The following is a 72,089-nucleotide window of genomic DNA, read 5'->3' as shown; positions in this document are numbered from 1 at the left end:
CCTGCACAACACAACCAAAGTACTTTGCCCCAACGAAACAGCGAGGTTGTCAATCTCACCGGCTTGCTGTAACAGAGAGTTAACCGTATTGTGTGGAAGATAATTGTTTGCAGAAAACAGTAGAACAAGTATTGCAGTAGATTGTATTTCAGTAAAGAGAATTGGATCGGGGTCCACAGTTCACTAGAGGTGTCTCTCCCATAAGACGAACAGCATGTTGGGTGAACAAATTACAGTTGGGCAATTGACAAATAAAGAGAGCATGACCATGCACATACATATCATGATGAGTATAGTGAGATTTAATTGGGCATTACGACAAAGTACATAGACCGTCATCCAACTGCATCTATGCCTAAAAAGTCCACCTTCAGGTTATCATCCGAACCCCCTCCAGTATTAAGTTGCTAACAACAGACAATTGCATTAAGTATGGTGCGTAATGTAACTAGTGACTACATCCTTGAACATAGCACTAATGTTTTATCCCTAGTGGCAACAGCACAACACAACCTTAGAACTTTCTGTCACTGTCCCAGGTGTCAATGCAGGCATGAACCCACTATCGAGCATAAGTACTCCCTCTTGGAGTTAATAGCAAAAACTTGGCCAGAGTATCTACTAGTAACGGAGAGCATGCAAGATCATAAACAACACATAGCATAACTTTGATAATCAACATAACAAGTATTCTCTATTCATCGGATCCCAACAAACGCAACATATAGAATTACAGATAGATGATCTTGATCATGTTAGGCAGCTCACAAGATCCGACAATGATAGCACAATGGGGAGAAGACAACCATCTAGCTACTGCTATGGACCCATAGTCCAGGGGTAGACTACTCACACATCACACCGGAGGCGACCATGGCGGCGTAGAGTCCTCCGGGAGATGATTCCCCTCTCCGGCAGGGTGCCGGAGGCGATCTCCTGGATCCCCCGAGATGGGATCGGCGGCGGCGGCGTCTCTGGAAGGTTTTCCGTATCGTGGCTCTCGGTACTGGGGGTTTCGTCACGGAGACTTTTTATAGGCGGAAGGGCAGGTCAAGAGGCGGCACGGGGGCCCCACACCACAGGGCCGCGCGGCCAAGGGGGGGGCCGCGCCGCCCTAGGGTGTGGCCCCTCCGTGGCCCCTCTTCGTCTCTCCTTCGGACTTCTGGAAGCTTCGTGAGAAAATAGGCCCCTGGGCTTTGATTTCGTCCAATTCCGAGAATATTTCCTTACTAGGATTTCTGAAACCAAAAACAGCAGAAACAAAGAATCGGCACTTCGGCATCTTGTTAATAGGTTAGTTCCAGAAAATGCACGAATATGACATAAAGTGTGCATAAAACATGTAGATAACATCAATAATGTGGCATGGAACATAAGAAATTATCGATACGTTGGAGACGTATCAAGAGGGAATTTATACTTAATATTTCCTTCCTTCATATCAATAATAGCACCAACAGTTCGAAGAAAGGGTCTTCCCAAAATAATAGGAAAAGATACATTGCATTCAATATCCAAGACAACAAAATCCACGGGGACAAGGTTATTGTTAACCGTAATGTGAACATTATCAATCCTCCCCAAAGGTTTCTTTATAGAATTATCAGCAAGATTAACATCCAAATAACAATTTTTCAATGGTGGCAAGTCAAGCATATCATAGAGTTTCTTAGGCATAACAGAAATACTTGCACCAAGATCACATAAAGCATTACAATAAAAATCATTGAATTTCATCTTCATGATGGGCTCCCAACCATCTTCCAATTTCCTAGGAATAGAAGCTTCAAGTTTTAATTTCTCTTCTCTAGCTTTAATGAGAGCATTTGTAATATGTTTTGTAAAGGCTAAATTTATAGCACTAGCATTAGGACTTCTAGCAAGTTTTTGTAAAAACTTAATAACTTCAAAGATATGACAATTATCAAAATCTAAAGCATTATGATCTAAAGCAATGGGATCATTGTCCCCAATACTCTGAAAAATTTCAGCACTTTTATCGCAAACAGTTTCAGCAGTTTCAGGCAATTTTGCACGCTTTGTACTAGGAGTAGAAACATTCCCAACACCAATTATTTTACCATTGATAGTAGGAGGTTTAGCAACATGTGAAGCATTAACATTACTAGTGGTGGTAATAGTCCAAACTTTAGCTACATTATTCTCTTTAGCAAGTTTTTCTTCTCTTTCCCACCTAGCATGCAATTCAGCCATCAATCTAATATTGTCATTAATTCGAACTTGTATAGCGTTTGCTGTAGAAAATGACTCAATATCTTTATCTTCATTAGGCATAACTTTCAATTTTAGAAGATCAACATCAGCAGCAAGACTATCAACCTTAGAAGCAAGAACATCAATTTTACCAAGCTTTTCTTCAACAGATTTGTTAAAAGCAGTTTGTGTACTAATAAATTCTTTAAGCATGACTTCAAGACCAGAGGGTGCACTCCTACTATTGTTGTAAGAATTACCATAATCATTACCATTATTAGAAGGATATGGCCTATAGTTGTGTTGGAGATATGCCCAAGAGGCAATAATAAAAGTGGTTATTATATATCTATATGTTTATGATAAATGTTTATATACCATGCTATAATTGTATTAACCGAAACATTGATACATGTGTGTTATGTAAACAAACAAATGAGTCCCTGGTAAGCCTCTTAACTAGCTTGTTGATTAATAGATGATTAGTTTCATAATCATGAACATTGGATGTTATTAATGACAAGGTTATATCATTATATGAATGATGTAATGGACACACCCAATTAAGCGTAGCATAAGATCACGTCATTAAGTTATTTGCTATAAGCTTTCGATACATTGTTACGTAGTCCTTATGACCATGAGATCATGTAAATCACTTATGCCGGAAAGGTACTTTGATTACATGAAACGCCACTGCGTAAATGGGTGGTTATAAAGGTGGGATTAAGTATCCGGAAAGTATGAGTTGAGGCATATGGATCAATAGTGGGATTTGTCCATCCCGATGACGGATAGATATACTCTGGGCCCTCTCGGTGGAATGTCGTCTAATGTCTTGCAAGCATATGAATAAGTTCATAAGAGACCACATACCACGGTACGAGTAAAGAGTACTTGTCAGGAGACGAGGTTGAACAAGGTATAGAGTGATACCGATGATCAAACCTCGAACAAGTAAAATATCGCGTGACAAAGGGAATTGGTATCGTATGTGAATGGTTCATTCGATCACTAAGTCATCTTTGAATATGTGAGAGCCATTATGGATCTCCAGATCCCGCTATTGGTTATTGGTCGGAGTGAGTACTCAACCATGTCCGCATAGTTCACGAACCGTAGGGTGACACACTTAAAGTTGGATGTTGAAATGGTAGAACTTGAATATGGAATGGAGTTCGAATATTTGTTCGAAGTCCCGGATGAGATCCCGGACATCACGAGGAGTTCCGGAATGGTCCGGAGAATAAGATTCATATATAGGATGTCATTTTATGTGTTTGAAAATGATCCGGTGCATTTATGGAAGGTTCTAGAAGGTTCTAGAAAAATCCGGAAGAAAGTCACTTTGGAAGGCGGAGTCCCGAAGGGACTCCACCACCATGGCCGGCCAACCCTAGGGGGTGGAGTCCCAGGTGGACTCCACCTAAGGTGGCCGGCCACCCCCTCCCAAGGGAAGGTGGGAATCCCACCTCTAGTGGGAGTCCTAGCTTGGGTAGGTTTCATGTGATATGGAAGGTTTTGGTTTGGGGTCTTATTCGAAGACTTGTAGACCAACTCTTGGGTGTTCCTCCTATATAATGAGGGCCAAGGGGAGGGGGCCGGCCACCACAAAGCCACAAGCTGGCCGCACCCCATAGAGGCCGGCCACCCCCTCTCCCCAAACCCTAGCCGCCCCACTCCTCCTTCTTCCCCGCACGCTTAGCGAAGCTCCGCCGGGGTTCTCCACCGCCACCGACACCACGCCGTCGTGCTGTTGGATTCAAGAGGAGCTACTACTTCCGCTGCCCGCTGGAACGGGGAGGTGGACGTCGTCTTCATCAACAACCGAACGTGTGACCGAGTACGGAGTTGCTGCCCGTTCGTGGCGCCGTGATCAAGATCTTCTACGCGCTTTTGCAAGCGGCAAGTGAACGTCTACCGCAGCAACAAGAGCCTCATCTTGTAGGCTTTGGAATCTCTTCAAGGGTGAGACTCGACAATCCCCTCGTTGCTACCATCTTCTAGATTGCATCTTGGCTTGGATTTCGTGTTCGCGGTAGGAAAATTTTTGTTTTCTATGCTACGTTATCCTACAGTGGTATCAGAGCCGTGTCTATGCATAGATGGTTGCACGAGTAGAACACAATGGTCTAGTGGGCGTTGATGCTCTTGTTATCTTTAGTTGAGTACTTTGCATCTTTATGGCATAGTGGGATGAAGCGGCTCGGACTAACTTTACATGACCGCGTTCATGAGACTTGTTCCTCGTTCGACATGCAACTTGTATTGCATAAGAGGCTTTGCGGGTGTCTGTCTCTCCTACTATAGTAAAGATTCAATTTACTCTTCTATTGACAACATTAGTATCAACGTTGTGGTTCATGTTCGTAGGTAGATTAGATCTCTCTCGAAAACCCTAAACCACGTAAAATATGCAAACCAAATTAGAGACGTCTAACTTGTTTTTGCAGGGTTTGGTGATGTGATATGGCCATAATGTGATGATGAATATGTATGAGATGATCATTATTGTATTGTGGCAACCGGCAGGAGCCTTATGGTTGTCTTTAAATTTCATGTTGAGTAGTATTTCAAAGTAGTTGTAATAGTTGCTACATGGAGGACAATCATGAAGATGGCGCCATTGACCTTGGTGCTTCGCCGACGATGATGGAGATCATGCCCGTCAATGATGGAGATCATGTCCGTGCTTTGGAGATGAAGATCAAAGGCGCAAAGACAAAAGGGCCATATCATATCACATATGAACTGTATGTGATGTTAATCCTTTTATGCATCTTATTTTGCTTAGATCGCGACGGTAGCATTATAAGATGATCCCTCACTAAAATCTCAAGATAATAAAGTGTTCATCCTTAGTAGCACCGTTGCCAAGACTTGTCGTTTCGAAGCATCTCGTGATGATCGGGTGTGATAGAATCAACAAGTGCATACAACGGGTGCAAGACAGTTTTGCACATGCGGATACTAAGGTGGCCTTGACGAGCCTAGCATGTACAGACATGGTCTCGGAACACGTGATACCGAAAGGTAGAGCATGAATCATATGGTTGATATGATGAACACTTTGAGTGTTCGCCATTGAAATCACACCTTGTCTCGTGATGATCGGACTTAGGTGCGGTGGATTTGGTTCGTGTTATCACTAAGACAATGCGAGGGATATTGTTTTGAGTGGGAGTTCACCTAGATTTTTAATTATGTTGAATTAAAATTTGAACTCAATTTGTCATAAACTTAGTCTAAACTTTTGCAAATATATGTTGTAGAGATGGCGTCCCCAATCAATTTTAACCAGTTCCTAGAGAAAGAAAAACTTAAGAGCAACGGTAGCAACTTCACCGACTGGTTCCGTCATGTGAGGATCTTCCTCTCTGGCGGAAATCTGCAATTTGTGCTTGATGCACCGCTAGGTGACCCTCCTGCAGAAACTAAAACCGATGAAGTAAAAGCTGTTTACGAGACTCGGAAAACTCGGTACTCTCAAGTTCAGTGTGCCATCCTGTGCAGTCTGGAATCCGATCTTCAAAAACGTTTTGAGCACCACGATCCTCATGAGTTGATGAATGAGCTGAAAGCTATATTTGAGACTCATGCGGCCGTGGAATGCTATGAAGCATCGAAACATTTCTTCAGCTGTATGATGGAAGAAGGCAGCTCCGTTAGTGAGCACATGCTCGCCATGACCGGGCATGCGAAGAAACTCAGTGACTTGGGAATAGTGATTCCTAACAGACTGGGGATTAATCGTGTCCTTCAATCACTGCCACCAAGTTACAAGAACTTTGTGATGAACTACAATATGCAGAACATGAACAAGGAGTTACCTGAACTCTTTGGCATGCTAAAAGCTGCTGAGATTGAGATCAAGAAAGAGCACCAAGTGTTGATGGTCAACAAGACCACCAGTTTCAAGAAACAGGGCAAGTCTAAGGGAAAATTCAAGAAGGGTGGCAAGAAAGCTGCCACGCCTCCTATGAAACCTAAGAACAGCCCTAAGCCTGATGCTGAGTGCTATTACTGCAAGGAGAAGGGACACTGGAAGCGTAATTGCTCCAAGTATTTGGCGGATCTGAAGAGCGGCCTTGTCAAGAAGAAGAAAGAAGGTATATCTAATATACATGTTTGATGTCTACGCCCCCTCCTTTTCCTGTAGACAGTGTTGGGCCTCCAAGAGCAGAGGTTTGTAGAACAGCAGCAAGTTTCCCTTAAGTGGATCACCCAAGGTTTATCGAACTCAGGGAGGAAGAGGTCAAAGATATCCCTCTCATGCAACCCTGCAACCACAAAGCAAGAAGTCTCTTGTGTCCCCAACACACCTAATAGGTGCACTAGTTCGGCGAAGAGATAGTGAAATACAGGTGGTATGAATATATATGAGCAGTGGCAACGGCACCAGAAAAGTGCTTTGCCCAGGACAGTAAACAAGCAGTAGTAACGCAGCAGTAGTAACGCAGCAGTAGTAACGCAGTAAAACAGTAAACAAGCAGCGATAGCAGTATTTAGGAACAAGGCCTAGGGATCAGACTTTCACTAGTGGACACTCTCAACATTGATCACATAACAGAATAGATAAATGCATACTCTACACTCTTGTTGGATGATGAACACCATTGCGTAGGATTACACGAACCCTCAATGCCGGAGTTAACAAGCTCCACAATTCAATGTTCATATTTAAATAACCTTAGAGTGCATGAAAGATCAATACGACTAAACCAAGTACTAACATAGCATGCACACCGTCACCTTCACACTATGTAGGAGGAATAGATCACATCAATACCATCATAGCAATAGTTAACTTCATAATCTACAAGAGATCATAATCATAGCCTACGCCAAGTACTAACACGGATGCACACACTGTCACCATTACACCGTGCAGGAGGAATAAAACTACTTTAATAACATCACTAGAGTAGCACATAGATAAATTGTGATACAAAACACATTGCAATCATAAAGAGATATAAATAAGCACTTCACTATGCCATTCATAACAGTGAATAAGTATTCTGTGAAATATAGCCTAAGAGACCCACACGGTGCACACACTGTCACCTTTACACACGTGGGACAAGGAGTCTCCGGAGATCACATAAGTAAAATTCACTTGACTAGCATAACGACATCTAGATTACAAGCATCATCATATGAATCTCAATCATGTAAGGCAGCTCATGAGATTATTGTATTGAAGTACATAAGGAGAGAGATGAACCACATAGCTACCGGTACAGCCCCGAGCCTCGATGGAGAACTACTCCCTCCTCATGGGAGACAGCAGCGTTGATGGAGATGGCGGTGGTGTCGATGGAGGAGCCTTCCGGGGGCACTTCCCCGTCCCGGCGGCGTGCCGGAACAGAGACTCCTGTCCCCCAGATCTTGGCTTCGCGATGGCGGCGGCTCTGGAAGGTTTCTCGTACCGTCGCTTTTCCGTATTGAGGTTTTAGGTCAGGGACCTTTTTATAGGCGAAGAGGCGGAGTCGGAGGGTCGACGAGGCGGTGACACACTAGGGGGGCGCGGCCAGGGCCCAGGCCGTGCCGCCCTATCATCTGGGGCCCACAGGGCCCCCCTCTGGCGACTCTCGGGTGTTCTGGGAGCTTCGTGGAAAAATAGGTGCTGGGCCTTGATTTCGTCCGATTCCGAGAATATTTCCTTACTAGGATTTCTGGAACCAAAAACAGCAGAAAACAGCAACTGGCACTTCGGCATCTCGTCAATAGGTTAGTTCCGGAAAATGCATAAATATGACATATAATGTGTACAAAACATGTAGATATCATCAATAATGTGGCATGGAACATAAGAAATTATCGATACGTCGGAGACGTATCAATGTTATAGATGTTTATCTCACTGGTTCTCGTTCTAGTACCTGGGTATTTGATACTGGTTCGGTTGCTCAGAATTTGTAACTCGAAACAGGAACTAAAGAATAAATGAAGACTACTGAAAGATGAAGTGATGATGCGCGTTGGAAACGGATCCAAAGTCGATGTGATCGCTGTCGGCACACTTCCTCTACATCTACCTTCGGGATTAGTTTTAAGCCTAAATAATTGTTATTTTGTACCCGCGTTGAGCATGAACATTATATCTGGATCTTGTTTAATGCAAGACGGTTATTCATTCAAGTCTGAGAATAATGGTTGTTCTATTTTTATGAATAATATCTTTTATGGTCGAGCACCTGAAAAGAATGGCTTATTTCTATTAGATCTCGATAGTAGTGATACGCATATACATAACATTGATGCTAAGCGAATTAAATTGAATGATAATTCTACTTATATGTGGCACTGTCGTCTTGGTCATATTGGAGTGAAACGCATGAAGAAACTCCATACCGATGGATTACTTGAATCACTTGATTTTGAATCACTTGATAGATGCGAAGCATGTCTAATGGGAAAAATGACTAAGACTCCATTTTCTGGTATGATGGAGCGAGCTACTGACTTATTGGAAATCATACATACTGATGTGTGCGGACCAATGAGTGTAGCATCGCGTGGTGGTTATCGTTATGTTCTAACCTTCTGTTGCGGTCAAAAACCCACCGGCGAGCAACGACGGGCAACACGGTAGAGCCGGGAGGCTCCCAGGGCTGCGGCTGGCCCTGGTCCCTCCGAGCGACGGCCCGCAAAGACTCGGCACGCACGTCCGATGCTGGTGCAAGGGCGTGCCACCTGACCTATACCTGGTCAGGAAGGTGATGGATGTGCCTCGCTTAGTTTCCTGCAGGGCATACACGTAAACATTAAATACGAGCCTCGATCGGCTCTCAGGTTATCCTGTGAATCGGCTCAAAGAGCCGATCCACCCATGATCCGTACGAGGTGTACGAATATATGGTGGTCCTGCTTGATCAAAATAAAGCTAAAACGACCTACTACGATTTAGGGTTTTCACCACATAATCGGAACATCCTACCCGTGATTGAGCCTGGCGGCCACGCACGGTGATCGTAAACCGGCCCTAGACAAGGCCTAAAAACCAACACGAAGTTGATCCCCGGAACATCCTATCTAGGGCTAGCAAACTACACCCTACGCGCCACTGGATCCTTCAACCCGTTTGTAAGGCCTAACTATGCAGATATTAAACTAATCCTTGAAGAACAAGGAGCAATCATAACGGATCGGATCTACTAAATAACGATCAAGCGGGGTGCCGCCCTTACACCTAAGATAGGTGTAAGGGCGGCTAGACGTCTAAGGGTTGCACGACGACAGCATATGATACGATGAACAATGCTAACCCTAACACGTCTAAGATAACTACGTTGCTCGCCATCAAAAAGGCTTCAGTACGAGCAACGCATGAACAGCGAATAAACGTGTACTGCCTAGATCGCAAGATGCGATCTAGGCAGCATGATGCTTACCCGGAAGAAACCCTCGAGACAAGGGAGTTGGCGATGCGCCTAGATTGGTTTGTGGTGAACGTGATTGTTGTTTATTTCATAAACCCTAGATACATATTTATAGTCCGTAGACTTTCTAACGTGGGAATAATCCCAACCGTGCACGAATCAAGTTCTATCTAAACGACAGGTATCCTACTATATTTACAGATACACGGGCAAATTAGCCCAAACTCGTTATTCAAGGCCGATTCACGTATATTCTTCAACGTATATTCTTCAAGCCCATCTTGATCGCGGCCCACCTTCGACTCGGTCAAATTCTGGTGATAACACATGCCCCCCTGGTTTTGGAATTGATAATTCCAAAATCACTCTGTCTTTTCTTCGTCGGGTCATGTCGTAGCAGAGCAGAACCATCGCAGTATCCTTCATCATGATGCCTTGCCTTCTCACCTTCTCCGCGTGACTTGGCAGTTTTTTTCTTTGTTGGGCACCACTTCCTCGGAAACTGCTGTGGCATTGAATCTCCACTATATCCCCTTTTATTTAACCGCTCCAAACAGTTTGCTTCTTCATCCCCTTCACATTAGCACTCCAAAAGCCCTCCTGCGCCACCATGTCTTCTTCCTCCTCTGCCTCATCGGGTCTTTTCACCCAATCCTCCTCCTCCCGCGAGCCGACGCCGGAGTGGGACCCGGAGGAGGCCCACGCGGCCAACATCCGCCGCGCCATCGAAGCTGGGGAGGAGTCCAGTCACGACTTCTCCGTCTGGTCTGAGGACGACAAGTCCTCGACTGACGGGGAAAGTGACCTCCGCTTCCTTGCCGACGGGGAAACGGAGGAGGAGAGCGATGACGATCGCTTCTCCTGTGACTTCACCTCCCCCGAGGAGGAGGAGGAGGAGGAGAAGGAGGAGGAGGATGACACCTCCTCCGACGAACCGCCGGCCAAGCGCTTTTGCCCCTGGCCGGGGAACCTCAGTGACTTCAACAGCGATGACGACGACGCTGACGAGGAGGACGAGGACAACGAGGGCCCTGCCGGCGGCCACTGCAGCAGCGACGACGAGCCCGCCGGGAGTAGCGCCGACAGCGGCGACGACGGTGACGACGAGGGCAGCGACGGCCCGTAGATAGGACCCTTAGCATAGGATCAGTAGTAGTAGATGGGGCAATGTATCCCCTAGTACTTCCTTTTGAGAGCAATCAGCTCTTTATGTAAGAAATCCTCTTTATCAATGAAGAATTTTCCCCAGTTTGATTTTGCCGATTTCCTTTAAGCTAATTTAGCCGATTTCCCCTCATACTGACTTTGCCGACTGTTCACTTAGCCAATGCTCAATGAGCCGATGGCAATGCCTCGGTTCTTCACAATCTATCCTTCAACCCTTCGACTGATGACTTTGAGACCTGGTGGATAATGTGGAAGACCCTTGCCTTCAAGAGAGCCCTTAAATTCCTCCCACCAGCTCCAGTGATCCTCTTCTGCAAGAACTCACCATTTTTGAAGAAGGTTGCGACGAAGGACCAGCCGATGACACCCCAATCGGCTTCTAAAAACAGAGCATCTACCAGAACAGCTGCCCCCCGAGCCTCAGTCAAGGCGAGAGTAGCGGTGAGGATGCACAGATCAGACCAAGGGCTTTGAACTCAGGTCATTCTGAGACAGCTACCATGCAGAGCCAGCCAAACTTGCCCCCATCGATCGCCTCTTCTTCCGTTGAAAGCCGATCTTGCAGACGAAACACCAACGGCTTAATGAGCAAAAGGCTGCCTTGCATGCCAAAACTGACGCTTCTGACAGTAGCTGAGGAAGCTCTCATTGTTCACTCCCTCAAGGAAGCAGAAGGCCTCGAAGCTGAACTGAAGATCGACTTGGTGAAAATCCGCGTTTCGAAAACACAGCGGGTAGATCCTGTGTAATTGTACTAGAGTCGATGGCTGTGCATCGGCTGTATATCATGAGGATTTTTTTTACTGGCCGATTTTTCTATCGGCCCCCCCAATATTTCACTGCACATGTATTGCACATGTTCATCTGATTAGGTGCCCCCCGAGCCGAATCTGTCAGGTAACTGCGGATATCGGCTCTGTAGTTAGTCATGGCACTGTATTTGAACGTCGGCTCCGTTAGGACTAATGTTGACTCTCATCAGCCGACGTGAAACCGCTGCCCATTGGATCGACGTTGAACACAGGCAGAACGTGTGGTGAGGATAATTTTGGCCGATTGCTGGAATCGGCCTCCATGTTGATTGAATCGCTCAATGAAGGTTTTGCAATGTTCCTCCATAGATCTTTGGGGCCGATCCCAAGGATCGGCCTCGCCATGTTTGTCCATAGGTTTGTTCTTGCTATACGGTCAGGCCGGTGGATAAGACCAGCCTAACCCCGTCTTTCGTCACGTCGATGCGCTCGCAGTCGTCCAAATTGATGCCTGAGAGTGGCTCTTGGCCTGTTGTCTCCCAAACGTTCATGCCAGCCGTTGAAATCTCGGCTGAGTCATCTGCCTGGACGACCTCTACTTCATCTCCATCCCACTGTATTAAGCATTGGTGCATCATGGATGGAATGCAACAGTTGGCGTGGATCCAATCTCTTCCTAGCAGGACAGCATAGGTGCTCTTGCTATCGACAATAAAGAACGTCGTAGGGATGGTTTTCCTTCCTACGGTCAGATCCACGTTTAGAACACGTTGTGCGTCAGACGCTTGGCCGTTGAAATCGCTCAATGTTACATTGGTCTTGATCAGATCCGAGCTAGAGCGTCCCAACCGACGTAGCATGGAGTATGGCATAATGTTGACTGCCGCTCCGGTGTCCACCAGCATCTTGTTGACAGGCTGCCCATTGATATAACCTCGCAAGTACAGGGCCTTCAGATGTCTGTAGCTTCTTTCTCGTGGCTTCTCAAAGATAACTGGTCGTGGGCCGCAGTCAAGTTGTGCCACAGGTGCTTCGTCTAATCCTGGAGCACTAAACTCCGTCGGAAGGATGAACACCATGTTTGTGCCAGCCGATGTTTCATCATCGGCTTTCTTTTGTCTGGGGCGCCACTCTTTCCTTTGTGGCCGACCTTCTTCGTCCAGGGTTCGCTGAATTTTAGCGGCCAGATCAGGCCGCGCCTTCCTCAACGTGTGCAGGTATAACCTTTCGGCTTCCTCCAAACCACGTAGTCGCTGAACCCTACGCTTTTGGGAACGGCTGAGTCCATCAGGGCACCACCTTGGCCGGTGGTACTTATCTTCTTCTCCATCATCGTTTTCCAATTCCTCGAGATCTTCCACCCGAGGGGACTCAACGTGCTTGTTCCGAGGCGGGAGAGGCCCTAGACGTCTGAACACGGACACGTTAGCTGCATCCTTCTTCTTCTGTCTACATTCTGGGCAGTTGCCGATTGTAGGCAATCGGCTCATTCCTGAATCCCAGGAGTGTCTGAAGAAGGGACAGTCCCAGTGCCTATCCTCATCGTCTTGCCCTCTTGACTTTTCCTTGGCGTGGCGCTCATATCTCTCCTTGTCGCGATCATGCCGACGATGTCTCCTGGCGTCCCTAGCCAGACGATCTGTTTCATCATCATCGTTGGGTTGTCGGCGTTGGTCATATTGACTCACATACTTGTTGAGGAGGTGATCAGAGAGAGGCCGCTGATATCTCACATTCCTCACTTCTCCCTCTGTGATGTAGTGCTTGCCATCGTGACGGAGCCAATCGCGTGGATCGGCTTCCTCTGTGTCCTTGCTATGAGAGCAGCTGCCCTCGTCTCCGTCCTTACCAGAGCGGTGTCCAGGCTCGACCATGTTGATGCTTAACGAAAAACCTGGCTGGCACCCCTCGGGGTAAGCGTACTCCACCGTGTTAACGGCGGGAAAGGGGTGTGTGTCGACTTTCATGGTGTACTGGTTGAAGATTAGACGCCCTTGCTCTATCGCCATTTGGATCTGCTGACGCCACACCCTGCAGTCGTTGGTGTTATGGCTGAACGTGTTATGCCATTTGCAATATGGCTTTCCATTCAGCTCCTGTGCTGTGGGGAGTTTGAGACCGTCGGGTAACTTCAGCTGCTTCTCCTTGAGTAAGAGATCAAAAATTTGCTCAGCTTTGGTCACGTCGAAGTCAAACCCTCTGGGAGGACCTTGTGGCTTCACCCATTTGCAGGACACGGGGGTTGCCCCCCGAGTCCATTCAGCTACTGCTACCTCTTGATCTCCCGCGGACCCTTCATCTTCATCTGCTTCAACCAAGACTACCGCACGCTTGAATTTGTCCTGGTACAAGTCTGGGTGGTGCTGTTCATATACTGACAGCTTCTGCACCATGTGCGCCAGTGAAGGGTAGTCTGCTTGGGAGGCCACGTCCTTGATCGGTGATGCGAGACCCACCACCGCCAACTCGACTGCTTCTTTTTCAGTCACACGAGCCGAATAGCATCGGTTCCTAACGGTCCTGAAGCGCTGGACGTATTCTGACACTGTTTCTCCGCGCTTCTGTCGTACTTGCCCTAGATCGGCAATGCCAGCCTCGGAAGCCTCTGAGTGATACTGCATGTGGAACTGCTCTTCCAACTGCTTCCAAGTCCGGATTGAGTCTGGTGGCAGCGATGTGTACCACCCGAAAGCCGATCCTGTGAGGGACTGTGCGAAGAACCTCACACGCAGCTCGTCTGACGCTGAGATCGTGCCCAGCTGTGCCAAATATCGGCTCACATGCTCGATGGAGCTGGAACCATCTGATCCATTGAACTTGGAGAAATCAGGGAGCCGATATTTGGGTGGTAGCGGGATCAACTCGTACTCGTTGGGGTACGGCTTGGAATAGCCGATTGTCCTCCTTTTCGGCACCATGCCGAACTGGTCTCTCAGGATTGTACTGATCTGATCCGCGGTGCTGGCTGCAGGAGTCGAACTCTGAAGATTCGCCGGAGTGGCATACTTAGCCAGCCATGCTTGCTTTTCCAGCTCTGAGCCAACTGCAGGAGCTGAGCTCTGGAGGTTTGTCGGAGTGGCGTACTTAGCTAGCCACGTCTGCTTCTCAAGATCTGTTCCCGCAGTTCCTCCTGCTGTTCCAGAAGTCCCTGCTGTTGCAGTCTGGTTTGTGAGTGCCCAGTTACTGCAGTCTGGCACGTATGTGCACGTGTATCCATGAGGGATCTCCTTGGGTGCCTCGTACAAGAACTGGTAATCACTAGGATCGCCCCCGATCTTGTAGACAACGAATGCCGGTGTATTCGGCACCTCTGGTGCTGCCAGCGCGAACGGCAGCGGTGGTCGGCTCTGGAGTGGTAGCTCCCCTTGATGAGTTCCTAGAGCAGGTCCCGACGGAGAGTACTGATGCCTCATGATTTCCTGGATCACCCGAAGAGCGACACGCTCCAAAGTGTTCACCAGGCTCTCAGAATGGCGGTGCAGCGAGTGAGCTACCATGAAGTTAATCTCCTGACGCAGGGACCTGGTGCGTTCTTCTGACGGGGCGGACATGTCCACTCCATCGAGCGCGCCTTCAGGTGAGAACCCTTTCCACCTGATGCCATGTGAGCGGGTTCTGCGAAAAGAGCCGATGAGGTCGGCTTCGAGGATTGCTTTGACCACGTCATACTTCTTCTTGAGCTCCTCGGTCAGATCCTCGTACGTGACTGGAGTGCCTTCCGCCATCTCAGATGTAGATGGCGATGCGGTTGATGTCGAAGACTGTCCCACCGGGCGTGCCAGAATGTGTTGCGGTCAAAAACCCACCGGCGAGCAACGACGGGCAACACGGTAGAGCCGGGAGGCTCCCAGGGCTGCGGCTGGCCCTGGTCCCTCCGACCGACGGCCCGCAAAGACTCGGCACGCACGTCCGATGCTGGTGCAAGGGCGTGCCACCTGACCTATACCTGGTCAGGAAGGTGATGGATGTGCCTCGCTTAGTTTCCTGCAGGGCATACACGTAAACATTAAATACGAGCCTCGATCGGCTCTCAGGTTATCCTGTGAATCGGCTCAAAGAGCCGATCCACCCATGATCCGTACGAGGTGTACGAATATATGGTGGTCCTGCTTTATCAAAATAAAGCTAAAACGACCTACTACGATTTAGGGTTTTCACCACATAATCGGAACATCCTACTCGTGATTGAGCCTGGCGGCCACGCACGGTGATCGTAAACCGACCCTAGACAAGACCTAAAAACCAACACGAAGTTGATCCCCGGAACATCCTGTCTAGGGCTAGCAAACTACACCCTACGCGCCACTGGATCCTTCAACCCGTTTGTAAGGCCTAACTATGCAGATATTAAACTAATCCTTGAAGAACAAGGAGCAATCATAACGGATCGGATCTACTAAATAACGATCAAGCGGGGTGCCGCCCTTACACCTAAGATAGGTGTAAGGGCGGCTAGACGTCTAAGGGTTGCACGACGACAGCATATGATACGATGAACAATGCTAACCCTAACACGTCTAAGATAACTACGTTGCTCGCCATCAAAAAGGCTTCAGTACGAGCAACGCATGAACAGCGAATAAACGTGTACTGCCTAGATCGCAAGATGCTTACCCGGAAGAAACCCTCGAGACAAGGGAGTTGGCGATGCGCCTAGATTGGTTTGTGGTGAACGTGATTGTTGTTTATTTCATAAACCCTAGATACATATTTATAGTTCGTAGACTTTCTAACGTGGGAATAATCCCAACCGTGCACGAGTCAAGTTCTATCTAAACGACACGTATCCTACTATATTTACAGATACACGGGCAAATTAGCCCAAACTCGTTATTCAAGGCAGATTCACGTATATTCTTCAACGTATATTCTTCAAGCCCATCTTGATCGCGGCCCACCTCCGACTCGGTCAAATTCTGGTGATAACACCTTCACAGATGATCTGAGTAGATATGGGTATATCTATTTCATAAAACATAAATCCGAAACTTTCGAGAAGTTCAAGGAATTCCAAAGTGAAGTAGAAAATCAACGTAACAAGAAGATTAAATTTCTACGATCTGATCGTGGAGGTGAATATCTGAGTTATGAGTTTGGCATGCATTTAAAGAAATATGGAATACTTTCACAATTGACACCGCCGGGAACACCACAACGAAACGGTGTGTCCGAACGTCGTAATCGAACTCTCTTAGATATGGTTCGTTCTATGATGTCTCTTACTGATTTGCCTTTATCATTTTGGAGTTATGCATTAGAGACAGCCGCATTCACTTTAAATAGAGCACCATCAAAATCCGTAGAAACGACACCGTATGAATTATGGTTTAATAAGAAACCTAAGCTGTCGTTCCTTAAAGTTTGGGGTTGCGAAGCCTATGTAAAAAAGTTACAACTGGACAAGCTAGAACCCAAAGCGGAGAAATGCGTCTTCATAGGATACCCTAAGGAAACTATAGGGTACACTTTCTATCACAGATCCGAAGGCAAGATATTTGTTGCTAAGAACGGAACCTTTCTTGAGAAAGAATTTCTCACTAAAGAAGTGACTGGAAGAAAAGTAGAACTCGATGAGATTGATGAATCTATACTCGTTGATCAGAGTAGCGCAGTACCGGAAGTTGTACCTGTACCGCCTACACCGGCTGTCGAGGGTACTCCTCGCCAATGCCCTCCGATAGGGGCTTAGGGTTGATGGAATCCTGCAGGCTGACATGAGACATCGGTTCACAGACAAGCGGGGAGAGCGATTTACCCAGGTTCGGGGCCCTCGATGAGGTAAAACCCTTACGTCCTGCCTGTCTGTTCTTTGATTATGAAGACAATGGGTTACAATGGGGTGCCGAATAGTTCGGCTGAGATCTAGTCGAGATTGCTGTTGCTAGGGTTACCTAGCTCTAAGCTTTTCCTGGCTAAGGTTGCTAAGATTGTTCGTGTCCCTCGGCAGCCCCTCTCCTGGCCTTTATATAGGAGGCCAGGTCCCAAGGGTCCTAACCGAGGACGACTAGGTTTACAGTAGTTTAGATCCAATCTTTCCTTGTTTGTTCGCTTCCTTGTCTTGCCCGTCAAGGAATCTTCTGATGCGCCGACCTAGTGGCCCATCTCGCCTTCAGGTATCTTCATGGGCCTCCAATTTGTAAATACCAGATAGGGCAATACTGGTTACCCGAAGGGTAATGCCCATGTCAGTAGCCCCCGGGTGTCTAGCCGAAGATAATTCGGGTAGAGACTAATGCATGTTTTCTCCTGACATTCTTCTCCTTCATTGCTTTTGTTCATCTTGATTATGCTTCATCTTCTTTGTATCGGGTGCGCGTCAGCGCTCCCGATGGGAGTAGCCCCCGAGTCTAGGTACGGATGCCTGCAATCCGTGCATAGACTCAAGTTGTACTACTCGAATACTTTCCTCTCCCGAGATCTTCATAAATCATCCAATATATATTCTTTATGCAAAGGATAATGAGTAACGTGCCCAACTGTTGTTTGGTTAACTGCCGATGGCAAAACACCGTTACCCTACACAGAATCAAGTCCCCGGGCATGATCCTGGAGTGTAAAAAAACTTCTATCAGGTATGCATCACGAGCTCCCGATGGGAGTAATAGCCCCTGAGTGTCTGGGTGCGAGCGCTTTGCAACCGAGTGCTGACTCAAACCTTCTTCCTTCGACTGCTCATTCTGTCGAGTCTTCATTTTATCGGGTGCGCGTCAGCGCTCCCGATGGGAGTAGCCCCCGAGTCTAGGTACGGATGCTTCAAAATCCGTGCGTGGACTCAAATCCTTCATCCGATGACTTTTTATGTTTCCTTCTAATGCTTCCAAATTATGACGTCATTGCTGACGTGTAACTGCTGCAGGCTGATTTGACGGGTCCATCATGACGAGCTAGCCCTAGCCCTGCTCAATCAGTATTTTAGGGCTTGACCACTATACGCGTAACGACCGAGGTGGCTCCTTGATTTTCGCGCAATCATGGGCGTAGTTGGCCGTCAGTTCCTTCCCTTCCTCAAGCGCCACGTGCTTACTTTAACTTCTCCTTAAAATCTCCAAGGGACAAAAAGTTCTCAATTTTCTCCACGGTTCCCGCAGCATCTCCTCATTCTCCCTCTTCTTCCTTCTTTCGCCATTGTTGCGCCGCCGCCACAGTTTCAATCTTCCTCAGATCTCGCGATGGTGAAGAAGAAGAATACCGCCGCCGCTGCTAGCTCCACCAGCGAAGGTGCCGCTGCCAAGTCCTCCTCTTCCCTTCCGAAGGGGAGCGCTCCGAGCGCCCCTCCCCCAGCTCCGGCGCCGCCAGCGCCGTCGGGCTCGATGGTCAAACCTGGGGACTGGGTAGCTTCAACCGTCACCAAGCGTGACGAAAAGAGGTCCCGAAGCTTAGGATTGATATCCTCCGACGCGGGAGATGTGATCCTTCCAGGTGCGATCTCTCGGCCTGATCCTCCTGTTGGATTTTCTGTGATGTTCTTATCTTTTCTTCACCGAGGCCTTTCGCTCCCCACTCATGGATTCCTCCTCCATCTCTTGCGGACGTATGAAATCCAACTATGGCAACTTACTCCCAACTCAATCCTCCATGTTGCTGCGTTCATCACCCTTTGCGAGGCATTTTTGGGTATTGAACCTCATTTCGGGCTGTGGAAGAAGATCTTCTATGTGAAAAGATACAGCAGTAGTAATGGGTACTTTGTCACCGGAGGAGTAGGTTTTGTTGCTCGCTCAGAAGTTAATTACTTTAATTTCCCAATGAGGGAGTCCGTGCAAGGATGGAGGTTGAAATGGTTTTACGTTAAAGATTCCTCGTCATCTGAATGTCGACTCCCCTGCTATGCCGACGTTACTGAAGCCAAGCCCAAGGACTCTTGGAAGAACATCCTCTCAGCCGACGAAAGGGCCTCAACCGAAGAATTGTTTGCCAAATTCCTTCGAATCAAAGAGGCTGACGGCCAAACTATGATTGGTACGGAGGTGGCAGCAGTTTTCCTGAAGCGCCGAATCCAGCCAGTCATGGCCAGAGTTCACCCGATGTGGTTGTACTCGGGTCCAAAGGATGAGACCAGGATTAATGCTGCCGATCTATCAGAAAAAGAGTTGCTTGATGAAGTTCGTCGCCTTACTTCCTTCAACCAGGAAGATTCGATTCCGCTGATCTCTTCTTATGCTCCCCTTGACGTTGATCATCCACCATCAGGGGTATTTTCCTTTCTTCAAATCTCTATTATAGCTCCTTGCTTAGCCGACATGATTACCTTTGTTCTTACTTGTCATTTTTCTTTGCCAGATCCCTATGGCTTCTGAAAATACACGTGATTCACCGGATGATACTTCTGAGGGGAGAGGCTCCTCAATCCCCGTAGATTTTCACACCACCGATCAAACAAGTTTAGAGGGTGAATATAATGGTCCGATGAATCTTGAAGTTGCCCACACTGATCTTCCCTCCTCAGTCGATAACACTTGTATCGCAGATGGATCAGTGCGTAACGTCGACACTGATCGTGATACTTTTGTTGATGCAGCTGCGGATGGGGTCAGAGCTTCTCCTGCGAAGAGATCAACCGGCGGCTTTGCCGATGAAGATGATCTCTTCGACATGTAAGTAGTTCCTTTCTGAAAGTTATACTGTGCCTTTTTTTTACCTTTCATACTCCTGTTATAACCACAGTCGACTGTTTACGTTTGCAGCGACGAGGGCTTTATCGAGCCTCCTCCTAAAAAGGCCAAGTCTGATGCCGTTTCACCGGTCGTGGTGGCTTCCGAAGCTTCGGCTCCTAAGGCTGCCCCCATGGCTCAAGCATCGACTGCGTCTTCCCTTTCCAAAGGGAAGGATATTTCTCCAACTGCTGCTACTGTGGCTCCTTTTTCTGTAAGTCCTCTTCTGATCTTAATACAAATTTCTTGGAGCGTGCCTTGTTTAATTGTTTTTCTTTCTCTCTTAAGGACCTGCGTGGCGTTATCTCTTCTCTGGAGGTTTTCGCCTCCCGATTCACTTCTCTAGAGGCTGACAAAGTTCGGCTGCAAGAAGAAGTCGAATCTTCCTCCTCAAAACTGGATGGCGCAGTCAAGATAGCTGCCGCGGCTCGCCAAGAGATTGATTCTCTGAAGGAGGAGCTGGCCAGACTGAAAGCGAAGCTGAAGGAGGAAGAAGCATCCAGGCTGGCGGCTGAGGCTCGAGCAGCCGAAAAGGATGAAGTCCTTCGTCAATCTTCTTTGGCCTTGCTTGGTAATCTCTAACATACTTTTGTCGGGTGACGTTCTTATGGATTTAAACTTTTTGTCAATGACTGAATTTTTTCCTTCCTTTCTATTGCAGAGGCAGCAAACATTCCTGTTGATGCCCTGGAAAGAGTTCCAAATAACTCCCCAGCAAACGTTGTGTCAACGATTCTTGCTTCTCACCAGCTTACACAAGAGCTTCTCGTGAAGGGGAAGGGTGCTCTGGCGCGGATGCACTCGATGATCTTCCCCAAGATCAAGCAAGAGAAGACCCTGGGACAGCTGATTGATACCTTCGCGGTTGACACCAAGGAGGTCATCGAGGTATTCAAGCGTACATCGCGCACTTTTGGTGCTGTCCTTGCCTTCCAGCTTATGATGGGTTACGGCTTTAAGGGTGACATCGAGGAAATGACTAAGGGGCTTCCAAAAGGGCAAGACGGGCAGCCTGTTGATTTGAGCACCTTTAAGGCGTCTGCTCTTACTTGTGCCCGTCAGCTTCTTGAACTGGTTTCATCAAGGAAATCGTCGACTGGCCCTAGTTCATCGACTCAAACTCAGCTTCCTTGATTCTTGTAACAAACTTGTGCCTTGAGCTGATGCAAAACATTGCTCTGCCGCCAAATTCATGCTTTGTAATAAACTTCGTGCTAGCATTGTTGTAGGCACACTTTTGCTATGATATCACTTTCTTGCACTTCTCCCGATGGGAGTTATTTTGGACGTTGGGCTGTACCATATCCATCACTTCTTTATAACCAGTACTTTTTGTAGGTCTTCCCAGTACCCTCGTTTGCAGACGACTTGTCAGGTGCGCTTCCTAAAAGCGATCGGATCCAGCGCATGAAAGACCGGATGACACAGATGGAGAAGGATGTACGCAGCACTTATGCCTTAGTTGCCATCGTCAATAAAAAGAGCGAGATTGCAGCCGACGTGGAGCGGTACATTCTTGGCGAGCTGCATAAGGCTACCGAAAGTTTAAACTGTAAGTTTCTTGATCCCTTTGCCTGCTTGCTAGCAACTTCTTGTCTGAGTCTTTTACTAATTCTTTTGGCAGTCTTAGCGTTGAACCCTGCGGAAGAGAACAAGCGGATACACGAGCGGGTGCATGCTTTGACTCAGCTTTCCTCATCCGAAGAAATTTTCTGGCGGGAACACTCGAAGGCCTCGGCTGTCGTCAAATTTCAGGATCGAGTGCAACAGGTCCACCAGTTCTTCGACAAGTGCTTGTTGATCGCCAAAACCCACCGGCGGGCAGCGGCCTGTCAACACGGTAGAGCCGGGAAGAGCCTAGAGCTGCGGCTGGCTGAGACCCCTCCGAGCGACGGCCCGCAATGCTCTTCTGGTCACACGCGGCGATGCGAAGTGCAAGGGCGTGCCACCTGACCTATACCTGGTCAGGAAGGTGATGGGGATGCCTCGCTTAGTTCCTGCATGGCATACACGTAAACATTAAATCAGAGCCTCGATCGGCTCTCAGGCTATCCTGTGAATCGGCTCAAAGAGCCGATCCACCCATGATCCGTACGGGGTGCACGAATACTTGGTGATCCTGCTTGATCAAGATAAAGCTAATGAGATCTACGACGATTTAGGGTTTTCACCGCATAATCGGATCATCCTACTCCAGGTTGGGCCTCGCGGCCACGCACGGTGCTCGTAAGCCGATCCTAAACAAGGCCACACAACCAACGTGACGTTGATCATCGGAACATCCTGTTTAGGACTTGCGAACGCCACCCTACGTGCCGCTGGATCCTCCCCCCCTTCGTAAGGCCTAACTATTGCAGATATTAAACTAATCCTTGTAGAGCAAGGAGCAATCGTAACGGATCAGATCTACTAGATGATGAACAAGCAGGGTGCCGCCCCCACGCCTGAGATAGGCGTGAGGGCGGCTAGACATGCGAGGGTTGCACTACGTAAACATGTTTATACGAAGAGCTATGCTAACCCTAACACATCTATGATAACTACGTTGCCCGCCATCAAAGACGCTTCAGTACGGGCAACGCATGAACAACGTGGGGCTTGTGCTGCCTAGATCGCAAGATGCGATCTAGGCAGCATGTCGCTTACCTGATTGAAACCCTCGAGACGAAGGAGTTGGCGATGCGCCGAGATTGGTTTGTTTTGGGGTGAACGTTGTGTTGTTGTTTATTCCATAAACCCTAGATACATATTTATAGTCCAGCGGACTTTCTAACGTGGGAATATCCCACCGTGCGCGATACAAATTCTAAACCTTGATCTAAGATATGACCTACTATAATTAAAGATACACGGGCAAACTAGCCCAAATTCTCCGTGCAAGGCCGCTTCAGAGATCTTCCATGTGTAGTCCTCTAAGCCCATCTCTCTTATGGCCCACCTCTGGATTTGTCCAAAATCTGGTGATAACACATGCCCCCCTGGTTTTGGAAATAATTTTTCCAAAATCATTATATTTTCCTTTCGAAAGGTCATGTCGTGGCAGGACAGAGCCATTTGCAGCTTCCGTCATCATTATGCCCTGTCCTTTCAGCTTCTCTGCAAAATTTGACAGCTCTGACATTACCCCTTCGGAAACTGTGATGGCAGTAATTCCCACCAGGTTTCTCATTATTTAACCGTGCCGACTAAATAGTCATCTTTATCCTCTTCCTCTGTTCCAGCCATCGGCACTCCAAAAACAACCCTTCTGCGCACCATGTCCTCTTCTTCCTCTGCCTCGTCGGGACTTTCTTTCGAGTCCTCTTCTCCCGAGCCGATGCCAGCACCGAGCCCACAAGAAGTTTATGCGGCCAACATCCGTCGCGCCATTGAGGCCGGGGAGGAGTCAGACCATGACTTCTCCATCTGGTCCGAGGACGACCAATCCTCGACGGACGGGGAGAGCGACCTCCGCTTCCTCGCCAACGGGGAATCGGAAGAGGAGAGCGATGACGATCGCTTCTCCCGGATGACTTTACCTCCCCCGAGGTGAAGGAGGAGGGAGAGGAAGAGGAGGACGACGACGACAGCCTCTCCGACGCGCCGCCAGCCAAGCGCCATTGCCCCTGGCCAGGGAATCTCAGTGATTATGATAGCGACGACGATGACGACGACGTGGAGGACGAGGACAACGAAGGTCCTGCCGGCGGCCGCTACAGCAGCGACGACGAGCTCGCCGGGAGCAGCGGCGATGCCGCTGACGACGGTGACGACGAGGGCAGTGACGGCCCGTAGAATAGGACCTCTAGAATAGGATCAGCAACAGTAGACGGGGCAATGTATCCCCTTAGTACTCCCTTTTGAGAGCAATCAGCTCTTCTATGTAAGAAATCTGGTTTATCGTTGAAGAACTCTTCCCCAATCTTAATTCTGCCGATTTCTTCTGAGTTTGATTGAGCCGATTCTCTCTTCTGCTGACCCCACCGATCGTCACTTAGCCAATGGCCAACAAGCCGATGACAACGCACCGGTAACTTAATGCCCCATCCCTTTGAGTTCTGGCGGACAACTAGGCAAATCGATGTTCTCACGAGAGAACCAAAATTACTGCCGAAAACGACTTGATCCTGAAGTCGATACCATTGTGTTTTCAGCCTGATGAAATCTCAATCGGCTTCTTAAGAACGGCAAATTCTGCGCCATCAGTTGCCCCTCGAGCCTTTATCAAGGCGAGCATATCAGTGGACTAACCAAATGTGTCGCCATCGGTTTCCAAGTCATGACGCGGAACCAGCTGATTTCAGCAAAATCGGCTCTCCAGAGCAGAGAACCTTCAGGGTGAGCTGCCCCCCGAGCTTCTTCAGTCCACTTTCGCGCTTTGCAAGTCAGATCGGCTCCTCCCCTGTGGTGGATCTGATGCAACCCATCCTTAACCTGATCTGCACATTGCTCGCAAAGAGGAAACCAGAGGTTCTTGAAGAGAAAATCGAAGTTATCAAGTCACTCAATTGAGGAGCTCTTCCATTAGAGTCTCTTTTCGTGACTCACTTCCTGCTCCGTTGACCCTTTCTGCTCATAACAGCTGTAGCTGTACCTCTTGAGTCGATGGCCACGTATCTGCATCGGCTAAACTTTTGTGTTGTTTTTTTTTTTTTTGTTTGGCCGAATTTTCTTAATCGGCCCCCAATGTTCCACTGCACACAAGTCTGCACATGTTTATCTGCACACGTTCATCTGACTACATGCCCCCCGAGCCGAATCTGCCAAATGATTGCAGATATCGGCTTTCTTGGTAAGCCAGGGCACTGCACTTGCACGTCGTCTTCGCAAAGATTCATGCTGACTTCCATCTGCCGACGTGGCCGCTGCCCAGTAGATCGTTGCTGACCATAAACAGAATATGTGCAGAAGATAATTTTGGCCGATTGCGGGAATCGGCCTCCACATTGCTTGCTCGATGAAGGTTTTGTAATGTTCCTCCATAAAATTTTTGGGGCCGATCACAAGGATCAGCCTCGCACGGTTTGCTCATTGGTTTAATCTTGCTACTCGGTTAGGCTGGATAAAACCAACCCAACCTCTGACTTGATGCGCCCGTCGTCATCCACCTTGAGTGCATCGTATAATCGTGGAGCACTAAGCTCTGTCGGCAAGACGAGCACCATGTTTGTGCCAGCCGATGTTTCATCATCGGCTTTCTTTTGCTTGGGACGCCACTCCATCCTCCGTGGGCGACCCTCTTCATTCAGGGCTCGCTGAACCTTTGCAGCCAGATCAGGCCGTGCCTTCCTTAGCGTATGCAAGTATAACCTTTCGGCTTCCTCCAGGCCGCGCAACCGCTGAACCCTGCGTTTCTGTGAACGGCTGAGTCCGTCAGGGCACCACCTTGGACGGTGGTACCTGTCTTCTTCTTCTTCTAGTCCCTCGTCTTCTGAATCCTCAAGATCTGCCCAACGAGGTGACTCAGCGCGTTTGCTTGGTGGTGGGAGAGGCCCTAAGCGCTCAAACACAGACACGTTGGCTGCCTCCTTCTTCTTCTTGTTGCATTCTGGGCAATTGCCGATTGTGGGCAATCGGCTCATTCCTGAATCCCAGCAGTGTCTGAAGAAAGGGCAATCCCAGTGTCTGGCGTTGTCATCTTGCTCCCTTGGCCTGTCCGCGGCACGGCGCTCGTGCTCCTCCTCATCGCGATCCTGCCGACGATGTCTTCTGGCTTCTCTAGCCAGACGATCTCCTTCATCATCATAGTTGGACCGTCGGCGTTGGTCATACTGACTCACATATTTGTTGAGGAGGTGATCAGAGAGAGGTCGCTGATATCTTATGTTCTTCACTTCTCCCTCTGTGACGTAGCGCTTGCCATCATGATGGAGCCGATCGCGTGGAGCGGCCTCTTCTGTGTCCTTGCTATGAGAGCAGCTGCCCTCATCTCCATCTTTGCCAGAGTGGTTCCCAGGCCCCACCATGTTGATGCTGAACGTGGGACCTGGCTGGCAGCCCTCGGGGTAGATGACTTCTACCATGTTAACGGCGGGGAAGGGCTGGGTGTCTACCTTCATGGCGTATTGGTTGAAAATTAAACGCCCCTTCTCTATCGCCGCTTGGATGTGCTGACGCCACACCCTGCAGTCGTTGGTGGCATGGGAAAGCGAGTTGTGGAATTTGCAGTACGGCTTTCCGTTTAGCTCTTGCGCCGTAGGGAACTTGAGACCTTCAGGAATCGTCAACTGTTTCTCCTTAAGCAGGAGGTCGAAGATTTGTTCAGTCTTGGTCACGTCAAAATCAAATCCCCTGGGCGGCCCTGGTGGCTTTACCCATTTGCAGGATACGGGGGTTCCTCCCCGAGTCCACTCAGCCACTGCTATTTCTTGGTCTCCCGCAGGCACTTCACCTTCCTCTGTATCGACCATGACCATCGCACGCTTGAACTTGTCTTGGTACAGTCTGCAGGTGGCGCTGTTCATATGCCGATAGTTTCTGAACCATGTGCGCCAATGAGGGATAATCTGCTTGGGAGGCCATGTCCTTGAGCTGTGTTGCAAGGCCAGCTACTGCCAGTTCGACTGCTTCCTTTTCAGTTATACGAACCGAATAACATCGGTTCCTAAGATTCCTGAAGCGCTGGATGTACTCTGTCACCGTTTCTCCGCGCTTCTGACGTAGTTGTGCTAGATCGGCAATGCTAGACTCGGAAGCTTCTGAATGGTATTGCGTATGGAACTGTTCTTCCAATTGCTTCCAAGACTGGATGGAATTTGCTGGCAAAGAGGTATACCATCCAAAAGCCGATCCTGTGAGGGACTGTGAAAAGAGCCTCACGCGTAGCTGATCCGACACTGAAGCCGGTCCTAGTTGCGCCAAATATCGGCCGATGTGCTCGATGGAGCTGGAGCCATCCGATCCACTGAATTTGGAGAAATCAGGGAGCCGATATTTAGGTGGCAGCGGGATCATCTCGTACTCGTCGGGGTACGGCTTGGAATAGGCGTTTGCCCTGCTTTTCGCCATAGTGACGAACTGGTCTCTCGCATGGTACTGATCTGATCCACCGTGCTGGCTGCAGGAGATGTATTCTGAAGATTCGCCGGGGTGGCGTACTTAGCCAGCCATGTTTGCTTTTCCAGCTCTGAGCCAACTGCAGGAGCTGGGCTCGGGAGTTTCGTCGGGGTGGCGTACTTAGTTAGCCACGTCTGCTTCTCAAGCTCTGTTGCTGACGTTCCCCCTGTTTGCGCCGGAGTCCCTGACGTTGTGGCCTGGTTTGAGAGTGGCCAGTTGCCACAATCTGGCACATACGTGCACGCGTATCCTTGAGGGATCTCCTTGGGCGCCTCAGCCAAGAACTGGTAGTCACTAGGGTCACCACCGATCTTGTAAACGACGAATGCCGGTGTAGCCGGCACTTCAGCCGGTGCTGCCAACGCGTATGGCAGCGGTGGACGGGACTGGAGTGGCAACTCTCCTTGGTGCGTCCCGAGAGCTGGTCCTGACGGCGAGTACTGGTGGCTCATGATCTCTCGGATCACGCGCAGCGAGACGCTCCAACACGTTGACCAAGTTTTCAGAGTGGCGGTGTAGCGAGTGAGCCACCAAGTAGTTGATCTCCTGCCGAAGGGCCCTGGTGCGTTCCTCCGACGGGGCAGAGAGATCTATCCCATCGAGTGCACCTTGTGGTGAGAACCCCTTCCATCTGATGCCATGGGTACGGGTTCTCTGAAAAGAGCCGATGAGGTCGGCTCCGAGGGTGGCCTTGATCTCGTCATGTTTCTTCTTGAGCTCAGCAGGCAGCTCCTCGTAGGTGACTGGCGTGTCGTCCGCCGCCATCTCAGATGTAGATGGCGATGTGGTTGATGTAGATGATTGTCCCACCGGGCGTGCGTAATGTGTTGATCGCCAAAACCCACCGGCGGGCAGCGGCCTGTCAACACGGTAGAGCCGGGAAGAGCCTAGAGCTGCGGCTGGCTGAGACCCCTCCGAGCGACGGCCCGCAATGCTCTTCTGGTCACACGCGGCGATGCGAAGTGCAAGGGCGTGCCACCTGACCTATACCTGGTCAGGAAGGTGATGGGGATGCCTCGCTTAGTTCCTGCATGGCATACACGTAAACATTAAATCAGAGCCTCGATCGGCTCTCAGGCTATCCTGTGAATCGGCTCAAAGAGCCGATCCACCCATGATCCGTACGGGGTGCACGAATACTTGGTGATCCTGCTTGATCAAGATAAAGCTAATGAGATCTACGACGATTTAGGGTTTTCACCGCATAATCGGATCATCCTACTCCAGGTTGGGCCTCGCGGCCACGCACGGTGCTCGTAAGCCGATCCTAAACAAGGCCACACAACCAACGTGACGTTGATCATCGGAACATCCTGTTTAGGACTTGCGAACGCCACCCTACGTGCCGCTGGATCCTCCCCCCCTTCGTAAGGCCTAACTATTGCAGATATTAAACTAATCCTTGTAGAGCAAGGAGCAATCGTAACGGATCAGATCTACTAGATGATGAACAAGCAGGGTGCCGCCCCCACGCCTGAGATAGGCGTGAGGGCGGCTAGACATGCGAGGGTTGCACTACGTAAACATGTTTATACGAAGAGCTATGCTAACCCTAACACATCTATGATAACTACGTTGCCCGCCATCAAAGACGCTTCAGTACGGGCAACGCATGAACAACGTGGGGCTTGTGCTGCCTAGATCGCAAGATGCGATCTAGGCAGCATGTCGCTTACCTGATTGAAACCCTCGAGACGAAGGAGTTGGCGATGCGCCGAGATTGGTTTGTTTTGGGGTGAACGTTGTGTTGTTGTTTATTCCATAAACCCTAGATACATATTTATAGTCCAGCGGACTTTCTAACGTGGGAATATCCCACCGTGCGCGATACAAATTCTAAACCTTGATCTAAGATATGACCTACTATAATTAAAGATACACGGGCAAACTAGCCCAAATTCTCCGTGCAAGGCCGCTTCAGAGATCTTCCATGTGTAGTCCTCTAAGCCCATCTCTCTTATGGCCCACCTCTGGATTTGTCCAAAATCTGGTGATAACAGTGCTACAAGGCCATGAGGGTAGTTTGGAAAACAATGTTTCCTCTGAATGCAGTTCCCCCTACCCTTTTGACTTTGATGTCTGAATTTGGAAGTGCCAAGAAGGTTCGGGAGCTAGTAAGATCTCAAGTCTTTGCAGGGGCCAAATGCACGCTTGCCCTTGTGCTTGCTTGTTATCCTTCAGTTTGCTTGCTGTCTATTGCCAACGCAACTGGTGATTTCGAGGAGCTGTACCCGAAGGTTTTAGCTCCTGCTCATGTAATTGTCGACAAGCTTGAGGAGATGTCAAAGGTACCTGAGGAAAAGGAAACTCCGCAAGGGTGATATAAAGGTGTAAAGTTACCTTTGTAAATTGTATTGGCTAATTCATCCGAGTGTTCGGGTTTTTTGGGCCAAAAACTTCTTATCTGGTTGGTACATGAATGTGTACTTTTACCATGCCGTTGGCAAATATTTAAAGGGGCGAAGCTTAATTGCCCGTTGGATGTATGAGTACTAGTTGGTTAGCAAATCATTATGAGTGATCAGCTCGTGTTGCAGGTTTTGCGAAACCTGTTGTATGCGCAACTTTGCTTTCAACCGTTTGTAAATTTCGACAGGCATTCCCGAATTTTTCGGGTGTAATGATTCTGCCGATGAGCCCGTTACTCTCTGATATTTCCATAAGTGAAATATCGAGCGTGGGTTGTGTGTAAGTTTTTCCAAACTCTTGCTTTGTACGGCACTCGTAGAGGCATCTGAAGCAGAGGGGAAAATTAATGTCCTTATTCTTCTTTGCAGTGCTCGTAGAGGCTTTTGCCCTGGGCGCTATCTTCTGCCGCGCGTTAAGTTATGCCGTTGGCGGCAGCACGGTTGTAGATGCTTTATATGACTGCAATACTTTAACAAGAATCGAAACTTAAGTACTTATTGATAGGGTAAATGTGAAACTGGAGGGCGAAAACAAGAAGCCCTGTGTAAAGTAAAGGAAAAAAATTTAAAAACTAAGAGAGTGTTTTATCAAGGAAGGGGTTCTTCTCCTCTTCATAGGCATCTTCCGATTTCTTCGTCATGCTGGTGGTTGCGAGAGTGTTGTTGATTTCGCCAGATGCTTGGTCGGCGATTGTTAGCATCTTGCCGTCTCCTATCTCTTCTGTTTTGGCCACTGCCGCTGATGCTTTTGCTGCTGGTGCTTCAGGAGTTGGCTTCTTCTTTATCTCCCTGTCGAGTTTTTCCTCCTTGATTTCTTGTATTGTCAATTTGGGCGGGGGGTCGACAGTCCCTTGTCGTAGCCCAAACTTTGCAGCAATCCTTTGGAAATCATGATCACAATTGTCTGAGCGTGAGAAGCTTCCGTAGACTGTGATGTTTGTCCCGTTGTTTCCTGGCATCTTTAGTTTGAGGTATGCATAGTGCGGTACGGCCATGAACTTGGCATACGCTGGTCTCCCGAGTATAGCGTGATACTGTGACTCCCAGTTCACCACTTCAAACTCGATCTTCTCCTTCCTGAAATTGTCGGCCCTGCCGAAGATGACATTCAGGTAGACTTTGCCAAGAGAGTGGCCCGGTGCGGTTGGAAGGATCCCGTGGAAGCAGGTGTCTGTTTCTTCCAACATGTTCATGGTGATCCCCATACTTCTAATTGTGTCGACAAAAATCAGGTTTAGCCCGCTTCCGCCATCCATGAAGACTTTGCTCATCTTGAATCCCCCAATCTGCTTCGACTACCAGGGCGGCGTGTCCTGGTTTTGGTATGGTCATCGGGTGATCTGCTCGACTAAACGTAATGTTCTGAGAAGACCAGTCGACGTATTCAGGGATATTTGCCATGATGCTTTCTGCCAAGTTGATCTCTCGGGTGAGCTTCTTCATCTCCCTTTTTGAAACACATGTCCTGTGGATCATGCTCATCTGCCCACGTGGTGGTGGAAACGCCTCGTTGGGTTGATGGGGTTGAGCTTGCTGGACTTGATGCTGCGGTGGAGGTGGGGGTGGTGGTGGTAGCTGTTGCTGGCCTGACTGCTAGATGAGTTTGTGCATGTCAAGGAATTGCCGACAGTCTCTGAGCAGGTGACTTGACTTCATTTTGCCGTCCTTGGAATCGATATACGAATGTAGGTAACAGGGGGCGTTGACCTGTTCAGCGTAGGGTAGTTTGGGAGTCCTCTGCTGTCGTGGTTTATAATTACCACGGTTTCCAAAGTTATTCCGGTTACCATCGTGCCTATCGTCTCGCTCATCCTGCCGATCGGAATACCCTGCGGCTACCAGATTGTTGTCATCATAGTTGCGGTTTTTCCTTCTCTTGTGACGATCCCTTCGGCCACCCGAATCGTGCTTCGGCTGGTCATCGTCTTCGTCATCACTACGCTGCCCCACCGTCAGCCCAGCTGTTGGCGATTTCCATTAGCTTGGTTATGGTTTTTGGCTTTTTGCGCCCGAGTTCTTCTATGTAACTTTCCCGCTGAACGCCGTCGCTGAAAGCGTCGATTGCTCTGTCGACTGATACGTCTTCGGCAGCGTTCAGGAGCTTTGTGAATCTCCCGATGTATGAATGCATCGATTCCTTCTGCTTCTGCCGGCAATTTCGTAGCTCTTCGATCCCGACGGGCCTCTTATATGTTGCTTGGAAGTTGGCAACGAAGGCGTCTACTAGGTCGTCCCATGATTTGATAGAACCTTTCGGCAGCCCCCGTAACCAGGCTCGTGCTGAGTCCTTCAGGTAAAGCTGTAAGCATTGCATTGCCGCTATCTGGTTTCCTTTGTGCAGGATCACTGTTTGTAGGTAGTCATCTATCCAGGATCTTGGCTCTTGCTGCCCATCGTACTTGGCAGCGTCGGTAGGGGTAGGCTTAAACTTTTTGGGCGGCATTGCTTCGCGTATCTTGTAACTTAAACAATCGGCTCCCCTGAGTTCGTCGTCGTACTCCTGGTCTTCATCCGAAGAATCGCTGTCGTCGTCTTTCCTGGTGGCGCGTCGTCGTCTTGCTTTGTTGATCCTGCTCTGGGTGATCTCGTCCCGAGCGTCTCTCGCGTGATGTTTTGACCCACTACCTTGGACCATAGTCCTTTCCTTTTGCGGGACTAGGTTGTTCCCTAATATCGCGAGACTTTCGAGGGCACCTCGGTGAGCTTGAGCCATAGATCCTTCGGGGCGCTGGTTGATGAGGTAAGCGGCGAGGTTGGCCGTAGCTCCTGCAACGGTTTTCGGCCGTGGCATGCCCGCAGTATCCGTAGTCACAAAGGATTTAGTCAGATTCGATGTTATCTCTCTGGCGTCATCTTCCGAAAGCCTCGATATCCTTGACCGGTGCTTGCCTGCTCCCTGAGTGTTTCGGGAGGCACTCCCTTGTGAGCCCCTTCGTCGTTCGCTGGATCGATCCGCTGCAGATAAGCGTCTCTCGAGGGAGGCTTGCTCTTTTGACAGGTGCTCCCGATTCTTCTCTAGTATGGAGCGGTAAGCATTGAGGGTTCCAACTGAAGTCCCCGCAGGGAGCGGAGTGTTGTTGAGTACTGCTGCCCTTGCTGCTGCCCACTCCTCATCCGCGATGGTGTAATCGCTGTTGCGGTTGCTGGCGCTGTTCTCAAAACTCGCCCTTCTACTGGAACGGGGGGTATGATCCTCGTCGCCTCTACGCCTTGTGTTTCCCGTGTTATTGGCGACATAAACCTGATGGTGTGCCGGTCTTCGGGTGATTCCCTGGACGGTGCTGTCGATACTGTCCTCTCCCGATGAATACTGGGCGTTGCAGATGAACGGCGTGTCGCTCGATCCCAGCCCGTGCCTGGTGTCGCAATTCAGGCAGTAGTACGAGGTTAGTTCTGAAGACGTGGGGTCGTCAGATCCTACCGACATGGAGGACACCGAGCGGGGAGTCGAAGGCGCGGGTGAGCACGTCGATCCTGTCAGTCCAGCCGACAGATCGGGTGATGATGGTGCGCTAGAACTCGTCGATTCAGAGGCGGGGGATTCCAGCAATCGTAGGATTCCTTCTGCATTGACGTTGTAGTGGACGCTGCCGAAGGTCATCTCCATGTTCCCTTGTAGATCTGAAAAGTTCGAACGGGAGGAATCGCTGTGTGGAGTAAACTCGTAGGAGCCGAATCGAATCGGGCTTCCCAGGATGGGCGACGATGGTGCTGACGAAGTTGCTGATGAAGTTGCTGATGAAGTTGCTGGCAACGTTGCCGGTGGATTTGCCGGTGAAGCTGCCGATGCCATGATCGGATCTGCCGGTGCCTTGCCTTGTGCCAACAGGTTCCCCACAGCCGGTGTCCACTAGAACGGAACCTTTCTTGAGAAAGAATTTCTCACTAAAGAAGTGACTGGAAGAAAAGTAGAACTCGATGAGATTGATGAATCTATACTCGTTGATCAGAGTAGCGCAGTACCGGAAGTTGTACCTGTACCGCCTACACCGGCTGTCGAGGGTACTCCTCGCCAATGCCATCCGATAGGGGCTTAGGGTTGATGGAATCCTGCAGGCTGACATGAGACATCGGTTCACAGACAAGCGGGGAGAGCGATTTACCCAGGTTCGGGGCCCTCGATGAGGTAAAACCCTTACGTCCTGCCTGTCTGTTCTTTGATTATGAAGACAATGGGTTACAATGGGGTGCCGAATAGTTCGGCTGAGATCTAGTCGAGATTGCTGTTGCTAGGGTTACCTAGCTCTAAGCTTTTCCTGGCTAAGGTTGCTAAGATTGTTCGTGTCCCTCGGCAGCCCCTCTCCTGGCCTTTATATAGGAGGCCAGGTCCCAAGGGTCCTAACCGAGGACGACTAGGTTTACAGTAGTTTAGATCCAATCTTTCCTTGTTTGTTCGCTTCCTTGTCTTGCCCGTCAAGGAATCTTCTGATGCGCCGACCTAGTGGCCCATCTCGCCTTCAGGTATCTTCATGGGCCTCCAATTTGTAAATACCAGATAGGGCAATACTGGTTACCCGAAGGGTAATGCCCACGTCACCAGCAACAGAGGAAGCTAATGATAATGATCATGAAACTTCGAATGAGGAAACTACTGAACCTCGCAGATCGACAAGGGAACGTGCCACTCCTGATTGGTATGATCCTTGTCTAAATGTCATGATTGTGGATAACAATGATGAGGATCCTGCGACGTATGAAGAAGCGATGATGAGCCCAGATTCCAACAAATGGCAAGAAGCCATGAAATCCGAAATGGGATCCATGTATGATAACAAAGTATGGACTTTGGTAGACTTACCTGATAGCCGCAAGGCTGTCGAAAATAAATGGATCTTCAAAAGAAAAACAGATGCTGATGGTAATATTACTGTCTATAAAGCTCGACTTGTCGCAAAGGGTTTCCGACAAATTCAAGGTGTTGACTACGATGAGACTTTCTCACCTGTAGCGAAGCTAAAATTTGTGAGGATTTTGTTAGCAATAGCTGCATTTTTCGATTATGAGATTTGGCAGATGGATTTCAAAACGGCGTTCCTTAATGAAGACATTCAGGAAGAGTTGTATATGGTACAACCCAAAGGTTTTGTCGATCCTAAAAATACTAACAAAGTATGCAAACTTCAGCGTTCAATTTATGGACTGAAGCAAGCATCGAGAAGTTGGAACCGACGCTTTGATAAGGTGATCAAAGACTTCGGGTTTATACAGTGCCATGGAGAGGCCTGTATTTACAAGAAAGTGAGTGGGAGCTCTGTAGCATTCCTGATATTATATGTAGATGACATATTATTGATTGGGAATGATATAGAACTATTAAGCAGTGTAAAGGGTTATTTGAATAATAATTTTTCAATGAAAGACCTTGGTGAAGCATCATATATATTAGGCATCAAGATTTATAGAGATAGATCAAGAGGTCTAATAGGGCTATCACAGAGTACATATCTGGACAAGATTCTAAAGAAGTTTAGAATGGACGAAAGTAAGAAAGGATTCTTACCTATGTTACCAGGCAAGGTCTTGAGTAAGACTCAAGGTCCGGCTACGGCAGAAGAAAGAGAAAGGATGAGTCAGATCCCCTATGCCTCGGCAGTAGGCTCTATCATGTATGCCATGCTATGTACAATACCGGATATAGCACATGCTGTTAGTTTGACTAGCAGATATCAAAGTGATCCAGGAATGGAACACTGGACAGCGGTCAAGAATATCCTGAAGTACTTGAAAAGAACTAAGGATATGTTTCTTTGTTATGGAGGTGACCAAAAGCTCGTTGTAACAAGTTACACCGATGCAAGTTGGAACACTGATCCTGATGACTCTAAGTCACAGTCTGGGTACGTGTTTATATTGAATGGTGCTGCGATGGTGGGCAAGCTCGAAGCAGTGCACGGTGGTGAAATCCTCAACAGAATCGGAGTACATAGCGGCTTCAGAGGCTTCATCAGAAGCGGTATGGATGAAGAGGTTCATTATAGAGCTCGGTGTGGTTCCTAGTGCATTGGACCCACTAGTCATCTACTGTGACAACATGGGTGCCATCGCCAATGCACAAGAACCAAGGTCACACAAGAGGCTGAAGCATATCAAGCTGCGTTATCATTCGATTCGCGAGTACATCGAAGATGGAGAAGTAAAGATTTGCAAAGTACACACTGATCTGAATGTAGCAGATCCGTTGACTAAAGCTCTCCCTAGGGCAAAGCATGACCAACACCAGAATGCCATGGGTGTTAGGTACCTTACAATGTAATCTAGATTATTGACTCTAGTGCAAGTGGGAGACTGTTGGAGATATGCCCAAGAGGCAATAATAAAAGTGGTTATTATATATCTATATGTTTATCATAAATGTTTATATACCATGCTATAATTGTATTAACCGAAACATTGATACATGTGTGTTATGTAAACAAACAAATGAGTCCCTAGTAAGCCTCTTAACTAGCTTGTTGATTAATAGATGATTAGTTTCATAATCATGAACATTGGATGTTATTAATGACAAGGTTATATCATTATATGAATGATGTAATGGACACACCCAATTAAGCGTAGCATAAGATCACGTCATAAAGTTATTTGCTATAAGCTTTCGATACATTGTTACCTAGTCCTTATGACCATGAGATCATGTAAATCACTTATGCCGGAAAGGTACTTTGATTACATCAAACGCCACTGCGTAAATGGGTGGTTATAAAGGTGGGATTAAGTATCCGGAAAGTATGAGTTGAGGCATATGGATCAATAGTGGGATTTGTCCATCCCGATGACGGATAGATATACTCTAGGCCCTCTCGGTGGAATGTCGTCTAATGTCTTGCAAGCATATGAATAAGTTCATAAGAGACCACATACCACGGTACGAGTAAAGAGTACTTGTCAGGAGACGAGGTTGAACAAGGTATAGAGTGATACCGATGATCAAACCTCGGACAAGTAAAATATCGCGTGACAAAGGGAATTGGTATCGTATGTGAATGGTTCATTCGATCACTAAGTCATCGTTGAATATATGGGAGCCATTATGGATCTCCAGATCCCACTATTGGTTATTGGTCGGAGTGAGTACTCAACCATGTCCGCATAGTTCACGAACCGTAGGGTGACACACTTAAAGTTGGATGTTGAAATGGTAGAACTTGAATATGGAATGGAGTTCGAATATTTGTTCGAAGTCCCGGATGAGATCCCGGACATCACGAGGAGTTCCGGAATGGTCCGGAGAATAAGATTCATATATAGGATGTCATTTTATGTGTTTGAAAATGATCCGGTGCATTTATGGAAGGTTCTAGAAGGTTCTAGAAAAATCCGGAAGAAAGTCACTTTGGAAGGCGGAGTCCCGAAGGGACCCACCACCATGGCCGGCCAACCCTAGGGGGTGGAGTCCCAGGTGGACTCCACCTAAGGTGGCCGGCCACCCCCTCCCAAGGGAAGGTGGGAATCCCACCTCTAGTGGGAGTCCTAGCTTGGGTAGGTTTCATGTGATATGGAAGGTTTTGGTTTGGGGTCTTATTCGAAGACTTGTAGACCAACTCTTGGGTGTTCCACCTATATAATGAGGGCCAAGGGGAGGGGCCGGCCACCACAAAGCCACAAGCTGGCCGCACCCCATAGAGGCCGGCCACCCCCTCTCCCCAAACCCTAGCCGCCCCACTCCTCCTTCTTCCCCGCACGCTTAGCGAAGCTCCGCCGGGGTTCTCCATCGCCACCGACACCACGCCGTCATGCTGTCGGATTCAAGAGGAGCTACTACTTCCGCTGCCCGCTGGAACGGGGAGGTGGACGTCGTCTTCATCAACAACCGAACGTGTGATCGAGTACGGAGGTGCTGCCCGTTCGTGGCGCCGTGATCAAGATCTTCTACGCGCTTTTGCAAGCGGCAAGTGAACGTCTACCGCAGCAACAAGAGCCTCATCTTGTAGGCTTTGGAATCTCTTCAAGGGTGAGACTCGACAATCCCCTCGTTGCTACCGTCTTCTAGATTGCATCTTGGCTTGGATTTCGTGTTCGCGGTAGAAATTTTTTTGTTTTCTATGCTACGTTATCCTACAAGTTGTTGTTACCAAAATTATTCCTATAAGCATTGTTGTTGAAATTATTACTTTTAATGAAGTTCACATCAACATGCTCTTCTTGAGCAACCAATGAAGCTAAAGGAACATTATTAGGATCAACATTAGATCTACCATTAACAAGCATAGACATAATAATATCAATATTATCACTCAAGGAGGAGGTTTCTTCAACAGAATTTACCTTCTTACCTTGAGGAGTCCTTTCGGTGTGCCATTCAGAGTAGTTGATCATCATATCATCAAGAAGTTTTGTTGCAGCACCCAAAGTGATGGACATAAAAGTACCTCCGGCAGCTGAATCCAATAGGTTCCTCGAAGAAAAATTTAATCCTGCATAGAAGGTTTGGATGATCATCCAAGTAGTTAGTCCATGGGTAGGGCAATTCTTCACCAAAGATTTAATTCTTTACCATGCTTGGGCAACATGTTCATTATCCAATTGCTTAAAATTCATAATGCTACTTCTCAAAGATATAATTTTAGCAGGAGGATAATATCTACCAATGAAAGCATCTTTACATTTAGTCCATGAATCAATACTATTCTTAGGCTAAGATAGCAACCAATCTTTAGCTCTTCCTCTTAAGGAGAAAAGAAACAATTTCAGTTTTATAATGTCTCCATCTACATCCTTATACTTTTGCATTTCACAAAGTTCAACAAAATTATTAAGATGGGCAGCAGCATCATCAGTACTAACACCAGAAAATTGCTCTCTCATAACAAGATTTAGTAAAGCAGGTTTTATTTCATAAAATTCTGCTGTAGCAGCAGGTTGCGCAATAGGAGTGCATATAAAATCATTATTATTTGTGCTAGTGAAATCACACAACTTAGTGTTCTCAGGAGTATTCATTTTAACAGTAATAAAAACAAGTAAAGCAAACTAAATTAAGTAAAGTAAAACAAGTAACTAATTTTTGTGTGTTTTTTATATAAAGAAAGCAAACAAAACAGAAACTAAAATAAAATAAAGTAAAGCAAGACAATAAACAAAGTAAAGAGATTGGATGTGAGAGACTCCCCTTGCAGCGTGTCTTGATCTCCCCGGCAACGGCGCCAGAAAACAGTCTTGATGGCGCGTGATGCACACGTCCGTTGGGAACCCCAAGAGGAAGGTGTGATGCGCACAGCAGTAAGTTTTCCCTCAGAAAGAAACTGTTGTGGCTATACTTCATAGGTATACCATCGACATGGTCCGATTTCGGCAAGCCCGGGTGGCCCACAGATGGTGGTGATAGCATATGGCCCACCGGGCAGCCCAGTTGTTGTTGATCAAGATGGAAGATGTCCAACCCAGGAGCAAGGAGCTGGATCTGAACCGCCCTACGAAGGTAGCCGGATCCGAACCGCCCTATAGAGGTACCCGGATCCTAACCGCCCTAGGAGGTAGCCGGATCCGAACCGCCTTACAGAGGTACCCGGATCCGAACCGACCTACAGAGGTACCCGGATCCGAAGAGGTCTATGCCAGGAGTCAGGTCCCTGAAGGCCCATGAAGGAAGCCGGATCCATGACGACAAGTTAGGAATAGGTGGATCCTTGACGTACACGGCAAGACATTGTACCGTAGTTAGGCAACTTGTATTCCGGGTAGGACTCTCCATGTAAACCCTAGATCCGTGCGCCTATATAAGCCGGATCCCGGGAGCCCTGAGGAGGGATCTCGAGCTAGAAGCAAGACAACAACTCATTGTAACATCGCGAAAGCGCCCAGATAATTCCAAACAAGCAGCAGTAGGCCCTGTCATCGAGCAGGTGTTCCGAAGCTGGGTAAATCGCGCACCACCGTCCCGAGTGCTCTCCGCCCTATGGCCCCTACTTCTTCTCCCCCTCGTGAGGATCCCTCCTCCGAGGTACCATCGATTAGGCAACGACAGTTGGCGCCCACCGTGGGGCCAGCGGCGTCTGGAGGCCGGAACCGGGAGGGTTCCACCTTCGGAGGCATCGGCGACACCATCGCCGTGGGGCGTGTCTTGTACGCCGGCAACTTTCCGATCATCCCTCAGGATGAGTGCTGGATTCCGGCTAGGACAGACCCCCTCAAGCTCTCCATCATTCCGATCAGCGGGATACACATCTTCATCGATGTAGACCGTCAATTCCGACGGAAACGCACTGGTAAGCACTGTAGCTACGACCGCCGCCGAGCAGGACGCAGCTGCAAAGATCCGATCCGATCCGAGTCGCTGGAGCTTCCCAAGGAAGAATCCGCCTTAGATCTAGAAATTTGAAATCCTAATTTTGGTAGCCGGATCCGCACCTATAATTTTGGTAGCCGGATCCGCACCTATAATTTTGGTAGCCGGATCCGCACCTATAATTTTGGTAGCCGGATCCGCACCTATATTTTGGTAGCCGGATCCGCACCTATAATTTTGGTAGTCGGATCCGCACCTATATTTTTGCTAGCTGGATCCGCCCCTAAACTTTTGTAGCCGGATCCGCACCTATATTTTGGTAGCCGGATCCGCACCTAATTTTTTGGCGACCGGATCCGCACCTACAGGAGCACCGCGATAATCAATCTCGGACCGGCTCGATGGAAGACCGAAGAAAATCCGCACGAACCGCCGTTGAGCTGAACACGTTCGCGGAAGGTGGATCCGGGTAGGAATTCTCTCAGGAGTTTTCTACCATTGGATCTACCAAAATCCGCACGGACCGCCGTTGAGCTGGAGACGTTCGGAGAACATGGATCCGGATCGGAATCCTCTTAAGAGTTTTTTCTATCTTGGATCTACCAAATTTCGCACGGACCACTTTGAGCTCGGCACGATTTGCGGAAAACTAATCTGAACCGGAACGATCAATGGCCGGATCCGGTCACAGTCTGAAAGCGTTCAAGTCGGAAAATCTTTTTGGTGCTAGCGTTCAAGTCGGAAAATTTGCATGTCAAAGTAGATCAAACCGACACTTCTTCAATGGAACAAGTTCCGAGGCTGACAATCCAAGTGCTACAAATTCACGTACAAAGGCCAAGCACTAGAAAGATCAATTGGTGCAACTCCACGTGAAGATGACTTTCCAATCGGTAAAGCAAAGGTCCTTGTGTGTGCATGTCTGAGCGATTTGTGTGCGTCTTGGCATGGTCCTGACCAACACTGCAGATGGCATTGCCCTGGACGGATTCGTCTCCGGTTCTGCTACAATCAATGTCAGCTCTACTCCAACTACGCCACGGATTGATTCGTCTTCGTGGTGACCGGCTTCGCTGTCATGATAGATTTTTTACAACGGCTGGCTTTTTGCCGCCTAGGCGGAATTATTTCGACCTCGCCATGTCTTGCTCTGTTGTTGACGCGGATTGACTTAACTTTGCAATGGCCGGCTTTGCCACCAACGCAGATTGTTTTGTCTCCGTCATGACTGGTTTCGTCGTCGCTGTAGATTAACTAAATTCTGCAGATGCTGAATTTGCGGCCTTCGCGGACTATCGGAACTCTGCCACATCAGGCTTTGTCGCCATAGCATGATTGTTTTGGCTCCATCAAGGTTGGCTTCACCTCCGCAAAGGATTGTTTCGGCTCCGCCATGGCTGACTTTGCCGCCACAGCGGACCACTCCGACTTCGCCACCAGTGCGCACTACTTCGCCACCGTGGCTTCATGATGACCAGATTCACCTCCGTCATGAACGACACTGAATCCGCTCCAAACAGCTAAGTCCCTATTTATATTTAATATTTTAAAATTTTATGATCATGAGATTAAGATTGGTTCACTCATATCCTGAGTCTTTTACCGCTTTCGCTGTTGGTCATATCTTTCCCACGATTTGCCTCGCGCTCGTGAAAAACTTTGTACTGTTTTTGCCGCTTAAGGCTCCAGTACGCTGCAAAAATTCCGCTTTCGAGCGTTAGCTTAAGTTTTCTGGCCTACACATTTTCTGTTGTTTTATGTGTGGATTCCTTAGTAGTGACATCTCGGTACTTAAAGCCGGCCTCTGTTTCAGAGGTTCTTGATTGTTTCGCTATTAAGCGCTATCGCCTCAGCAGATGTTCTGTGTTTAAAGTTTGCCGTCTCGCGAAAAGTCAAGCATATAAACCAGAAGAACGGATAAACCAGCACTTGCTTAAAACATATAAATTACATTAACTGTTCAAGATAGTCGAGTTTTTTCCGCCTTGACAGTTTTATGTTGTTCAACTGCTGCATAGTTTCAGCTTCAAAACATTTGTTCAAAGGTCGTTTTTGTTCCACCTTACATTTGTTTGTTGAACATGGTCAAGGAAACAATTTAATACAAATGTGTTTTTGTGTTTATATATCAGGTACATGATGCTTGGACCTTCAACAGTCCTCGAACTAAGGTGTTTTCAAGCAGACCTAGCAATCGCGAGAAGCCCAGAGGAAGCTAGCCGGATTCATATGAGATAAGGTTAGGCGGATCCGTAGCATGCACAGCTGGAAAAGCAACTTGAGTCTTGATTCCTCTATGCTTAGCCAGAACCAACCCTCGGGGGCTGCGATTTTGATCTTAAGTGAAAAGTGTGTTTCCTTTCGAGTATTAGTGCTGGAAATTTCCGCCTAGATGCTTGGGATTTACACTATTCCTTGGTCACATATAAAGATAAAGCTACTCTAAGAGCTCCAAGCCGGATTTTCAAGTAAATTCACCTTGGCGCTCGGGGGCTACATCGATGAAGTTCTCCTTGGAGCAACTAACCGAAAAATTTCCACCTTGACGCTTGGGGGCTAAGTTTCTGAGCATCGAGTCTCCTTGGAGAAAGCCGACTCAACGCTCGGGGGGCTACATACATATGGTTATGTCAAGAAATATTTCAAAGATGGCGAAAATCTGGCTAACTAGTCGGATCCGCACCTAATTTTTTGGTAGCCGGATCCGCACCTAATTTTTGGTAGTCGGATCCGCACCTTAATTTTTTGGTAGCCGGATCCGCACCTAGTTTTTTGGTAGCCGGATCCGCACCTAATTTTTGGTAGTCGGATCCGCACCTCAATTTTCGGTAGCCGGGCCCGCACCTAATTTTTTGTTAGTCGGATCCGCACCTATATTTTTGGGTAGTCGGATCCGCACCTATATTTTGGGTAGTCGGATCCACACCTATATTTTGGCTAGTCAGATCCGAACCTACATTTGGCTAGTCGGATCCATACCGAAGATTACGTTGGATGGTGTCTTTGAAGAATCTGACCATTGGATCATGAAGTTTCCGACCAATACTTAGTTGGAGATATGAAGTTTGGAGTCCTTCAAGATTCTCTATTATTTGTTCCAGCCAAAGGATGAAGATACATGCGCAAGCTGAGCTGGATGGAAGAACGGTTAATCTTGGAGAACTCCGGGGGCTACTGTTGTGGATATACTTCATAGGTATACCATCGACATGGTCCGATTCCGGCAAGCCCGGGTGGCCCACAGATGGTGGTGATAGCATATGGCCCACCGGGCAGCCCAGTTGTTGTTGATCAAGATGGAAGATGTCCAACCCAGGAACAAGGAGCCGGATCTGAACCGCCCTACGAAGGTAGCCGGATCCGAACCGCCCTACAGAGGTACCCGGATCCTAACCGCCCTAGGAAGGTAGCCGGATCTGAACCGCCTTACAGAGGTACCCGGATCCGAACCGACTTACAGAGGTACCCGGATCCGAAGAGGTCTATGCTAGGAGTCAGGTCCCTGAAGGCCCATGAAGGAAGCCGGATCCATGACGACAAGTTAGGAATAGGTGGATCCTTGACGTACACGGCAAGACATTGTACCGTAGTTAGGCAACTTGTATTCCGGGTAGGACTCTCCATGTAAACCCTAGATCCGTGCGCCTATATAAGCCGGATCCCGGGAGCCCTGAGGAGGGATCTCGAGCTAGAAGCAAGACAACAACTCATTGTAACATCGCGAAAGCGCCCAGATAATTCCAGACAAGCAGCAGTAGGCCCTGTCATCGAGCAGGTGTTCCGAAGCTGGGTAAATCGCGCACCACCGTCCCGAGTGCTCTCCGCCCTATGGCCCCTACTTCTTCTCCCCCTCGTGAGGATCCCTCCTCCGAGGTACCGTCGATTAGGCAACGACAGAAACCAAGGTTATCGAACCAGTAGGAGATGAAGGCCACGTGAAGGTTGTTGGTGGAGGAGTGTAGTGAGGCGCAACACCAGGGATTCCGGCGCCAACGTGGAACCTGCACAACACAATCACAATACTTTGCCCCAACTTAACAGTGAGGTTGTCAATCTCACTGGCTTGCTGTAAACAAAGGATTAAACGTATGGTGTAGAGAATGATGTTTGTTTGCGAAGAACAACAGAGAACAGAGATTGCAGTAGATTGTATTTCAGATGTAAAAGAATGGACCGGGGTCCACAGTTCACTAGTGGTGTCTCTCCAATAAGATAAATAGCATGTTGGGTGAACAAATTACAGTTGGGCAATTGACAAAAAGAGAGGGCATAACAATGCACATACATATCATGATGACTACTATGAGATTTACTTAGGGCATTACGACAAAGAACATAGACCGCTATCCAGGATGCATCTATGCCTAAAAAGTCCACATTCGGGTTAGCATCCGCACCCCTTCCATTATTAAGTTGCAAACAACAAACAATTGCATTAAGTACTGTGCGTAATGTAATCAACACAAATATCCTTAGACAAAGCATCGATGTTTTATCCCTAGTGGCAACAGCACATCCATAACCTTAGAACTTTCTGTCACTGTCCCAGATTTAATGGAGGCATGAACCCACTATCGAGCATAAATACTCCCTCTTGGAGTTACAAGTATCAACTTGGCCAGAGCTTCTACTAGCAAAGGAGAGCATGCAAGAACATAAACAACACATATATGATAGATCAATTAATCAACTTGACATAGTCACAACATGTAGCATTACAAATAGATGATCTTGATCATGATAGGCAGCTCACAAGATCTAAACATGATAGCACAAGAGGAGAAGACAACCATCTAGCTACTGCTATGGACCCATAGTCCAAGGATGAACTACTCACGCATCAATCCGGAGGCGGGGATGATGATGTAGAGTCCTCCGGTGATGATTTCCCTCTCCGGCAGGGTGCCGGAGGCGATCTCCTGAATCCCCCGAGATGGGATTGGCGGCGGCGGCGTCACAGTAACTTTTCTCGTATCGTGGCTCTCGGTACTAGGGTCTTCGCGACGGAGAGAATATATAGGCGAAGGGGCAGAGTCGGGGGACGCTCGAGGGGCCCACCCCATAGGGCGGCGCGCCCAGGGGTGGGGCCACGCCCCCCTAGGGTGTGGCCGCCTCGTCGCCCCTCTTCGTCTCCTCTTCAGACTTCTGGAAGGCTCCGTGCAAAATAAGACCGTGGGCTTTTGTTTCGTCCAATTCCGAGAATATTTCCTGTGTAGGATTTCTGAAACCAAAAACAGCAGAAACAGAGGCGGCGCTTCGGCATCTTGTTAATAGGTTAGTGCCGGAAAATGCATCAAAACGATGTAAAGTGTATATAAAACATGTGAGTATTGTCATATAACTAGCATGGAACATAATAAATTATAGATACGTTTGAGACGTATCAGTGGAACCTCGCGCGGTGAAATCTAGGAGGGTAGACCCCCCGGGGCACGCATACCGCCGTTTTCGGGGGGATGACCGCCGGAGCACCAAAATGCTACCAAAACTTGCATGTGGACCTAGGATGTGTGTGGAAGTGTGGTGGAAGGTGTGATTCACCAAATGGTGCAAGGCATAGCTCCCTGTGTGACCTTCCTCTCTTTCGGGCGATAACACTTGGAAGACTCCTGGACTTGTAGGCTGAAGTGTCCCGCTGCGGGTATACCGGAGGCTATAATTTGCCAAAGGGTGCCAAACCTTGCCTTACATGTGTATATGGCCTAAAAAATAAACCTATGAAAAAGTATGTTGGTGGAACCTCGCACGGTGAAATCTAGGAGGGTAGACCCCCCCGGGGCACGCATACCGTCGTTTTCAGGGGGGAATGACCGCCGGAGCACCGGAATGCCACCAAAACTTGCATGTGGACCTAGGATATGTGTGGAAGTGTGGTGCAAGGTGTGATTCACCAAATGGTGCAAGGCATAGCTCGCCTGTGTGCCCTTCCTCTCTTTCAGGCGATAACACATGGAAGATTACTGGACTTGTATGCTGAAGTGTCCGCTACGGGTATACCGGAGGCTATAATATGCCAAAGGGTGCAAAACCTGGTTTTCCGTGTGTATATGGCCTAAACAAAACAAAACCTATGAAAAAGTATGTTGGTGGAACCTCGCACGGTGAAATCTAGGGGGTAGACCCCCCCGGGGCACGCATACCGCCTTTTTCGGGGGGAATGACCGCCGGAGCACCGGAATGCCACCAAAACTTGCATGTGGACCTATGATATGTGTGGAAGTGTGGTGGAAGGTGTGATTCACCAAATGGTGGAAGGCATATCTCCCCTCTGTTACCTTCCTCTCTTTCGGCGATAACACTTGGCAGATTCCTGGACTTGTAGCCTGAAGTGTCCCGCTGCGGGTATACTGGAGGCTATAATGTGACAAAGTGTGCCAAACCTGGTTTTCCATGTGTATATGGCTTAAAAAAAACTAAACCTATGAAAAAGTGTGTTGGTGGAACCTCGTGCGGTGAAATCTAGGAGGGTATACCCCCCGGGGCACGCATACCGTCATTTTCCGGGGGGGGAGCACCGGAATGCCACCAAAACTTTCATGTGGACCTAGGATATGTGTGAAAGTGTCTTGGAAGGTGTGATTCACCAAATGGTGCAAGTCATAGCTCCCCCGTGTGACCTTCCTCTCTTTCGGGCGATAACACTTGGAACATTTCCCGAACGCGGTTTGCTCCGAAACCCTGATATGTTAGAGGGGGAGTGAGGACTTAGAGTACTTGTCGTATTGCAAAAGTATGGGTATACACCTTGTATTAATTAAGATGTTGTACTTGTCATATGTAAAGAATAAATATAAGTATTAAAATAAGTAGAATAGAAAGAAAAAAAGAGAAAATGCCACAAGGCGCACGGCAAAGACAAAAATGCACGGCAAAGGCAGCTTTGCCATGCGACCTTACTTTGCGCACGACAAAGGGTTTGTCATGGGAATTTCTTTATTTCTTTGCCGTGCGCTTTTCTTCGGCTTTGCCGTGCGCTTTTTGTGTCGTGCGCTTTTTGTGCCGTGCGCCGTATGTCCTCTTTGCCGTGCACTCAGCATTGCCGTGCGCTTTTCTCGTTCTTTGTCGTGCTGCGTTTGTTTGCCGTGCGTGTTCTTTTCGTTGGTGGCAAAGAATTCTCTGCCTTGCGCGAGCACACGACAATGGTGGTTGCACGGCAGCGTCCGTTTTTCCCGTAGTGCCTCCCATTATACCCCATAAAATCTCCATTCCCCGGAAAGAGAAATATTGAAAAAAAAGAGAATGAACAAAGGAAAAAACAAACAAAGGAAAACTACAACCTCCTAGGGGAAGAGTGACACGATAAAACGGGTTCCGATACGATAAACTCGGCTCACGGCACGATAAATTCGAATCCTCTTTCCGCAGACCAATCGCAACACGCGACAGCGACATCCGCGCGCCAATCACACGGGTTGCACGACGAATCCCGCAACGCTTCGCGCGCACCACGTGTCGACCAGACACAGCGCGCGGGATATGCTGGATCCACCACGCGCCGACACGGGCTGGCGTCGGAAGAAACGCGACGCGCTCCCGCGAAGCGCACGCTTTTTCTAGCATTTTCGCTGAAAAATTAAGATACCGGCCAAGGTAAAAAAAAAGTAATGTGGCTGGCTATTCGTAAAAGTATTCTCACCAAAGATGTGTTGCATAGAAGGGGCTGGGAAGGGGATTAGAGATGTAACTTTTGTGGCTGTGATGAAAGTATATCTCAATTGTTTCTCTGATGTACGTTGACGCGCTATATTTAGAATATAGCTTCTTGTACCTTTGGATATAAGAAAAAAACGAGATCAGTTCAACATTTGTTTGGGCCATAGATTAACAGTTTCCCTAAAAAGAATAGATCAAATACTTGATATTCTTTGTGATTATGCTCCAGCCTGTGTGTTGGATCTGATCACAAACGACTGTAATACTATTTATGCCTATTTAATAAAGCTCGCATATTTCTTTAAAAAAAATTGCGTTGGTGTTGCTGCCATATTACAGTTGACTAGTTGAATGCCCGTGCGTTGCTACGGCATATTGGCGTATTTTATTTTGTGAGCGAATGTTAATCCTGATTTATAATTAACTATTTCATGAAAGTGAGCATCAAACTCATAATTACCTCCTATTTTTGTCTCAGACATGTTTACCATTTATTTGTTTTATTATACTTGTCTAAAGCTCCTAGTGGAATACAATTTAGCAGATGCATAATAAATGAGGAAACATGGAAAAGTGTTTTCTCCTAAATCTTAATATCCCTAGTAACTAATTTTTTTAAATCTGATTATGCAATACCAATAACTTACAAACAAACAACAGACCCAGGCACCAGCTGGAAGCTCAATTTATCCATCTCCATTCTGTCATTTTGCAGCTCATTTTCTTTTTTGATAATATAATCTTCACATGTCTTAGTGTTTAACTCCTAGAAAGATCATGATCATTTGATTTTGAACCCAAAAAAGGTGTAATCATGAAATAACATGCATGATTACTGTAGCACCCTTTATGATTTCCTAGCAAGCTGCAATATACTGCCATTTGACTTGCAACTTTATAGTTTAGGATTCTAGCTAAATATGTGGAATACAAGGAAAATTTATAGGCAATCACCAACCTAAACCTGTCTTGGTGTATCACAATTTAATTACATAAATGTGGTCATGAAGGAAACTTAACTAATCCCATCCTATTTGGGGAATTGAATCTGTGGCAGTAAATCTTAGTTCATCCAAAACATGGATACACAATCACTTGAATAAGTCATGCAATAAAAGAAATAATGATGGAAAATAGTGACATTAGTATTGTGGAATAGATAAAGATTTAGCAAGCAGATTGTCGCATTAGATAGTTCAGAGTGCCATATGTTCACCTTTGCATAAAGATAACATAATAGAAAAAGAAAACCTTTTATAAGTAACGTAATGGCCTACAACTTAATTTGACATCTCCTTTATCTGTAGAACATTCAAATCAGAACAAGCTCGTAACACAATGACAACGAACAACATCTTTATCCCAGTTCCTCCCATGGCAGTATGGCACCTCACCATCTATCTTTCTCCTGGCGCATCTTCTTTCACACCACCACCTACGAAGAACCAAGATGATGCTCAAGAGTGATAACGAAAGCACGAGTACGAAAAATGTGAATGGAGGCAATGATAGAATACATGCTTGTTAGCTCACCCAATACCGCCTTAAGTGTTGTCCCAACCCTTGTAACCATGCACATGCGCCTGCTGGACAGGAAAAAATTAGCTGATATCAAAAACTGAATCCAGAGATTCGCCAAACCAATAATTGCAGGATTTCTGAAAGTAGATAAATGAAAAGAACACATGGGAGACCATAATGCCCGTACATATCTGACACACTCAACGCTTTACTCTTTCTCATCACTATCTTATAATAGAACATACTATTTTTTATGAACCAAATAAATACGTGGCCATCCAAATATACATACAAACACATAGTTCATAGACAGCTAGTAAAATAATATAATATCCCTTCCAATGGTTAAAAAAAACACAATTTCACAGATTGCAAGCTCCCCACTCATCTAATGTTCTCTATGCCTTAATATTTGTTATATGAGCAAATGGCTAGAAATCTGAAGTAAGATGGTGGCAAACTACTATGCGGATTTAAGTGTTTCATGCAGAATAAGCACAAATTCGTCTAATTCTCTGTTGATCATCCCACCACCAACATTTTTAATAGCTTCCAAGCGACAAACACCCATTCGTCTAATGACCTACTAAAGACCAATGTAAACATTAAGCATGAGTCTGAATGTGAATAAAACAATACTCTCTCCATTTCTTGATATAAGGTGTATAGTTTTCTTGTACGAATATTAACGAACAGGCTAAGAGGGCAAATTTTGTCTCCTTCGGACATTTGTACCCCTAGGTGATCGATGTAATACTGGTAGGGAAATCTTGGCATCCTCCACAGAAATCTTGAACTTTAATTCCTTGATATATATGAGTATACCTACCAAATAAGTGTACGTAACAAATCCCAGAAATGTCTCTATGACCTTTTTTTGCGAAATAAAATCTCTCTACGAATTAATCTCCCTATGAGTACGTACCAAATATGGGCGTTGGAGAGATCCTGATATTTGTTGTTTATAATCGTGATCAACCGACCGGACCGTGATACACACCAGAAACAAAAAATCCCTAATCTGAGGTATCGTGAAAAAGTAGTATTCCTAATTGTGATCTATGTGTTTGGAAAGAAAAATTCTCCTAATTCTATGCTACATATGTGCAGTATGTGCCCTTTTCTCATCTTATTTTTCTGTTAACTGGCCTGATTCCTAAACAATGGCTCGGCTCCTCAATTCCAGGGATTTTGCGTCAGACTCCTAGGGGTAAATTTCTCTAGACTGATCGTCAAATTGCTATACACCTCCTCTCAAAAAAATTTGCTATACACCTTATATTTTAAAATTTTCACCAAAAACTATACACCCTATATCAAGAAATGGAGGGAGTATATTGCAAGAGCACAAATGAGGTAATGTATATAAGATTTGTGTGAAGTCAGGAAGGCTTACGGTGTGGCTACTTGAAAAAAGGATATGTTGTGAGATATTTTTGTGGATCTTTATTTATATGAAAAGTACCCCTACATCACTGCAGATTTGGAGGCAAAGTTATCAGTGTAGATAAGATTAGTTTGGAAGATATGAATCAACGTCTCCAAGTAAGCATAGAACTTACAAGTACCACATGCCAGTCAGCTGGCAAATATCAGGTGACAATGTTCTGGTGAGTGAATTGCCCCTCAAGCCTCTGAAGATCAAGAGGGCAAAATGCTAGTGTCATCTTTTATTACAGAGTGAATAGTAAGGTAAAACCATATGGTGCAGGGCAGCGTAACTCCTTACATGTCGACTTGTTCTGCTCCAGATTTGTACATTTCATTACAATAGACAGAATAGGTTGAGAGTGATTCATTCCTTGCCCATAGAAAAAAAGAGAAAGGAGAAGCTACATGAGCGCTGCATTGGCCTCAATTCCTTGAGCCCCTAATCTCTCGACTTGCTGCCCAACAGACACCACATCACTGGCCATTAAGAATGACTACTACATCCTTTGGTTTCTTGCTGAATAGGCTGAACTGCAGCCTCAGATCGTGCGTCATGTTCTTTTTCCACAATGTGATGTGCACCATGTCACATTCTTGGGCTCCCGACTGGCCCTAGGTGACTAACCTTCAGCTGCCGTGACCAGAACTGCATGAGTATGGATGAGGGGATAGGCAGAACTGAAGAGAACAAGAGAGATGCGCCATTAGTTGCGGTGGTGGTGGTTACCACTGGAGCAGCGGACAAAGCGAAGAGGAGGGCCTCTGGATGGGTTGTGGGCGCAACTGGTCATCCGCGTGCACTGGCTTGTCCTCCAAGTGGAAGAAGGTAGATCGGCTTACGACACCTCGTCTTCTACTCTTCTCTCTATTGTGGACATGACCCATGAGCGGGTCACAGTCTTGCTACCTCTCAGATGGCCTGGCGTGCGCTGCCGTAGACAAACGCCTTCACACGGCGGCCCAAGCTTCACGTGGAGCGGGAGTTGACTGCGTGTTCGGAATCTAGAGATATGGAGATGTATGCTACGGGCGGCAACTATCCATGAGAGAAAGGCTACAGGCGGGATGAGCCGATCGAAGTAAACAGGGAAATGGAACATATCGCTAAAATACGGTGTCATTAAAACATACCAAAAGCACCAGGAGTAAGGTACACGGTGGAATGTGGTGGAGTTTGGATGGTGTTAGTTGTTGTATTTTTTGGTTGGGTGCTAGCGTTCTTCTTGGAAAGGTATCTTGCAATTAGGTAGGTAATAGGAAATATCCCAGGAAATATCCCTGAGCGTATTGTGATTGATGATATTGCCTGAGATAGAACGTTCAGGTCATGATTGCCTGAGATATCGTGATTGATGATATTATACCATAATTAACTTCTGCGTGGAAGATATTTGGGATGTGACTTGATCGGACGAAGCTGAGATAGGGAGAATAGATTAGAGGGTCTGGATTATTTTAATGACGACCACCAAAGTGCGTTGAGTGTCAAACGACCAACTCCCATTTAATAGTAAAGATTTGGAAAACTCATAACAATGCTTGTTTTAGGTCCATTAGACGTTGCTGATCCAATTGCGATGATTAACATGATTTATCCAAATGATGTTCTGGTGGGCAACCTTGCAGGTAAAGGAACCAAGCCGCGATGCACTCAGCTGGGGAACCAAGTTGTTCATGTGATTGCCAAGTGAGGTGTTCCAAGCATCGAAGGGATGGAGACCGGTGGTTCGTAAGTTGACAGGATAACATAGAACGTTTCAGGGGTAAAAAAGAAGCACATAAGAGCATCTCCAGTCGCGTCCCCCAAACCGTCCCCCAAAGGGATTTGGGGCGCGTCGGACAAAAAAAGAGTTCCAGCCGCGTCCCCCAAAGCCCATTTTTGTCCGGCGCGGCCCGATACGGTGTCCGGCGCCCCGAGCCCGTCCCCGTCCCACAGGGGACGCTCCGGGGACGCCGGACACAACGAAAAGCGAGGCCAACCGACGCGGGCCCGACCCGTCAGCGGCACGGAAGGCTAAAACCCCGTCGCCTACCTTTGGTCAAGCGACGTTAATGGCGTCCCTGTTTTCCCAGGCGACGCAGGGACGCGTCTCGTCGTGCATGGCCGCGTGGCCGTCCACGCCGGAGTTATTGCGTGCAACCACCCGCTGCCGCCGCTGTTTTAAGACGCCCTGCAGTTATTGCCGCTCACCATAATCCTTCTCGTCGCCGCCGCCTCCCCCCTCCCAGATCCTCTCCTCGCCGCTCAAAAAATGTCGAGCTCGTCCTCCCGCAAGATCGCCGCGGCGAACGGCTTCGGACGCGGCAGCCTCACCGTGGCGGAGGCGTGGGCGCTGTACCACGCCCGGTATCCAGTCCCGCCGGACATGCGGCTGCCAAGCAGTGGCGGCTGGAAGATGGCCGTGAACGGCATTGGCGTTCCGCCGCCGCCGAAGCCGAAGACGGACCAATGGAGGGACGCCATCAAGGCCCGTCGGGCTCAACTCACCGCCGCGGAGCGGTTGGATCCGACGTGGGCGGTCAACGACAACGACGCCTGGTGAACGACGTACTTCCAGGCGAAGTACGACATCGAGATGCACAGCACCGACAACCTCGTCGGCGGCCCCAACAGCTGGAACAGGGAAGGCCGCGCCCTGTTCTGGGGCGTTCCGGGGCGCACCCTCGAGAACGTCATCCGCGGCCTCCGCAACGGCGCTCCAAGGCTGGAGATGCCGTCGTCGCCGCCGCCGTCTACTCAATGGCAGCCGAGGAGGACGACGTACTCGTCCTCCTCGCACTCTTCTTCCTCGGGACCGGCGCGATCGACGCCGTCCTCGTCGTACCGGTCGGCGCCCTACACCATCCCCAAACGGGAGGTCAAGGAGGAGCCGGCGACGCCCGTCAACACGAGGCGTGGCAGTAGCGGCAGCGGGCGGCAGCAAGGGAGGCGCGGCGGCGCCCTCCTCATCCCGAAGCCGGAGGTGAAGGAGGAGCCGGAGGAAGCGTCGCAGGCGGCGCTGCTGGCGGAGTACGAGCGGCAGCAGCGGCTCATCGCCAGCAGCGACGACCCCGAGGACTGCCCAGGGCTGCGGGCGGCGTTCTTGGCGTCCATGGACGACAAGGACGCCTGGAGGGGCGACCTGGACGCGGCGATCGCCATGTCCATCCGCGACTCCGGCAAGCCGCTGGTGGACCTCACCGACGACGGCGAGGCAGGACCAAGCGGCTTGGTGAAGGACGAGCCCGTGGACGAGCCCGTCGACGAGCGCGTCAAGCAGGAGGTCGTCACCGACGAGATGTACAACTTCCAGCAGTACTACGACGCCTCCGGCCGCCGCAAGTGGTTCTAGATTAGGTTTAGTTTTAAAGTTAGTCAAATTTCGTTCGAATCTATGTAAGTTTGGACGAATCTAATCGAATCTAGTTAAGTTTAAAATTTGCGAAATTTTGTTTGGGGGACGCGACTGGGGAGCGACGTCCCCCAAACGCGGCACGAACGAAATGAATGGAAAGGATTCGAAGGGGATTACCTTGAGGAATGGATGGGGAAGAGATTGGTCGGGCAGATCTGATGATTTGGTGGTGGATTTGGTGGGGGAGAGTCCCCCAAACCGTCCCCCAAACGCTCAATCTGGCGCGGTTTGGGGGACGGTTTGGGGGACTCTCCCCCACCAAATCCACCACCAAATCATCAGATCTGCCCGACCAATCTCTTCCCCATCCATTCCTCAAGGTAATCCCCTTCGAATCCTTTCCATTCATCCACTAATTTCATAGATCTTGCTAGACTTGGACATGAACCCTAGACATGGAAATTTTTGTAGCTGGACTCTATATTGTAGTGTATGTGTTGAAATTCATAGCCTCATGTATGCATGTGTTTGAACCATAGATTTGTTGGAACCCTAGATATGAAATTTTACATGTATGTGTTGAAACCCTATGTATGTATGTGTTGAAATGTCTAATATTTGCTTAGCAAATGCATTCAAATGTGTTACATATGCCTAGTATTTGCGTAGGAATAACTCATATTTGTTAGGAATGGCTCATAATATGGTGTTTTATGTAAACATGTAGGATGGTGTATCTCATAGATGATGAGTATGAGAAGGATCACCGGGCTTTTCATATGACGGAGAAGAGAAGGGTTCTTCACCCATTGAAGATTCGCTACCATGGCACAGTAGATATGGCGTATGACGAGAGGTACACGGAGTTCATCCAGCCTACCGGTCTTCTCCCATTCATCATGCTTGTAAGCCGGGGGGGCGAACATGAACGCCGCGGCACTCACCGCCCTTGTCGGCCGGTGGAGGCCGGAGACGCACACCTTCCACTTGAGGGCCGGCGAGATGACCCCTACTCTTCAGGATGTTTCCATGATACTTGGACTTCCTATTCAGGGCGAGCCACTGTGTATGAACACAGCTTCTGATGGGTGGCGCAGACAGATGGAGGACCTTATTGGCATGGCTCCTCCGGCGCTAGAAGATCCAAAAGAGAGAACTCCCGCCGGCGCACCTTTCGCTTGGATCAGGACTATTGGACAATGCGCGGAAGGGGCCAACGAGGACATTATCAGGACGTACACCCATGTGTACTTGTGGTATACGCTTTCGAGGACTCTCTTTGCTGACAGTGGTGGGAAGTTGGTCCATTGGTGTTGGCTCAAGGCGCTTACGGTGTTGGAGCACCCGTGGAGTTGGGGAACAGAGGCACTTGCCTACCTCTACCGCCAGGTGATGATTTTCTATATGTACTATTCTTCTATAGTAGTCTGCTAAACAAAGTACTAACCAAATGTCTTATTTTCGCAGTTGGACGAAGCTTGTCGCAGGACTGGGAAGGGCGGTATTGGTGGATGCTTGCTCCTACTTTCTGTATGGAGCTGGGACCGCCTATCTGGGTGGCCCAGGATACTCAACGAGAGGCCATGACCTCATTACCGGAACAACCCTGATCGGGAGCCCACTTGGGCATACCTTTGGGACAATGTCTCGGAGATGACGAGCGATCCAATGGTCATGTACAAGCACTACACTGAGGAGTTGGACACTCTTACCTCTGAGCAGGTAACCGATTTTAAGCCATCACTCTTTTGTTATCCTACTTCATAAGTTTCATTGCCTTGTTGTAAATTTTAAAATATTTGTATGCTGCAGGTGGATTGGGAGCCATATGGTACCTTTTACCGTATTGGCGCGGCGATGACTGACCTCAACCCCAAGTGCTTAGAGGAGGCGCATTTCTGGCGTATGCGGTACCCACTCATATGCATGTGGCTTGTTGAATACCACCAGCCGCACAGAGTGATGCGACAGTTTGGGTTGTTTCAGGAGACCCCACCTCAGTGGCAAGACACGGACCACGCGCTCCATAGGTAAACTTCTTGAATCATGCGATGGAAACTTGTTGATCATAGGTAGCGATAGAACCTAAGTTTATCCATTGTGTTCAATATCTTGCAGGCTTGATAGGCAGCGGCATATGAAGATCACGAATTGGCTTGTCCAACATAGGATTCACGTGACAGCGTTCCAACACTGTTTGAAAGCAACACGGAATGCCGGACATGTAGAGATTGTCCCTCACGACTTGGCCGCTTTCAATAACTATCTCCAATGGTTTCATGAAAGTACGTGTATCGAGTTAGTGAACCACACGTATGATGACGACATCTTGGACGACCCCATCACATTCGATGAGGTTGCGCAAAGCCAGTATGACATGACTGCTCGACAAGGGAGATCGACTTCTATTGCTTCATCAATGAACTTCGTGGTAATGTATTCTCTCATTAGCTAGTACATCATCTATATTGGCATGTGCTCGCTCAAATTGTGTATAATATGATTGTCATAGCGGTTCGAGATCCAAAAAATAGCTGAGGAGTGCGAGGTTATTTGGGATCAGAGCCATAGAGATGAAAAGCCTATCAGACCGTTGCGGTATTTCATTAAGGTATGATCACCAACTTTGAATGTAAGCTATTATGTTCGGGTGGCTTTGTAACCATGACTTTCATGACGCAGAACACTGCACGGAAGATACGGCGGTTAGCCAACTAGCTAGGTTGCCGCGAAGGCGAAATTGCGGGTACATCCTCTTCTGAAGAGGCAGAGGTATGGACTATTTTGTTGCTGTCAAATATGTGCTTACTAATTTCAACTTTTGTAATCTCATGTGTTCATGTTTGTGAAGATTCCTGACGACACCATTCTGAGTCAAGGCAAGAAGCAAGCCACACGGTCTGCTTACCAGTTGAAGCCAAGGGGCAAGGCTTCAAACCGTTACACTCCGGATGATTATGTCAACCGAGGAAAGAAGGTTGTGATTGAGGAGGATGAGGAGTCGGCGCAGAGATCAGCTTTGAGGAGGATGAGGAACGATGAGCCATCATCTTCAGAGGAGGAGAAGGAACGATGAGCCATCATCTTCAGAGGAGGAGGAGGAGCAGGAGGTGCAGCAGCAACAAGAGCAACTGCAGCGGACGAAAAGGATGGCCGTCCGGAAGCAGCCCTTGAGGAGGGGACGTCGAGGCCGTGTTGTGTGAACTCTATCTTATATGAACTATAGCTATGTCATTTGGGACCATGTCGTCATTTCTACATGTTGTTTGAATTCTATTTTAAAATGTATGAATCTATGTGCTATGATGTGTGCTATTGATATGAATATGTGCTATAATGTGTGTTACTGGTATGAAACTGTGTGGCAACCATCTTAGAAGTGAATTCTCTGATTTTTCTACACAAGTCAACGTGTGGCGCCCTTGCCATGGGAGTCACACATGTTAATTTATATGTCGCCAACATCCAGGGGCTCTGGACGCTTAGTCTTTAGCTGTTTTGACGACCCTGTTTGTGTGGCGCCGGTGGCATCGGCGCCACACTGTGAAGTGTGGCGCCCGTGGCATCGACGGCACGAGAATTGTCTTACAGTATGTTTTGGGCAATTATAAGTGGATGTCAAACATGGTCGCCAAAACTAAGTCCCACGAGAATTGTCTTACAGTATGTTTTGGGTATTATAAGTGGATGTGTGGCGCCGATGGAAGCGGCGCCACACAACCTATCACGTCAGACTGGAGCACACATCAACGTCGACCGCGCCACGTCGAATGGGCAAGAGGCGTCGCCGGCACGGGCGCCACACAGTGAGGTGTGGCGCCGATGTGAGGGGCGCCACACAAAAGGGTTAGATGGAGGAAATAGTTTAGCCCGAGGATCTAGAAAATGGTTATTTTTGTGTAAATCGTCGAAAAACCGCTAGAAAAATCGCATTCCGCACACTCCCTTCCTTCCGTGGCAAGCCCAAAACCAATGTGAAAGACCCACATGTCAGCCAGGCGTCTTCCCCTTCCACTCTTCTTTTCCCGCTCCCTGCTCCCGCTCCTCTCCTCCTCCTCCTCGCCGCCCCCGCCTCGCCCCTCTAGGGTTTCCGTCTCCGGTCTCGGCCACCGGCGGGCACCAGCGAGGAGAGCGATCGTACGCCGCTTCACTCAGGTGAGCCCTCTCAGCGAACCCATCAAGCGCGCGCGCAGCTCGTTTGCTGGGGTTGGGCGTTTCCGCTTTGGGGGCTGGGGGTACGGTGTACGGAGGATTTTGGTCCGCAGTGGCGTGCTCCGATCATGCGCGATGCTTGGTTTTCTGCGGGCGAGCTCGCTCTCTAGCCCGACCCGAACCCTCCTCCTACGACATTTACCCGTACCCTTGTGGCGGGGGTGCTGGGCTTTGCGTTTCCGCCTCGAGCGGCGCAGTGTGGATTCGGCTTCGCGGGGCTACGGCCGGATCTTGTGCAGCGGAATTCGAGATTTGTGGCGGACCAGTGTCGAACGATCTAGGGTTTTCGTGCCTACTGCGTCGTTTGGTTTGTTTTGCTTACCTGTTGGGGGTGAAATTTGTGGAGGCGCTGTTTTGATCGAGGGGCTCCTATCCTTTTGCAGTTCGCGCGGCGTTATGTGCTGGGATTGTTAGGACTAGCTATGCGACTTGACATTTCCGTAATTAATTCCTAGCCGAATGGTTGGCGTGCACTGCTGATTGACTGCTTCTGCTCGTTCCATGGGGTTTCTAGAAACACGGGCATCAAGATCTTACTTCTGAATTGTTTCAGATCGATGGCCTGTGCTTTAGCAAGCAGTGGATTGGTGATAATTATGCCTGTTTTAATTCATGAGGATTGGCAGTTACCATTGTTATAATTGCGTGTGTAGTTGCATGTTTAACTAGCTGAGCCTCCTTAAATACCATTGATTCTTCCATGTCTGTTATCTCATTAATTGGGGATTGTGATGATGTAATTTTGCTGAATGTAGGTTCGATTTTATGTGAAGTGTTTCACCTGTTACCCGATGGGCAGAAATGATGTACGTAGCATTAATAATTTCTGGAGTTAATAAACTGTGCTCTGCTATACTTTTAATGGATGTATTAGAATTACTGTTTCACGGTCAATTTTTCTTTGCAAGTCTGTATATAGTTTGACCGGTTGAATAGGTGGTGCGATTTCTTGTGTGGGATTGGCTCCCAAAGAGTCAATTCAATCAAGTATGCCTGCTTTGTTGGCACAGGGAAAGGTAGAACGACCTTCCGCCATGTCAAATAGGCAACCCGTTTGTTTGTGATACGTTTCCTTATATTTTTCTAGATATGAAGGGTATTAGGAAATCAATGAATAACTGAAAGGGCACATGTGGTACTAAGAGTAACTGCTGGTTGTGAAGTAGTTACTGTTGGTTGCATGTACAGATGCCATGTTGCCAATGATAAACTGTTGATATTATATATGTTTTCAGTTTCTGAACACCTGCTCCTTTGTTTCTGAGTAACTGCATTACATCAATCTTAAGTTGATAACATTGATTCTTCTATGTCTGTTATCGCTTTGTGGGGGACTGTGGTGATAGAAATTAGCTGTATGTTTTCTTTATGTGTAGTTTTTCACTTGGAATCCTATGAGCAGAAATGATGGAGCATAGCAGGTTCTGGAGTTAATAAACTGTGCCTACTTTTAATGGGCGTATTATAATTAGTGTTTCATGGTCATTTTGTCATAACAAGTCTATAATTCGACAGGTTGAATGGCTAGTGTGATTGTTGTGTGGGATTGGCTCCATGTTTTTCCAGATATATACTTGAGTATCATTAGGGAATCAATGAATAATTGACAAGTCACATGTGCTACTATAAGATGATTGTGAGTGTAATACTGTCGGTTGCATGTACGTACAGATGCCGTGTTGCCAATTGTGGTGATAAACTGGTCATGTTATGTTTTCGGTTTCTGAACACTAGTGCCCTTCTTTCAGAGTGACTGCATTCCCTGATCTTAAATTGTTACATGCCACTGGTTGTCTCACTCAGGTTCCCCCATCTCCGCAATTTATACAAGGGTACAGGACACAAGGTTCCGTACAGGAGGAATCCCACCAGCATCAAACACCGTGTTCGAACTAGAGCAGCAGCAAGTTGCCTCCTCTACCTCTTGGCGTATCTACAAGACCAAGCAGGTTAGCAAGCTAGCTGATATGTGCCTCACACAATTTAGTTTCCCTTCTGGTCCAGAACTGCCTTTTTTTGGTAATGTCCAATGCATGTTGTCCGATATAACTGAAAAACATGAACCATCATTGCCAGTGCAATATTCATGCACAGTATAGTTTTCGTGCTTATTAAGAGTAATTTAAATTTTCTTTTTGCGGTCGCTGGTTTAGTGCAGAAGATTTTGATCTTTCGGAGTAAAAATATATTTTTATGTGCTCCAATGTTCTGGGTTGCTGTTGATCATGACTTCATGGGAAAATGTTTCTGACAGAATAGTTAATTCTTTTTGTTTATCCAGAAAAGAGCACATAATTACATTTTGTAACTTGCATGCATCCCAACTTCTGGAGCTTCAGATGACTTCCATGCTTCATGTGCTTTAAAGTTTGTGCAACTCTTTGAACCAGCTCCCATGTCTGAATCATAATTGTAGCTATATCAACTAAACAAAAAAGAACCTGTTGTACATTAATAACGTCGAACACTATATCAACAGGATCATATTTTCATATATCCTGAATGCAAAACAGAATAAGATATACGCAATTATGTATGATTTTTTCAACTCATGATCGTTGAAGTTTGTATTAGATGAAACTGAAGTTCATATTGCTATATTTACCGTGTAAACAACTGAACAATGTTACATTACAGTTGAAGGGCGATCTGGCAAATGTATGCCTGGAGCATTTGAAGCACAACAACCTTGTATATGCATCTGGTTATCTGAACTCTTATCTACTATAAGGTTAGTTAGTATTTGCAACTTCATACAAAGTATGATGCTCTATCTTTCTGAGATAAGCAGTTGTTTTTTTGCATAGTTATCTTTATGAGACCATTTAGATTGATTTGGTGCTCTTACCATTAGTGGTCCTGTCTTAGCTGTGATTTGTATATGTTACCATGTCCTGCCTCTTCTGGTATGCACCTATACTTCTAAAAGAAAAGCCATGGTTTGAATTCTCACTATTCAGGCTAAATAGCAGATAGTTCAGTAGATAAAAGCAAGTATAATGTATCCTTAGACACCAGACATGTATTTGGCTTGGTCAATTTAAATTGGCGAAGACAAGGGAGGTTTGGATAAAAAATTCTTTTTAGCGGTGCTTAACATATTTCTGCAAATACCAGCAAGTCAATGCTTCCACACATTTCAAGTCTGGCTATGATTCACAGTTTGCATCATCACATCTAATCTGTATGCAATTTACTTCTAACAGTAGTTTAAAAAAAAGTAGAAACCACGCTACTTTGTTTCCATGCAATCTGAAACTCTGAATGCATGTATTCACTTATTCAGATCAAATAATTCATCTGGAAAGAAGAAACTGCCTGATGCTAACACAACGGGTTGCTTATTATGTCATAGCTTGCAACTTTTTTCTGTGTTATTTGATATAAATTGTGAAACCTTTCCCCCTCTTTTCCTTGAAAACAACTGCATATTGCCTATAAGTTAGAACTGATAATCTGCTGTTGCTAATCATGTCTGTTTTAAATGGCACCAACTAATAATCTACACTTTAATACTCACATCATTGTTTTTGACATATTTTCTTTGAATTTGATTGTGCTTGCTCAGAAAAATGGCAGATTTGGTCCCTCCATCTGTTTTCTCAAAAGTGGCCCACCAATGGGTGCACAAGAACAAAAGGGAATCTATCATGTTTGTTATGTATGTTCTGAAGACGGACTGTGTAGCTCAAGCGCGTGCCCATCTTCAAAATAAATTTGGCAAATCAGTAGAAGAAGCTATAGCCATTGTTGATGCCAATAGAACTGACTGGTGTACCGGCTTCATCATTGGACATCGTGGGACTGGAGCTCACGTGCTGACATGTTGCCACTCTTTGAAGGAGTTCTACTCTGCAGAACAGCAACTAACACGGGAAATGGTTCAGTGGTTTGATATCCATGTCATGTGTACTCATCAAGAAGAACATCTGGCAAGCTCAAACTCTTCGCTATATGATAATGCTGATTATCCAAGGATTTACACCATGGCAACTGCTGTGAAAGTGGATGGAAATAAGGACTTAATGCTCCTGGAGATCAACATGGATCAGTTGTACCGCAGAGGTTGGAACAGATGTCAAAGATCTCATGTGCCATTGAAGCTTGCGAAAAGTGTGCCTCCTCAGCTAAACGATGTTGTAATGATATCCTGGCCACCACTTCTACCTGACACGGTCGTCACCGGCGAACTTACCAACACATCTCGCTGTTACAATCAACTAAGCAGTGAGACCAACAAAGGGTATAATATGCGCTTGATTGAGCTGAACATGATCGGTAGAGATGGTTGCTCTGGCTCACCGATACTGAACCATGAAGGAGAAGTTGTTGCTGTATACCATGGTCGGCTGCATGACAAAGGCTATGCAGTCAGCTTCAGGGATGTACTGGACTTCTTAGGGCCACGTTTTCGACAAATGTGTGGGCTCACATATTGACATGCAATTTTCCGTCCATGAATTATAAGGTAAGATGACCAAACAGAATTTGATTCCATGGATAAATATCCCTTTTGGATGATGATGCAATAACATTTTAAGTATTCAAAATCATTTGGTCCGTGCGAAAAACAAGTGATTCCGCACATTTGATATTATTCTACATAAGATGCTTTAAAATTTGCCAGTTTAGTAGTTCATTCCACATTTTAAAGGCTAAGAGAGCTAGTGCAAAGGATGATTGGTTTTTCGCACTTTCAAGTTTCAAGCCACTAATGGCCGTATGCATCGATTGATGCTGAGGCTGGGGCATAGCCTCCATTTCGGAAAAAAAGTTTGGAGCCACTAGAATGACCCTATTAACGGAAAGAAACCCAAGTTTGACGTGCAATTTATTGTTGTGCATGATCATATGCTAGTTCAACAGATGTGCTTCTACTTGTACACAGGGCGTGGTATAACTCATCTAGTAATCCATGACCTGAATTATTCAACAGATGAACTTCAGACAGTAGAATAATATATTTGCGTTTATTCAAATTTGCAGCTGTGAGGGTCTTGGGCTGCACCAGTATTTAAGCTCACTGAGATCTACAAGCACAACTGGGTCATCCTCACAGTTGTCTTGTGTATGCTGCTCGATATTTATTATGTTTATCTGTGTAATGTGCTGCATTAAATTTGTTGTGGTGTAATGTGGAAGTCAAAAAATATTCCATGTTCACTTATGTTATTTTTTAGGGGATGTTCACTTCTGTTCTCATTTGCTTAACACATATTGCATTTGCTATTTGCTGTTATGTTAATTTAGTTAACAAAGCATTGTTTCCTTTGACAGGTGCAGGAAGTAGAATAGTCGAAAGGATTTGATGAGTGGGCCAACAGTTATGTTGAAGTGGAAGGAGAATTGACAGTTCAAGGTCATAGGAGAATTGACAGTTTTGTTCCTGTAGAAGGAGAATCAACAGTTTTGTTGCAGTAGAAGAAGATTAGGGAACTTCAGCAAGTATTTTGGTGACTTACCAAGCCATTCTTTGCCATAGAGTTCAGAATGGATTGAAGACTGGTTAGAGATCTCTGGGCGATCTTATAAGTACATGATTCTTACTTTTGTTTCTGGCGATGAACATTGTAAGCATGTTTCGCCGTCACCGAGTAGACACGTTCGGAGTAAACATATGTCCATGAGTTTGCTTCAATTTTTGTTATTGCTGCTATGCCCTGGATACCAAAGAGAGAAGGGGAGTGGTACACAGAGAGGGAACACAGAACCTGACCAGATATGTCCTTTAGAGAATTCTTTTGGTCTCATCCTGTCTGCAAGTGAAAATTCTGCAGAATGTGGGTTGTTATGTTGATCTACCATTGTGCTTTTCCAGGAATTTAACATGTTTGTTTGAGTTTGCATGATGTCATGCTTATTTTCTAGGGCACTCTTCAGTATTGTATGTGGGTATGCAGAAGTGCAGATTAGATTTCCTCTTTTTGCGGGTAAAAAAATAATCTAATCTGCACTTCTTGTGATGTGTTAATTTTCTCTCTCGGGTGTAATCTGACAGTCTACAGTCTACCCACTTTATTCTGCTGGTAGCAGAGTACTACGAAATCCAATCCAATCCATGAAGTAAGCAGCCAAATTAAGGCAGAGAAGAAACGAGCTGGGTGGCTAGATAAGTAGATAATTACGTGGCTGGAAGCGCTGAAGATCAGCGTCAGCCGCCACAGGAGGTTTCAGTATGTGGGGGCATTGTTGGGACTTGGGGGTGTCGCGGCGGCAAGAAGGTGGCGGCGCGTGCGGCGCGCCCGGTGCGCGACGCCGGCGCCTACGCCGACTACGAAGGGCTCTGCACCCAACCAGGGCATCGCGCCGTCGATTGCACTACGGGGCCGGTGTGCCTCCGCTGCGGCGAGGTTGGCCATATGGCGAGGGAGTGCTCGCTCCCGCGCCCGCCGCGGCCAGCTTCGCCGCCCGAGGGTGACGAACCTGCGCGGAAGCGCATCAACGGCGACGGGAGAGGTCGCCGGATGGGTGAGGGCGCCGTCGCTGTCCGTGCGCGTGCGCCAGAGAGTGGACAGGCCGCCGGCGGGCGACACCGTGAGATGGTGGCGCCTGTGCCGCGTGATGATGGAGGCGAGAGGAGGGTGGTGCGCCGCGTGGAGGCCACGGGCCGGTCCGACGCTGGGCCTCGCCGTGATGCGGCGCCTCGCCAGGACGGCGCGCCACCACGGAGGGACCTTGAGGCTGCCTACGGGCGCTGGGACGGGCTGAGCGCTGGTGCCGTCCGCACGGTGGCGCCGGTTCCGGTGCACGCTGCCCGCGCTGTGCCTGGGGCAGCAGACCGCGCCATAGTCCCTGTGTTGCCTGCGGCTCGCCGCGCCGCTGTGGATGGTCGGCCGCGAAGGAGTGCGGAGGAGCAAGTGGTCCCGCTCGGGCTGCGAGCTCCGGCGGTGGGCGTTGAGCTCGCGCGGCGCCCGGCGCGCGCGGTCTGTATCCTGCCCCGCACACCGGAGATGGACGAGGCGGAGGAGGCTCTGTCTAAGGCGCTGCTTGCCATCATCGTGGGCGTGCGCCGGACGGTGTCGACGGAGGAGGTCGCCATGGCCTTGGAGGACGTGCACGGTCTGCCTCCGGGTAGCTTCTCCGTCCACTGCCACCGGCGAGAGGACTTCCTCGTCTACTTCGCCACGCGGGAGGTTCGGGACAGGGTGCTCGCAGACGGTGTCCTCGCCTCGCCGCTCTTCCGGCTCCTGCTCCGCCCGTGGTCGTGCCGTACTCACGCCTCATCCGGCGGGCTCTGCGTCCACACCGAGCTCGAGGTCGAAGGCGTCCCTGCCAACGCTTGGAGCTTGGCCACGGCGGAGGCCATCCTCGCGCCGGCGGCGTGGGTTGAACGGCTCCACCCTCTGACGCGGAGCCGCGCCGACATGGGTATCATGCGCATCTCGGCGTGGTGCTTGGACCCTGCGGCCATCCCCAGGGAGGTCGACCTCCACGTCGTGGAACCCGACGATCCTCCCTCGCTGGCTGACATGGCGGCGCCGTCGCAGGCCATCGTCCCGCCCCACGTCAACACACTGGTTTACCCCGTGCTCGTCCATGTCACATCCACGGTAGACTTCCGGCGGGCTACTCCTGGCGGCGCCGCGGCTGGTGGTGGCGACGGCGGCAGGACTGATGCTTGGCCAACACGCCGGCAATACCAGTACACTCGCGGCATGCTGGACGTGCTGCCCGGCTCTGGTGGCGGCGGCGGCGCCGCTCCGTCGTCTGGCCAGGCTGGAGGCAGTGGCGGCGGGTCCATGCGCACGCTGACGTCCGGCGCCGTCGTTGCTGACCTTGACCACACAACGCGACGCGGAGCAAAAAGAAGGCGCCGTGGGGGCCGCAAGATTCGGGCGCTGCGCGCCAAAGCCATGGCAGCTGCCCAAAGCGCCGGCACAGCTGTCCCTGGCGACGCTGCTGACGCGGCCGCCCCTTCGAGCACGGCTGGCTCTGTGCCGTTGGTGGACCATGGGGCGGTCAAAAGCGGCGGCGCCCTGGTGGTTGCTGGGCGCGGCGACGACCATGGGGCGGTCAAAAGCGGCGGCGCCCTGGTGGTGGCTGAGCGCGGCGACGAGCCGTTGCAAGCGCAGTGTGATGCGCAGCACATGGGAGCAGGGATTCTCGTGGGTTCCGTGTTGGTCCTGCCAGCGACGGCGTCGGCTGCCGTTGGAGCGCGCCAGATCAACCCGCAACTTTGCCATGCTCTTGCGGATGAGGACGACGGCATGGGGCTGGTCGAGCCTGTGACAGTGGAGAAGTCCACGTCCACGTCCAGCGCCTTGGGCCCGCAGAGCCCCGTGCTGGGCTGCGTCGGTGGGCCTGGCCCAGCTACTTCCTGCTCCATGGGGCTCCTGTCTGGCCGGGCCGGGAGCTCTTCGGGCCAGCCCAGGACCGAGGATGGGGCCCAGATCTGTGAGGGTGCCCTGGAGGCAGCTCCTGCCCTTTCAAATGAGGCTTTCCCGCCGTCGCTCTTGGCGTGTGCCACGTCGGATGCTGCCCCCCTTGGGGCGCAGATTGTGGTTGCAGAGGTTGGGTCCGAGGTCGTCGACCTACCCCCGGTGATCCAATTGGCCTCGCCCGATGCTGCCCCTACGGAGGCGCATGACGCTGTTTGGGATGAGGCCCAGGGTGAACAAGTGGATGAGGAGATTGAGATGGAGACACCCCCAGGTCATGCCACCCTTGCTGCAAGGCGGGCTCCGTCACCTGCTCCGACCCCGACGGTGTGTCGCTTTGCTTCACCCCCTGTGGTGTTCAGTAGAGCACGACAGCCGCCGATCCCTCGTCAGCAGGCTGGCTTAGCGAGGCCTGGGACTCTTGGGGAGTTTCTCACTGCCGCGAAGTCGCGCTCGGATGCTCTGCTGCAGACCCCAGCTGTCCGACGTAGGCTGGTGGAGCTCAACTTCCAACCTCGTCGCAGCTCGAGGATCGCAGGGCAGCCTGGTGGGCTGAATGCGGAGATGAAGGCGGTTCAGAACCTGATGCGCAAGCTCGGTCTTCTCCAAGGGAATGAGGCGCCATCAGAGGCTGCCCATGAGGCGTACCACAAGATGTATGAGCTACCCTTGACGGACGACATGATCGAGGCTATCGCAGAGTTCTACGGGTGGTCGCTCGCGACGATCAGAGGCTGCTCCCCACTGAGGCTGGGGATGTCGGGTGGTCGCCTCATCGAGGCTTGACCCCTTCGGGTGCTCCACGGGTGTTCATTGTGTCACAATGTTGTACGAACCTAAGGTGTTGGTGGCCAATGTGCGAGGCCTGAATGATCGCGCAAGGCGTTCCGCTGTTAGGAGTGTAGTGTGTTCTGCGGGTGCGTCCATCGTGTGTCTCCAGGAGACAAAGCTATCCATTGTAACTCATGCTATTGTAATGGAAGCGCTGGGCGCGGATTTTGACGATTACTTCTGCTTGCCGGCGTCGGATGATACGTCTCCGACGTATCGATAATTTCTTATGTTCCATGCCACATTATTGATGATATCTACATGTTTTATGCATACTTTACATCATATTTATGCATTTTCTGGAACTAACCTATTAACAAGATGCCGAAGAGCCAGTTGCTGTTTTCTACTGTTTGGTTTCAGAAATCCTAGTAACGAAATATTCTCGGAATTGGACGAAATCAATGCCCAGGGGCCTATTTTCACACGAAGCTTCCAGAAGACCGAAGAGTCAACGAAGTGGGGCCACGAGGTGGCCAGGAGGTAGGGCGGCGCGGCCCAAGCCCTGGCCGCGCCGGCCTGTCTCCTGGGCCCCTCGCGACGCCCCTTGACCTGCCCTTCCGCCTACAAATAGCCTTCGTCGTGAAACCCCCAGTACCGAGAGCCACGATACGGAAAACCTTCCAGATACGCCGCCGCCGCCAATCCCATCTCGGGGGATTCAGGAGATCGCCTCCGGCACCCTGCCGGAGAGGGGATTCATCTCCCGGAGGACTCTACGCTGCCATGGTCGCCTCCGGAATGATGAGTGAGTAGTTCACCCCTGGACTATGGGTCCATAGCAGTAGCTAGATGGTTGTCTTCTCCTCATTATGCTTCATTGTCGGATCTTGTGAGCTGCCGAACATGATCAAGATCATCTATCTGTAATGCTATATGTTGTGTTTGTTGGGATCCGATGAATAGAGAATACTATATTATGTTGATTATCAATTTATATCTATGTGTTGTTTATGATCTTGCATGCTCTCCGTTATTAGTAGAGGCTCTGGCCAAGTTTTTGCTAGTAACTCCAAGAGGGAGTATTTATGCTCGATAGTGGGTTCATGTCTCCGTGAATCTGGGGGAGTGACAGAAACCTCTAAGGTTATGGATGTGTTGTTGCCACTAGGGATAAAACATTGATGCTATGTCCGAGGATGTAGTTATTGATTACATTACGCGCAATACTTAATGCAATTGTCTGTTGTTAGCAACTTAATACTGGAAGGGGTTCGGATGATAACCTGAAGGTGGACTTTTTAGGCATAGATGCATGCTGGATAGCGGTCTATGTACTTTGTCGTAATGCCCAATTAAATCTCACTATACTCATCATAATATGTATGTGCATGGTCATGCCCTCTCTATTTGTCAATTGCCCAACTGTAATTTGTTCACCCAACATGCTATTTATCTTATGGGAGAGACACCTCTAGTGAACTGCGGACCCCGGTCCTATTCTTTACATCTGAAATACAATCTACTGCAATTGTTCTACTGTTCTCTGCAAAAAATCATCATCCACACTATACATCTAATCCTTTATTACAGCAAGCCGGTGAGATTGACAACCTCACTGTTTCGTTGGGGCAAAGTACTTGGTTTGTGTTGTGCAGGTTCCATGTTGGCGCCGGAATCCCTGGTGTTGCGCCGCACTACATCTCGCCGCCATCAACCTTCAACGTGCTTCTTGGCTCCTACTGGATCGATTAAACCTTGGTTTCATACTGAGGGAAAACTTGCCGCTGTACGCATCACACCTTCCTCTTGGGGTTCCCAACGGTCGCGTGCTGTACGCGTATCAAGACTATTTTCTGGCGCCGTTGCCGGGGAGATCAAGACACGCTGCAAGGGGAGTCTCCACATCGCAATCTCTTTACTTTGTTTTTGTCTTGCTTTACTTTATTTACTACTTTGTTTGCTGCACTAAATCAAAATACAAAAAAATTAGTTGCTAGTTTTACTTTATTTACTGTCTTGCACTCTATATCAAAAACACAAAAAAATTAGTTACTTGCATTTATTTTATCTAGTTTGCTTTATTTACTACTGCTAAAATGGGTACTCCTGAAAATACTAAGTTGTGTGACTTCACAACCACAAATAATAATGATTTCTTGTGCACACCTATTGCTCCACCTGCTACTACAACAGAATTCTTTGAAATTAAACCTGCTTTACTAAATCTTGTTATGCGAGAGCAATTTTCTGGTGTTAGTTCTGATGATGCTGCTGCCCATCTCAATAATTTTGTTGAACTTTGTGAAATGCAAAAGTATAAAGATGTAGATGGTGACATTATAAAATTAAAATTGTTCCCTTTCTCATTAAGAGGAAGAGCTAAAGATTGGTTGCTATCTCTGCCTAAGAATAGTATTGATTCATGGACTAAATGCAAGGATGCTTTTATTGGTAGATATTATCCCCCTGCTAAAATTATATCTTTGAGGAGTAGCATAATGAATTTTAAACAATTGGATACTGAGCATGTTGCACAAGCATGGGAAAGAATGAAATCTTTGGTTAAAAATTGCCCAACCCATGGACTGACTACTTGGATGATCATCCAAACCTTTTATGCAGGACTAAATTTTTCTTCGCGGAACCTATTGGATTCAGCTGCTGGAGGTACCTTTATGTCCATAACTCTTGGTGAAGCAACAAAGCTTCTTGATAATATGATGATTAATTACTCTGAATGGCACACGGAAAGAGCTCCACAAGGTAAGAAGGTAAATTCTGTCGAAGAAACCTCTTCCTTGAGTGATAAGATTTATGCTATTATGTCTATGCTTGTGAATGGTAGGACTAATGTCGATCCTAATAATGTTCCGTTAGCGTCATTGGTTGCTAAAAAAGAATATGTTGATGTGAATTTCATTAAAAATAACAATTACAATGATTCTAGGCCATATCCTGCTAATGGTAACTCTTATGGTAGATATGCTTCACCTAATGAGGAAAAGATGCTAGAAATTGAAAGATCCACCAAGAGCTTTATGCAATCTCAATATGAGCAAAATAAATTGTTTACTAAAACTATGAATGAACAATCTACCTTGTTGAAGAATATAGGAAATCAACTTGAAAATCTGAATATGGAGATCTCTGGGTTGCAAACTAAACTTGCAAATGCTGAAAATCGAATCTCATACATGTCTGTGTCACAATCTTCTTTAATTAATAAAATGGCTGCTAAACCTGAGGATATTGATAATAAAATTGTTACTACAGCAAATACCATCCAAGTTAGAATTAATGAGAATATAAGATTGATGGCCGAATTGCGTGCTAGGTGGGAAAGAGAAGAAAATGAAAAAGAAGATAATATAGCTAAAGTTTGGACTATTACCACCACTAGTAATGCTAATGCTACATATGTTGCTGCACCTCCTACTATTAATGGTAAAATAATTGGTGTTGGCAATGTTTCCACTTCAAATGCAAAGCGCGAAACTGCACAAATCGCTAAAAGCTGCTGAAATCGCCCGTGATAAAACTGCTGAAATTTTTTCCAACATTGGGGATGATGATCCCATTGCTTTAGATTATAATGGTTTAAATTTTGATGATTGCCACATCTCTGAAGTTATAAAGTTCTTACAAAAACTTGCTAAGAGTCCTAATGCTAGTGCTATAAATTTGGCTTTCACAAAACATATTACAAATGCTCTCATAAAAGCTAGAGAAGAGAAACTAGAACGCGGAGCTTCTATTCCTAGGAAGCTCGAATATGGTTGGGAGCCCATCAATAAGATGAAGGTCAACGACTTTGATTGTAATGCTTTATGTGATCTTGGTGCAAGTATTTCTGTTATGCCTAAGAAAATCTATAATATGCTTAACTTGTCACCATTGAAAAATTGTTATTTGGATGTTAATCTTGCTGATCATTCTACAAAGAAACCTTTGGGGAGAGTTGATAATGTTCACATTACCGTTAACAATAACCTTGTCCCCGTTGATTTTGTTGTCTTGGATATTGAATGCAATGCATCTTGTCCCATTATATTGGGAAGACCTTTTCTTCGAACTGTTGGTGCTATCATTGATATGAAGGAAGATAATATTAAATATCAATTTCCTCTCAAGAAAGGTATGGAACACTTCCCTAGAAAGAGAATGAAGTTACCTTTTGATTCAATTATTAGAACAAATTATGATGTTGACACTTCGTCTCTTGATAATACTTGATATGCACTTTCTGCGCCTAGCTGAAAGGCGTTAAAGAAAAGCGCTTATGGGAGACAACCCATGTTTTTACTACAGTACCTTTGTTTCTATTTTGTGTCTTGGAAGTTGTTTACTACTGTAGCAACCTCTCCTTATCTTAGTTTTGTGCATAGTTGTGCCAAGTAAAGTCGTTGATAGTAAGGTTCATACTAGATTTGGATTACTGCGCAGAAACAGATTTCTTTGCTGTCACGAATCTGGGCAAAATTCTCTGTAGGTAACTCAGAAAATTATGCCAATTTACGTGAGTGATCCTCAGATATGTACGCAACTTTCATTAAATTTGAGAATTTTCATTTGAGCAAGTCTGGTGCCTCAATAAAATTCGTCTTTACGAACTGTTCTGTTTTGACAGATTTTGCCTTTTATTTCGCATTGCATGTTTTGATATGTTCGATGGATTTTTCAATTCCGTTGACTTTCAGTAGCTTTGTGCAATGTCCAGAAGTGTTAAGAATGATCATGTCACCTCTGAACATATATATTTTGATTGTGCACTAACTCTCTAATGAGTTGTTTTGAGTTTGGTGTGGAGGAAGTTTTCAAGAATCAAGAGAGGGAGATGATACAACATGATCAAGGAGAGTGAAAGCTCTAAGCTTGGGGATGCCCCGGTGGTTCACCCCTGCATATATCAAGAAGACTCAAGCGTCTAAGCTTGGGGATGCCCAAGGCA

The 72,089-nt window shown here is 47.8% G+C and overlaps 1 protein-coding gene across 2 annotated transcripts; it reads left to right on the top strand.

The window, feature by feature from the left end:
* The first annotated feature begins 57,819 nt into the window (after window positions 1–57,819).
* LOC127338369 (uncharacterized) lies at window positions 57,820–63,876 on the top strand. Of its 2 annotated transcripts, none has more exons than XM_071828223.1 (4): window positions 57,820–57,932; window positions 60,627–60,720; window positions 61,558–62,457; window positions 63,267–63,876. In XM_071828223.1, exons 2-3 carry the CDS (start codon window positions 60,650–60,652, stop codon window positions 62,426–62,428), a joined length of 942 nt encoding a protein of 313 aa, XP_071684324.1. In that variant the 5' UTR covers window positions 57,820–57,932; window positions 60,627–60,649; the 3' UTR covers window positions 62,429–62,457; window positions 63,267–63,876. The 2 variants fall into 2 exon arrangements, with proteins under 2 accessions (XP_071684324.1, XP_051220484.1); XM_051364524.2 differs by lacking the exon at window positions 57,820–57,932 and adding an exon at window positions 59,158–59,938.
* Window positions 63,877–72,089: the final 8,213 nt, after the last annotated feature.

This window comes from Lolium perenne, chromosome 1 (genome assembly GCF_019359855.2).
Source record: "Lolium perenne isolate Kyuss_39 chromosome 1, Kyuss_2.0, whole genome shotgun sequence".
NCBI classification, from domain to species: Eukaryota; Viridiplantae; Streptophyta; class Magnoliopsida; order Poales; family Poaceae; genus Lolium; species Lolium perenne.
Note: the sequence above shows the minus strand (reverse complement) of the source record. Positions and strands in the feature narration are given on the sequence as shown.

Bases quoted from the DNA above. Each gene is read 5' to 3' on its own strand.
- LOC127338369 (XM_051364524.2), top strand. From the start codon at position 59,770: ATGCCACTGGTTGTCTCACTCAGGTTCCCCCATCTCCGCAATTTATAC. The intron at 59,939-60,626 runs GTTAGCAAGCTA...GTTACATTACAG, and splicing joins GTATCTACAAGACCAAGCAG to TTGAAGGGCGATCTGGCAAA. The intron at 60,721-61,557 runs GTTAGTTAGTAT...GTGCTTGCTCAG, and splicing joins GAACTCTTATCTACTATAAG to AAAAATGGCAGATTTGGTCC.